Genomic DNA, 66,487 nt, shown 5'->3' with positions numbered 1-66,487 from the left:
GAGTGTTCTAATTACTGTCACCTGCTCCTCTGATGTCACGTAATGAATAGGTGTGTCCAATTTAACCTCGAAAGTGCTTGCAGGTGTGTGGGAGGGGGGTAGGTATGTGTGTGTGTGTGTGTGTGTGTGTGTGTTTAATCTGTTTCTCTCCTAATACTTTTTTCTCATTTGTTTAATCTTGTTTTCATCTCTTTGTTTAATTATCCTCTACACCTTTTGCTGTTACATTAGTTTATATACCGTATTCATCACTCTGTTTTTTCTTCTTCTTTTTGTATGTTCTGTTTGTCATTATTCTCAAAATCATTCCTCTACCTTTCACTGAACTTTCCTCTATATTTTTCGCTATCTATCTGTCTATCTATCTATCTTCAATCATTCATTATATTTATTTTGTTCCCATTAGTAATTCTTCTCTATGCATTACGTTATTATTCTGTTTTTTTCTTTCATTATCTTCTAAATCGTGGGTCGGGGAATTTGTGTTCATTCATCATTGTATTTTTCCCATTAGTAATTCTTCCCTTTTTTCCTGCGTTTTTTTTTCGGATTCCATGTCATCATCTTTTTTTTTTTGGCTCATTTCTTTTCCTATGTCATCTTTCTCTTCCTGATCGTTATTCCTTTTTTTTCTCTTAACTGTCAAACCATTTTCCTTTTTTTCCCCTGACAGATTTCAGGTCGTGTTCGTTTTCAGTAATCTTTCCTTCTTTTTCCTCAGCCTTTTTTTCCTCTTCACTTAACGTCTCATTTAAATTTCCTCCGAGGGTTTTGAAACGAATGCTTGCCTTCCTTTACTGCTCGGGATTTTCAAGATTATTTTTTCCCCTCTAATTCTTTCTGATATCCTTCTTTCTTCCTTCCTTCCATCTTACCTTCTTGTATTTCGTGGAATTTTATAGTTTTTATTTTTACCTTTACTTTTTTTCTGGTATAATTTTCCTTCCTTCCTTTCTTCCTTCCTTTCTTTCTTTCTTTCTTTCTTCCTTCCTTCCGTTCTTCATTTCTTCTACCTTCTTTCATTCATTCCTTTCTTTCTACATTCCATCCTTCCTTTCCTCCCTCTTAGTCTTCCCATTCTTCCTTCCTAAGTCCTTTCTTTTTTCCTTTCTTTCTTTCTTTCTTTCTTTCTTCATTCATTCATTTCCCCTTTTCTTCCTTTCCTAGTCCTATCCTTCTTTCTTTTCTTTCTTTCTTTCTCTCCTTCTTTCTCTTCCTCTTTCTTTCTTTCTTTCTTTCTTTCTCTTTTGCATTCCTCCTGATTTCTTATCTCTCATTTTTATCTCATCTCTATCCGTCATTGATTTTCCATTTTGGTTCCCTGTCCCATTTTTCTATTCCTTTTTTTCACTTATTTTCCTCCCACACCTTCGATCGATCACCTATTCATCCCTCCCTCCCTTTTTATCAACACCCTCCTCTATTGCCTCCCTTTCCCTCCCTTTTTCGACTATCTATTCACGCTTCTCTACATTTCAATCCACACTTTCTTTATTTTTCTTTTCATTTATTTTCCTCTCCTTCGACCATTAACTATCTATTCACCTTTCCTTTCCATTTCTATCAACGCTTTCCTCTATTCTGTTCTATTGCTATTCTATTCTATTCCTTCTATTACTTTCCTCTATTGTCTCCCTTTCCCTCCACATTCCCTTTTCACAGCTCCATCGCCTTCCTTTCACTCTTTTCCTCCCTTTTTTCTCCTCCAATGAATAGTCTACCGCATCCATTTTCTCCCTTTCTCCCTTTCTTTCTCTGTCTTTCCAGTCTCGATTCATGCCCCCCCTATAACAAGGCTTTTTCCACGGGCCTAATGGGGAGGAGAAGGAAAAGGGGGAAGGAAGGGAAACACAAAAACGTGTGTTCCATCCTTTCCACAGTTCATTTACCCCAACAAATCTGATTTTCCACTCCTGTAGGGCTCGGTGCGGGACTGTCCTTTGTCTGTTTGTCTGTAGGGGAGGAAGGAGATCGGGATAGGGAGGTTTGAAAAGGTATTGGGGTGTGGGTCTTACTACTACTACTACTACTACTACTACTATTACTACTACCATCGAAACTTCTCCTTTTATAAATGTCACAAAAGAATCAGCAATAGTAAAACAATCATCATTATTATCATCATCATCATCATCATCATTAGCAGAGTTTACCTGGAGCTTCGTCTCACCTTTCTGTCGACATACCTGTGAAAAGTGACCTTAATTAACTATTCAAAGAGCCAGAATGGGAAGTGAGAATCCACACACACACCGTAACCTCAATATATACACACATACATACATACATACGCACATACATACATACGCTCATGGGTACACGTGGAGAGACCGAGACCGAGACAGAGAGAGACAAACACAAAGAGAGAGGGAGAGTATAGACAGTAAGCTTATTAAACACCTTATGGGAGTTACCTGAAGCTTCTGTGGCACCAAGAGGAACCACGCTTAAGCTTCTATGCTACCAAGAAGACCAAGAGGAACAAGAGGATCAAGAAGACCAAGAGGAACAAGAAGACCGAGAGGAACAAGAGGAACAAGAATACCAAGAGGAACAAGAATACCAAGAGGAACAAGAAGACCGAGAGGAACAAGAGGAACAAGAAGACCAAGAGGAACAAGAATACCAAGAGGAACAAAAAGATCAAGAGGAACAAAAAGACTAAGAGGAACAAGAAGACCAAGAGGAACAAGAAGACCAAGAGAAGCAAGAGAACCAAGAGGAACAAAAGGAACAAGAAAACGCAGAAGACCAAGAAGAACAAGAAGAACAAGAAGGCCAAGAGGAGCAAGAAGATCAAGTGGAACAAGAGGACCAAGAAGACCAAGAGGACCAAGAGGAGGGCCAAGAGTATGGGTATAGAGCTGACCACAACCATTAAGGCGATTTCCGAAGATGCTGTCGACATTTCCATAAAACTCATGCATTTTAATGATGTGATTTTTCCCTCGGCCAACAAGTTTCTATTAGTGTATGCAAATCGACATATCTTCCTTACATCCTTTGCATACGTCACCGAGAGTCTGTTTGGGTCTCTCTGTCTGTCTGTCTCTTAGGGGCTCCGTGAATCTGCCGGTCCGTCTGTCGCTGAGGTTTTTTTTTCTGCTTTATTCTGAATTCCTTCCCTTTATTTATTTTTTTTTTCTTTCTTGAAGTGCGGGAGGAATATTTTGTTTCTTCTCTTCTGTCTGTCGCTGCTGTTCATTTGTTTTTGTTTTGTTTTTGTTTTTTTGTTTTGTTTCTTTAGTTTGTTTTCTGCTACTTTAAATTATTTTCTCTTTTTTTTTCACGTCTGTCTGTCTCGAGTTCTTACCTTTTTTTCCTGAATTTCTTCCTCTCATTAGTTTTCTTCTCAGGTGAAAGTGGGGATTATTTTTTTCCTCTTTTCCTTATTCTTATTTTTTCTCTTCCTGTGCTTATTGAACAGACGAAATTCTTGTAGTTTCATCCCAATAAGTTGTTTTCTTCCTTACATGTAGAGGGAGGAGTTTTTCATCTTTATTTTCATTCTCTCCTCTATGCTTATTAAACAGAACAAACACTTCTTCTAGTTTTGTCTTTCTTTTTCCATATTTCCTAAGCAGAGGACGACGATGTCTATTAATCTGTCTGTTTATCTGGATGTGTTTGTCTGTCTCCTTGTCTGTTATCATTTTCTTGTCTCTATTTGCAAAAGACAAAAAAAGACACCTTGCAATCTATTCTTCTCTATTCTCTTTTTTTTAATTTTCTAACTTCTAAAGACAAAACATGAATAGACCTTGTAAATTATTCTCCTTCTCTTTTATAATTCACTAACTTCTAAAGGTAAAAAAAAGACACCTTGTAATCTATTTTCCTTCTCTATTTTCTTTTATAACTCTAACTTAAAAAAAGAAAAAAAAGAATAATTATTCTCCTTCTCTAGTTTCTTTTATAATTCACTAACTTCTAAAGGTAAATAAAAGACGCCTTGTAATCTGTTTTCCTTCTCTATTTTCTTTTATAATTTTCTAACTTCTAAAGACAAAACATAAATAGGCCTTGTAAATTATTCTCCTTCTCTAGTTTCTTTTATAATTCACTAACTTCTAAAGGTAAAAAAAAAGACGCCTTGTAATCTATTTTCCTTCTCTATTTTCTTTTTATAATTTTCTAACTTCTAAAGACAAAACATGAATAGGCCTTGTAAATTATTCTCCTTCTTTAGTTTCTTTTATAATTCACTAACTTCTAAAGACAAAAAAAGAAGATGCCCTGTAATCTATTCTTCTTTATTTTCTTTTTTATAATTCTCTAGCTTATAAAAAAAAATGATGCCTTGTAATCTATTCTCCGTCTCTAATTTCTTTTATTATTTTCTAGTTTCAAAAGAAAACTAAAAGAACCCTTGTAATCTATTCTCCCTTTTCTTTTATAATTTTCTTACTTCAAAAGGCAAAAAAAGATGTATTGTAATCTATTCTCCTTCATTATTTCCTTTTATTATTCTCTAGTTTCAAAAGACAACCAAAGAGACTCCCTGTAATCTATTCTCCCTCATTTTCTTTAATAATTCTCTAACTTCTAAAAACAAAAAGATCTTATAATTCATTCCCTGTTTGTCCTTGTTCGTACTTTTTCTCCTCTATTCTTTTTCCCCTTCCTTATGCTTTCGTGTTTTTTTTATTTTTTTTAAGGACACGAAGATGAATTAATTTTTTTTCACTTAATTTGCTCGTCTCATTTATCATCCCTCTCTTTCTTTTCCCTTCCCGCGCCAGCTGACGGCTTTCTTTCACTTGTCTTGTCTCTTATTCTTCTCCTCTTTACTCTCATTCTTTCCTTCCTCCGAATTTTCTCCACATTTTTACCATTAATTTCCCATCCTTGAGTCTTTCTTTGTCTTCCTTTCACTTGCTTTCTTTTCTTTCTCTCTTCAGGTTTTCTCTTATTCTTCCCTTTTTGCTTTTGTTCTTTCTTTCTTTAATTTTTCTGCATTTTTGTCATTAATTTCCCTTCCTTGATTCTTTTTTTTTTATCTTCCTTTCACTTTCACTTTTTTTCTTTCTTTAGGTTTTCTTTACATTTTTTATCATGAATTTCCCTTCCCTTCTTTCTTTATCTTCCTTTCACTTTCTTTCTTTCTTTCTTTCTTCACGTTTTCCCTGCATTTTTATCACTCATTTATCTTCCGTAATTCTTTCTTTTTCTTCCTTTTCTCGCATTTTATCTCCTTTTTATATTTCTTCTTCAAACGCACAGCTTTTTCAGCTTAATTTGACTTCCCTCATGTCCGCTTTCATTTCCTCGTATTTCCTCCACTTTATTCTTTTTTTACGTATTTTCTTTTTTACTTTCACAATCTTGCTCTTTTTTTTCTTTGTTGTTTTTTTAGCCAGAGAACGCAAAACATTTCTCACTCATCGTTTTCTCTCTTTCTTTGCAGAGGCGCCGAAGCTGAGAGGGGGTGAGCAAACCAGAGAGAGAGAGAGAGAGAGAGAGTGAGTGAAAGTGAGTGTGTGTGTGTGTGTGCGTTCGTGCGTGCCCTCCAGGTGTTGCTTACATACCTGTGTCGGCGCGTATGTAACATAAACTGCGGTGTTCTGGAATAGGTACTAGAGAGAGAGAGAGAGAGAGTGTTACAGAATAGGAATGTAGACACCCTTCTCCCTTCTCCCTTCTCCCTCGCATTCCTCAGTCCTCACACTTTTATTTATATTTCCTCTGTTTCCCCTGTTCTATTCTTCCTTTTGTCCTCCTCCTCCTTTCATCCCCCAAGCCATTACGCCACTTCTCTTCTTCTCTTCCCTTCTATTCTCTTCATTTATCTTCTTTTTCGTTCTCCCATCCTTTATCTGGGCTTTACTTCACACCCCTTTCCTTCTTTTCCCTTTCATTCCCTTTCTTTCCCTTCCCTTCCCTTCCCTTCCCGTCCCGTCCCGTCCCGTCCCTTCCCTCCCCTTCCATTTCCTTTCCTTCCCTTCTATTCCCTTTCTTTTCCTTCCCTTCCCTTAATTTCCCTTCCCTTCCCTTTATCAACCTACTCTTCATTTCTCTTATTCTCTACTGCTTTTTTCTTCTATCTTCTTCACTATCTTCATTATTCATCTCTTAACAATCCTATCTTCGCATTAATATCCTTATCTACTCCCCTACATTTCTTTTTTACCTTCCCTTTCATCCATAGTTTTATTCCTCTACTTCCTCCTCCTCCGTTATTTCTATGCTTTTGTTGTTGTTGTTGTTGTTGTTGTTGTTGTTGTTGTTTACCCCATCTCACCTATCCCCCTTCCATTTCCTGCTATTTCCATTTCACTTCCCATCCTCCCCTTCTTTCATCTCCCCCTCCTTTTATTTCCCCTCCGTACCCACAAATCTACGCTCCCCTTCATTTCCATTCCCTTTCCATCCCGAGGCCTTTCATCTACCTCCTTTGAACCTTCCCTCTTCTTCCCATTTCTTCATTTTTTCAACCTTGCCTCCCTCTCTCCTTCCCCTTTTTTCTTTCTTTCCCTGTTGAGTTATTCGTCTTCAGAGCTCTTCCTTTCATTGGCCTTCTATCTTTCTCTCTATCTGTCTGTCTGTTTATCTACTACCTTCTTTATTTCCCATTCTCTTCGTTTCTCTTTGTTTCTTTTTCCTTTCTCTCTATGCCATTTATTTTACCAGCTTGTCCATTCTCTGTCCTCTCTATCTATCTATCTCTTTCTCTCTTCTCCTAAATTTCCTATTACCTTTCGTTCTCTTTGTTTCCTTCCCTTCCTCTCTTAGTCATTCATCTTCCCAGCTCTTCCTTTCACTAACCTTCTCTCTATCTGTCTATTTATATCTCTCTTCTCCTAAATTTGCCATTCCCTTTCTCTCTCTTTGTTTCCTTCCCTTCCTCTCTTAGTCATTCATCTTCCCAGCTCTTCCTTTCACTAACCTTCTCTCTATCTATCTATCTATCTTTCTATCTATCTATCTCCCACCTTCATTTTCCATTCCCTTCCCTTCTCGCTGTTCCCTTTCCTTCCTCTCTGTATCATTCATCTTCCCAGCTCCTCCATTCACCGACCTTCTCTTACTGTCTGTCTATCTCTTCCCCACCCTCTCCTTTATTTCCTTTTCCCTTAGAAGCATCGTAGGTAAAGGACGTGTTTGTAATAAAGGTTAAAGGGGAGAGCTGTGTTAATGTGTCCCTCGCAGCTCTGGTATCAAGGCTTTGATCAATAGAGTCATTTGGTATATTATGTCGAGGCTCAGTCAGGCGAATTTGAGTCTCCATTATTCACGGTACTGGAATATACGTTCATTAATGAGAGAGAGAGAGAGAGAGAGAGAGAGAGAGAGAGAGAGAGGAGTAAAAAATGATGGGAAAGTGAAGGAAAAAGAAGCAAAAAGAGAAAGCGTGAAGGAAGGGCATGGAATGAAAGGTAGGATGTTAAAAGGTTGTGTGCGTGTGTGTGTGTGTGTGTGTGTGTGTGTTAGAGAATATCTTGGGATGTAGGCAGACTGCTCTCTCTCTCTCTCTCTCTCTCTCTCTCTCTCTCTCTCTCTCTCTCTCTCTCTCTCTCTCTCTCTCTCTCTCTCTCTCTCTCTCTCTCTCTCTCTCTTTTCTCGTTTTGATGTTTCGTTGTTGTTGTTGTGTTTTTTTGTTGTTGTTTTTTTTAGGGGTAACTCTCACAGTGGTCCCGACAGGCTGTCTTTAGTGGCGGAGGCGCGCGACCTGTTGCCTTTGTTGGCTATCGACATAACAAAGATGAGATACCGTTTTTGCTCTCCTTCGTTATTCTTTTTTTTTCTTTTTGGTTTGTGGTTTTCCCTGTTTTCCATCTTTTCCTTCTGCCGGGTTTTTTTTTTCTGTCTTTGGTTTACATGACGCTCCCCTTTGTGAGTCCCCTGAAGGTTTGTTTTTTTATTTTATTTCCCCCATTTTTCTCTTTTTTTTTATTAGTGGAGAGGAAAAATGTCTTCGTTTGTAGATTACCGAGAACCCAAGTGTGTGTGCGTGGATGGTAGAGAGAGAGAGAGAGAGAGAGAGAGAGAAATTGTTGTGTTAGTGTTTCCATGGGTATCGGTATAAGCCTAGTAATAGTTTGCCAAGTCTTCTGCACCATGTACGTAAAAAAAACACTCATGATCCATTATCCCTTCAGTTTTATCCCTTCATATTTAGTTTATTATCACTACCCCTTCATTTTTCTCTATATTTTTTCCTTCCGTCTGAATGCGGACATAGAATTCAGCGTGTAGAAAATGCGGACATAGAATTCAGCGTGTAGAAAATGCGGACACAGAATTCAGCGTGTAGAAAATGCGGACATAGAATTCAGCGTGTAGAAAATGCGGACACAGAATTCAGCGTGTAGAAAATGCGGACATAGAAAATGCGGACATAGAATTCAGCGTGTAGAAAATGCGGACATAGAATTCAGCGTGTAGAAAATGGACATAGAATTCAGCGACTTGAAAATGCGGACATAGAATTCAGCGTGTAGAAAATGCGGACATAGAATTCAGCGTGTAGAAAATGCGGACATAGAATTCAGCGTGTAGAAAATGCGGACATAGAATTCAGCGTGTAGAAAATGCGGACATAGAATTCAGCGTGTAGAAAATGCGGACATAGAATTCAGCGTGTAGAAAATGCGGACATAGAATTCAGCGTGTAGAAAATGCGGACATAGAATTCAGCGTGTAGAAAATGCGGACATAGAATTCAGCGTGTAGAAAATGCGGACATAGAATTCAGCGTGTAGAAAATGCGGACATAGAATTCAGCGTGTAGAAAATGCGGACATAGAATTCAGCGTGTAGAAAATGCGGACATAGAATTCAGCGTGTAGAAAATGCGGACATAGAATTCAGCGTGTAGAAACGATGCCAGCGAAAGACGATGTAGATGACGATGGAACCTTTCTCGACGGGGACATCTCTCGCTCTTCTTCCCTCGTCCCGGCGCCTCCAAAATGTCCTTTCCTTCAGTGTAAGAATCGTGGTGGAAAGACGATTATTTCCTTATGGCATTTCAACGATTTTGGGACCAGAATGTTCGGCTCGGTTGGTCGGTCTCTCGGTCTGGCTCGGTTTGGTCGGCTACGTCTTCGCTATCTTCTGTTTTTCTCTTTATTTTCTCTCCTTATTTTCCGACTTCTTCTACTTCTTCTTCTTCTTCTTCTTCTTCTTCTTCTTCTTCTTCTTCTTCGGGACATTTGCGGCCCATAATTGACACTTCTTCAGGCCGTGATAAGACCGTGATGGAGTTGAGAGAGAGAGAGAGAGAGAGAGAGAGAGAGAGAGAGAGAGAGAGAACAGTTTTACCCTCCCTCTCTCGCCTCCTCTCTCTTCCCTCCCCTTCCTCCTCCTCCTCTATCCCTTTCCCACCTTCCACGCACTTTCTCTACCCCTCTCTTTCTCTCCCTCTCTCTTTTTTTTTTCTCTCTCTCTCTTAGTCTCCTGTTCCCCTTGTGCAAGAATCTCAGTCACTAAGTCAAGGAATATTCGGGTTGTTGGCAGGAAATGGAGGGTGGAGGGAGCAGCTTAACGAGGAGGAGGAGGAGGAGGAGGAGGAGGAGGAGGTGGAGGAGGAAGAATGTGAGGCAAAGTGCAGAAAAGGTAAAAATGGGAAAGGATGCAATTGTGAAGGGAGGGGGAGGCGAGAGAGAGAGAGAGAGAGAGAGAGAAGCTTACGCGTAAAATAAAAGCAAATAAAGGAGAAAGGTGAGAGGCAGAGAAGGAGGGGAGGAAGAAAGAAGGAAAAGAGGAGAAAGAAAAGGAAGAGAAGAACACAAAAGAGGAGAAACAGAAGGAAGGAAAAAGAGGAAGAGAAAGATAAATAAAAAAAATAAAAAGAGAAAAAACAATAGAAAAAGAGAGTGGGCTTATTTTAATGTCTCTCTCTCTCTCTCTCTCTCTCTCTCTCTCTCTCTCTCTCTCTCTCTCTCTCTCTCTCTCTCTCTCTCTCTCTTTCTCTCTCTTTGCTCTCTTTTTCATATTTTTCCTTATTCCTGTTTCCCCTCTTCTACGTTCTTCCCTTCCCCTCCTTCTCTTTCCCTTCCCTTCTCTTCTGCCTCTCATTTTTCTCTTATATTTGCTTCTGTTTTTTATTTAATTTTCTATTCTTTCCATTCTCTTCTTTTTTTCTTTACTTTATCATTATCCCTTCAGATTATCCCCTTCATTTCTTTCATTACATTCTTATAATTTTCTTCAATTTTTTCCCTTCATTTTCTCTATTCTTCATCATTGTCTCCAGAGTTTTCCCTTCATCTTTACTTTCTTGTCCTTATCACCTCAGTTTATTCCCTTCCTTTTTCCTTCAGTTTTAATCCTTTCAATTTTCTCTATTTTTTATCATCCCTCCTACAGTTTAGTCCCTTCCTTTTTCCTTCAGTTTTAATCCTTTCAGTTTTCTGTATTTTTTTTATCATCCCCCCTACAGTTTATTCCCTTCCTTTTTCCTTCAGTTTTAATCCTTTCAGTTTTCTCAATTTTTTTATCATCCTTTTATCCTTGTACCCACACCGTTACAAACACTAAAGCATTAAGGTAATTTTTTTTATGGGCCGTCGTGCACCGAGACAACAATGTTAATATAATCCCGGCATTCTGAAGCAATGTGTGTCAGGCGTGGCCGCGCACTAGATGACAAACAAACCCTCGCCACGTCACCTCAGCCTGGTCTGCTTTACCCCCACCTGGCTTGCCTCACTCCAACCTGGCCTGCCCCACCCTCACATCCTTGCAGACAACTCACCTGTTCCCCATGATACCGTGAAAGGACGTAACTCACCTTTGAAGGCTCATTAGCTCCCCCACGATATGTTGAAGGAACGTGACTCACCATTGAAGGCGTCCAGAAAGGCCTCCACCGCTCACTTGTTCCCCCCCGATATGTTGAAGGAACGTGACTCACTTGTTCCCCACGATATGTTGAAGGAACGTGACTCACGAAAGGCCTCCACCGCTCAGTTCCCCACGATATGCTGATGAAGGCGTCCATAAAGGCCTCCACCTCTCACCCACCGCTCATTAGCTCCCCCACGATATGCTGAAGGAACGTGACTCACCACTGAAGGACACCCATAAGGCCATTCGCTCTTTATCACTGACACAGGAAACTAGAGGCCATATTCTTAAACATTTCAGTTCGGGAGGACACGCATTTGACAAGGTAATTTTACTTATGGTACTTTCATGACCCTCTAGGTAGTTTGATCCTTCTTCTTTACCATGAACCTAAAAATTACTCATTAAAACCCGGCTGGTCTTTTATTTGGCCTTTGGAAATTAATGTGAGAGGTTGAAGAATCTGAAACCACCAACCCAAGTATTTTGATTTATTTTTCTTATTATAATCTTGAACACCACATTTATTAGACAAAGGAGGAAAATATAAATCTCTCTTTACTGCACGTATGATATGATTATGATAATATGGGTTCTAGCAGTACCCACAGAACCGTCAAAGGGTGTCGGGTATCCTCCCACAACAGGTTCAAGGCCCAAAGAGACGGAGATGGGATTCGACGCAACTTGCAGTTTGATGTATTCCCCCAACTTATATATCTGCAAGCATCTTGGCAGTATTAAAAGTTGTGTACGTCTTGTCGTGTGGTGTTGGTTGTTTGAGTGGAAGTGGGTGACCAGCGAGTAGCCAATCCCGATGCAGTGCTGTGGTGCCACGCGTCAAACATTTCGCGGCTTACACACCCACATTTGGAAAGGCTTTCATAGAGGTTGTGTTACTAGTAGTGTGTCCATGCTTAGTTTTATGGGCCTGGTGATAATTTGGCAAGGCTTCTGCACCCTAAACTTAAAAAAACATTCATGAGAACCTGACTAATCTCCTCTTTGACCTTTGGAAATATCTATTGTGAGAGCAGAAAGCGTCTGCTTGTATTGTGAACGAACCCTCAGATGTCGGGCCGTGCTCCCGCCTCATCATCACACCATTGGCTGGAGTAGGTAGGAAGACACCTACCGAACGGGCGCAAGCCACTCCCGGTGAGGTATATATGGGAGGTGAGAAGGGAGCTGAAGCCCTCCAAAGACCCTTCCCATGTCCTCACTAACCGTTTCCCTATTGTCTCACCAACACCGGAGAGTAGTTCAGCATGCTCTCTAAAGACAGATCCTCTCTTTATCCACACCACACTACATTCACACAACATATACACCTTTTCCCAAAATTAAAATTTCAAAATGGCGCACATACACCAAGCCTCGGAGTCCCCGCCTGGGGGGGACCACAAATTCCCCCAGGGAGGACTCCCCTTCTGGCTGCCGACCCGAGAGGTGTCTTGATAACTCCTCGAACCACTTTCTTCTCAATTTCTGCAACATTCGCGGTCTTCGCTCTAATTTTCATTCTGTGGAACATCATCTCTCCTCCTCTAAACCTCACCTTCTCTTCCTTACCGAAACACAGGTTTCTGAGGCTACTGACAGCAATCTCTACTCTGTTCCCTCCTACTATCTCGATCCTAAATTTCAATCCAAAGCTGGATGTTGCGCCTACGTGCGCAACGACATCACTTGCTCTCGTGCCCACGACCTTGACTCTTCTGAATTTTCCACCATCTGGCTAAGACTTCATTGTCATTCTATTACTAAATACATCTGTGCTGTTTATCTCTCACCTAACTCTACCAACTATGTAAAATTCTTTGACTATTTGAATTCTAAAGTGGAGCACATCTTGACCCACTCTCCCTTCGCTGAAATCTCCATCCTAGGAGATTTCAATGTTCACCACCAGCTTTGGCTTTCATCCTCTTTCACTGACCATCCTGGTGAACAAGCCTACAACTTTGCTATCCTCAACGACCTAGAGCAGTTGGTCCAGCACCCTACACGTATTCCCGACCGTCTTGGAGATCGGCCCAACATTCTAGACCTCTTCCTTACCTCAAACCCTTCTGCTTATTCTGTCAAACTGTTCTCTCCGTTGGGCTCCTCCGATCGCAATCTTATTTCTGCATCCTGTCCTATCGCTCCTGTACACCCTCTGGACCCACCGAAGAGGCGATGCTTCTGGCATTTTGCTTCAGCTCGGTGGGACGACCTGAGGATGTACTTTTCCGATTTCCCGTGGAATGATTATTGCTTCCAGGATAGAGACTCTCCTGTGTGTGCTCAGCGCATCACAGAGGTGATTGTCTCTGGAATGGAGGCATACATTCCTCGTTCTTTCTCTACTCCTCACGCTAAAAAGCCTTGGTTTAATCAAGCTTGTTCTCGTGCTGTCAATGATAGAGAGGTAGCTCACAAAAGGTACCAGAGCCTTCAAACTAATGCTAATTATGAACTTTACATTTCTGCCCGAAATCGTGCCAAATCTATTCTCCGACTAACCAAAAATTCTTTCATTAATAGAAAATGTCAAAACCTTGCTTTCTCTAACTCTTCCCGTGACTTCTGGCATCTAGCCAAAAACATCTCCTCCAACTTCACTTCTTCATCTTTCCCTCCACTCCTCAGTCCTGACGGCAACACTGCCGTCTCATCTATCTCTAAGGCTAAACTCTTCTCTCAAACTTTTTTTCTAAAAACTCCACTCTGGACGATTCTGGGCATATTCCTCCTACTCATCCCCCCTCTGACTTCTTTATGCCTGTTATAAAGATTCTTCAAAATGATGTTTTCTATGCCCTCTCTGGCCTCAATCCTCAGAAGGCTTATGGACCTGATGGAGTGCCTCCTATTGTCCTTAAAAACTGTGCCTCCGTGCTGTCACCCTGCCTGGTCAAACTCTTTCGCCTCTGCCTGTCAACATCTACCTTTCCTTCTTGCTGGAAGTATGCCTTCATACAGCCTGTACCTAAGAAGGGTGACCGCTCCAATCCCTCAAACTACCGCCTATAGCTTTACTTTCTTGTCTATCTAAAGCTTTTGAATCAATCCTTAACCGGAAGATTCAAAAGCACCTTTCCACTTCTGACCTTCTATCTGATCGCCAGTATGGGTTCCGCAAGGGGCGTTCTACTGGTGATCTCCTAGCCTTCTTAACTGACTCTTGGTCATCCTCTCTCAGCCGTTTCGGTGAAACTTTTGCTATTGCGCTGGACATATCTAAAGCTTTTGATAGGGTCTGGCACAAATCTTTGCTTTCTAAACTACCCTCCTACGGTTTCTATCCTTCTCTCTGTACCTTTATCTCCAGTTTCCTTTCTGACCGTTCTATTTCTGCCGTGGTAGACGGTCACTGTTCTTCCCCTAAATCTATTAACAGTGGTGTCCCACAGGGTTCTGTCCCATCTCCCACTCTTTTTCTGTTGTTCATTGATGATCTTCTTTCCAAAACGAACTGTCCTATCCATTCCTACGCCGATGATTCCACTCTGCATTACTCAACTTCTTTTAATAGAAGACCCACCCTTCAGGAACTTAACGTTCAAGGCTGGAGGCTGCAGAACGCTTAGCCTCAGACCTTACTATTATTTCCGATTGGGGCAAGAAGAACCTGGTGTCCTTCAACGCCTCAAAAACACAGTTTCTCCACCTATCCACTCGACACAATCTTCCAAACAACTATCCCCTATTCTTTGACAACACCCAGCTATCACCTTCCTCAACACTAAACATCCTCGGTCTATCCTTAACTCAAAATCTCAACTGGAAACTTCATATTTCATCTCTTACTAAATCAGCTTCCTCGAGGCTGGGCGTTCTGTACCGTCTCCGCCAGTTCTTCTCCCCTGCACAGTTGCTGTCCATATACAGGGGCCTTGTCCGCCCTCGTATGGAGTATGCATCTCATGTGTGGGGGGGCTCCACTCACACAGCTCTTCTGGACAGAGTGGAGTCTAAGGCTCTTCGTCTCATCAGCTCTCCTCCTCATACTGATAGTCTTCTACCTCTTAAATTCCGCCGCAATGTTGCCTCTCTTTCTATCTTCTATCGATATTTCCACGCTGACTGCTCTTCTGAACTTGCTAACTGCATGCCTCCCCCCCTCCCGCGGCCCCGCTGCACTCGACTTTCTACTCATGCTCATCCCTATACTGTCCAAACCCCTTATGCAAGAGTTAACCAGCATCTTCACTCTTTCATCCCTCACGCTGGTAAACTCTGGAACAATCTTCCTTCATCTGTATTTCCTCCTGCCTACGACTTGAACTCTTTCAAGAGGAGGGTTTCAGGACACCTCTCCTCCCGTATTTGATCTTCCTTTCGGCCACCTCTTTTGTTTCTTTTTTAGGAGCAGCGAGTAGCGGGCTTTTTTTTTATTATTGTTTTCTTTTTTTGTGTGCCCTTGAGCTGCCTCCTTTGTTGTAAAAAAAAAAAAAATGGGGCGTGACGGAAAATGCTTGACGCTTCTTGTACAGAACCCCTCGTGCGCGGACAGACTTAAACACTTGTTTTGTGTTGACCTTCTTTGCCTTGCCGACTTCATGATATTCATCACATGCAGCTGTTTAATTCTTCTTGTAGTGCCCTCCTTTGAGTTACTGAGCCTGCTATATTGTGCGTTGTTGTATTGTAACCTGACCCTTGTTATTTGGGTTACAAGGTAACGTGTGCCGAAGCACGTGAGTTCTGGGATATTTAAAGAAGTGTACACTAATTAATTTATTGGAATATAACAGCTATCAGAGACCCATGGTTTTCTCTAACCTTGTACAGCTGTGCGCGTACGATCACTTTCACTTTATTTTGATAACAAAACACAACACATTAAGACAATGTATGGAATTAGGAACAGTAATCACTGTTCTGTAAAGCACATAAAATACAATACAATTAATATAACCTAAGAAATATATACCTAAACAAATTCCTAAACTAATACCGCACCAAACCTTAATCAACACAGTTCACACTTGTACTGACGACCAGTACAGAAGACAGCATGTCGGGCGAGGAGCAGGGCTTGAGCTTGACACGTTTTCTGCGTCTTCTTCTTCTGCCTTGACTTCTTGTTTCTTCTTAGTCTTCTTCTTCTGTCTTCTTGTTTTGTTTTTTTAGTCTTCTTCTGTCTTGACTTCTTGTTTCTTCTTAGTCTTCTTCTGTCTTCTTGGTTTTTTTTTTAGTCTTCTTCTGTCTTGACTTCTTGTTTCTTCTTAGTCTTCTTCTTCTGTCTTCTTGTTTTTTTTCTTAGTCTTCTTCTGTCTTGACTTCTTGTTTCTTCTTAGTCTTCTTCTTCTGTCTTCTTGTTTTTTTTTATTTGTCTTCTTCTGTCTTGACTTCTTGTTTCTTGTGTCTTGACACTGCTCCTTACTGCTTCTGCTTGTCGTGAGAGAGTGGAACTTTGTTCTTGCTGCTGTTCTGTTCTTGTTCTGGAGCTGCTCTCTGTGTTGTTCTGGCTGGAGCTCCCTATTTTATACACGGTCTTCGACAAGGATGAGGGAGGAGCCCGAAGGTGATCGTCGGGCCTACGAGGTGTGGCCTAGATTACTGCGTAACTTAGGTCTGGCGTTTGTCCTGGCGTAGGAAGGGTTAAGGTAACTTGACGGGTCGTGGATGGTTCTTCTGTTGTAGTAGGTACTCAGGAGGTCTTGTGATTTGTTGCTACTGATGTGACGTGGTAGGAGGGACTCATGAGGCCTTGTGATTTGTTGCTACCGATGTGACGTAGTAGTGACACACATTCGGGGAACTACTGTACGGCTTGAGCTACTTAATGTGCCCGGGTGGAAAGGTCAGGTGGGCGTCGTCCGTTTCGCTTTCCTTTTCCTTGGTGTGGGGTGTTGCTAATGATTGTCGCTAATTATTGTTTACCATTAACTCGATGTAGAGATGAGTAAAGGATTTCTTCTGATTTTCTCTTTTGTTTTTCTGGGGTGCATTAGCTTCATGATGTGCTATCGTGAAGGGACGGGCCTGTCTTTGTGATCCAGTAGTGTTTCCATGTTCACGTCTTCTTCTGGGAGATAACGCTCGAGTCGCTGCGGGTGTGGGCTGCTGATGGTGGTGATGAAGGGGGCCTTGCGTCTAGGGATCGCTCCACGAGACACATCGTCTTCTGGGTTACCAGGGTTTCCATATGCTGGGTTACCAAGGTTACCCGGGTTACCACAGTTGTTTACTTATGTGCATTCTTGTTTACTACCCTGGGCTGCACATATGGCGTGTGTGTGACATGTGTATGGGTGTGGTGTGAGGTTCCAACCAATCCCAAAGATTCGTCACCTGAGCCACAAGCTCATTTGGGAAATCTAGTGGCTGGGCTTACTATATAAGGAACGCCGGAAAGTTAAAAGAAAGGAAAAGAAAGAAAACAATCCCGAATAATGACAATGACTTGTCGGGGAAAAGGATGCTACAACGCCCGCACGTCAACCACTCGGCCACCGCCTCCCCAATTACTTATATATATATATATATATATATATATATATATATATATATATATATATATATATATATATATATATAGATAGATGGGTGTGTGTGTGTGTGTGTGTGTGTGTGTGTGTGTGTGTGTGAGAGAGAGAGAGAGAGAGAGAGAGAGAGAGAGAGAGAGAGAGAGAGAGAGAGATGTATATACATATATGTCCCATTCATAGGTAAATCTTATATCCGTTTGCATCACAGCCTTCCCAGCCAGCCAGTGATTCCGGCGCCTGCTCTCACTCGTCACCGTCATGTGTAATGGTTGCCAAACACTTGTGAAGGCATTCATTACCCGCCCGAGCCCAGCTTTTAACAGCGCGTCGTACACTGTGGCACCTTGTCCTGTATTCTGAAAACATCCTTCCTTTGCCTTTGTGAAATAATCATAATGTCGCTTGTTAGGACAAAACTAGTCGCAGTGTGTATCGTTTCGCGATGTTCTGCGGGAAGTGTTACCTCCCACACCGTCATCATCATCAGCAGCAGCAGCAGATGCAAGGCGGCGGTCCATCTCCGGCAGTCCCATGAACAATACCTGGCACCAGACGGTCAGACGGCCTGAAAAAGAAGGAACCCTGCTAGCCTTGCTCCGCCACTCACCCCGGCGTGCCCCTCTAAGCCTCTATGCATACCAGACTTCCTTCGTCACCCACACACGGCAGCTCACCCATCATCCTGCACACACCCCAACCCACATCTCGTCATGTTTCAGCTGCAGTCGCTCCACTACACTCTCGCCCTTTATTAAATGCTCATCCGCCAAGCCTTCTCAAGGTTTGTTATGCTCCCAGTGACAACAGTCTTCCATGCTCTACCGCACCCTCTTTAGCACTGATACCCACTCAGCTGTTCCTCGCTTACTAACTCCAAGACTCACGCAGACAGAAGGACACTTACCCAAGAGACGCGTAAACTTTCCGGCGATGTCCTTCCTGTGTATGGTAAAATAGTAGACGGGGAGTCCCGAAGAGATGAGGGCGATACCCACACCCACATCAGAAGGGTTCTGGGTGGCGGGCAGCACCAGCAGGAACACCAGGATCACCGTGAAGATCACCGGCAGCACCAGGAACACCTGAGGACAGTGACGCACTGCTGGGGGAGATGTGACACGCGGAACGGTCATCGTTGCTCCAGGAAGTGTTATGCTTCACACCTATGAGCTGTACAGGCATCAACCGGGCAAGGCTCGGGTAGCGTGTTCCGCTGACTCACCTTGAAGGGCCTGGGTCGTTTGGGCTCCTTGTAGCGGAACCAAAAGAGTGCACCCATGCAGCCCAGGTGGGTCAGCGTGGCGGCGTAGATGCTGTAGTTGATGAGCAGGATTACATCCGAGGTGACCAGCATCAGCAACAACAAGACTCCCTGCGAAGGATGACAAGTCTTGTCAGCGCAGCCCTACGTCTCGTCAGTGGTGTGGTCATGACTGAGCGTTAGAGGAGGAAGGGTTCAGCTGATGACCTCATTGCGAGACTCACGTGCACCACGATGGCCACCACGGGCGTCATGTGGACTGTGCTCACGAGGGAAAAAACTTCAGGGAGCTGTCCCTTCCTCGCCCCGGCGAAGATGAGGCGCGATTGCATTAAAATGTAGCCGTTGATGGTGCCAAAGGTCGAACACATGACAAAAATGGGCATCAGCCGTGCCGCCACGCCCAGCGTCCTGTCGGCAAACGTCTGCAAACAGTAAAAGGAGTTGAGTGCATGCGTGAGCGGTAGGGCGGTAACCGTCAGCCAAGAGAACCAGCCCTGCCCATCCCCACATACCAAGGCCACGGCGCCGGACGATATCATCTCGGCGGGGGTCAGCACGGCCAGGTAGGCGGCGTTGGTGAGCGTGTAGAGCACAGTGAGCAGCGTGGTGGCCAAGAAGATGGCGATCGGCAGATCTCTGGAGATTGAATTCGTCAGAGAAGGAAGAAATAAAATAAAAAGCCGCCCAGCTGACACCAAGCAGCCTGAAGACCAATTGTTTACCACCTTTCATTCTATCCACTAATCTATTTAACTCTTTTGACTATAATAGTTTTAGAACTTGGCATAACGGCAGCTCCAGTCATCCACTTTCCCATTGATTGACTTAGAGATTCACAAAAGATCTTGAGAAGAAGCTAAAAGCGCGCAGAGAGGAAAAGAGACACAAAAAGACAGGACATAGCATGGAGAGAGAGTGGGTGAGCATCGTGGATTAGGGACTACAAGGCACAGGATATTACTTAAAAGTATGTTTTTTGAACCCCAACCAAGATGAAATGATACACCAGACCAGGAACAGTGAACTCACCTCTCAGGGTTTTTGAGCTCCTCTGCCACGTAGTAAACTTTGTCCCTTGAAAAGGAAAACAGAAGAACAACTTTGAAATATCAGCGGGGAGGTTTTATTCTCTGCCCCTCAGTCTCTATAGTCACACCCATGGATATCCAGCGACCCGCGACCCTGTGCCTCACCATCCATCGTAGGAGAAAAGACTCTGATAAAAGGCGGTAGCGATGGCGCCAGCCTTCCAGTTGGTGCCAGCCATGACGCCATGATAGTTGTCCAGGTGGCCGGCGCCCAGGTGAACTGCCCCCGTCACGATCACCACCACGAGCGCCACCACCTTGCTCAGCGTGAACACGTTCTGCACCTTCGCCGCCCACTTCACGTTCATGCAGTTCACCCACGACAGGAAGCCTGGCAGAGTGGTGGAAAGAGTGTTTGTTTTACCAAGTTCTGTTTATGAAAGTCTGTCTGCTTACACCCTACACATGGTGTGGCGTGAGCTATTCGTATACTGTACACTTTTCGAAAGTCTCCGCACTCACATATGAGGATGGCGGCGAGGAGTCTGACCGCCGCGTCGGGGACAGCCTCACAGCCCCCCGTGACGCCCTGGATCAGGTAGCTGGCAAAGGTGAGGGCGACCACGGCGGCGGTCGCGTTGTTGCGCAGCACGACCGTCACCCACAGGTAGAGGAAGGCCGGCAGGGGCCCGAACGCCTCGTGCAGGTAGACGTACATGCCGCCCGTCTGGGGGATCATGGTGCCTGGCGCCGCCCGGCCAGACAGGCGTTGCGTGAGAGAGCAATTACTGAGCAAGAGAGTCGGCCTACACAGGGCCTTCTGTCAACCTATAATCATCTGTCCCTCCCTTCCATCAGCTGGTGTGACCTTTTCCTTAAGATTCCTATCGTATTTGTATTCACCACATAGCTGTAAAAATCTGTTACTCGTCCACTCCTCTATTTCTTTAGCAATTCTTGCCTTTCGCTCTATGGAATCGAGTTGTATCCACTATAAACTCCTTGATACGAGTCTTTTCCTGCTTTTGTTACAGCAAGAATATTTTTACTTCACTATATTCATAACTCCAGCACATAAAAAGAAAATAGTTGCCACACATATATTCACCGACTCTTCTAAAAATAAAACCTAATCCCTATTAGCAAGGATTATATTACGAATATAGTTATATCTCTGACAGAGTTCCGGGCCTGAAAAGACGCCACGAGTCATTCAGACACTTCCTTATTAAAGGAGTAATGTTAGACGAGTAACTGTTGAAGATAAAGGAAACAGAAGTAAGCAGCAGATATACCCTTTTACTGATCTTGATCTGCTTGCAGACGTGAGATCCATTATTGGAGTGGCGGTCATCGCTGAAAAATATCTGTACCTGATTTGATGTTCCTTATAGTGAACCCTGACCCTGACTCACCCAGCTCGGTGAAGCAAAGGCCGCCCAACATGGTGAGCAGCCCGCTGACCGCCCACACTGCGAGGGACATGCCTACGCTGCCCACGTAGGTTATGACGCCCTTGGGGGCCACGAAGATGCCCGAGCCGATGACGTTGCCCATGATCAAGGTGAAGCCCTCCAGTAAACCCAACTCCTTCCTCAGGCGCACCGGCTCTGGCTTCATCTCGCAGACTCACTGGCCTTTTCGTGGCAAGGTTTCCCGTCACTAGTCTTTCCACTGGTAAGCTTGGAACGTCGCTGCGAGGCTGAAGGATCCCCTTGGAGGTGCCTCTTGCTCCTCAGGACAGGCAGGATAAACCTATATTTGTTTCTTACGGCGTCACGATCCTAAACAAAGGGCCAGGGCTGCCGTTGTTTCAGTGAGTGACAGCAAGTACTCTGTGGAGCCTTCGAGCAGTCTTCTCTGCACGTTTGACAGCTCTTCCCGCTGAAGCTGGGCCGCCACACACGCAGAGGCTAGTTGTGGCAGCTATTCCTGAGGTGTCTGAGCGAGGACTGACCGGCAATAATTATCCCGCCAGGCCAGCTGTAGCTTGAAAAACAGTTGCCCGTGAAAAACTGTTGGCTCCCATCTGCGCATGCGTGGCCCGGCTCAGCCTGTTTGCTCCCAGACTCGGCAGAGCACGGAGGCCTCGCTTCTCCCATCACGCAATGCCTGATCTTGATCTTACAGGTGACATGGGATTTCTTCTACATCAAGCCTTTGTAACGGCAACACCTATTTAAAAAAATAGCACACAGAAACAAACAGTACCCAATACCCATCATACTTTCTACTCCCTACTCCTAACATACCACATTCATTCTCTCTAGGAACTCTTTCACTGCCACAATTTTCCTCTCAATCGTCTCCCCACACAGCTCCAGCAGCAGCAACATCTATTCTCTCCCTGTCCTTTCAACCACTTCTTTCATCTCACACAGCCCATTTCAGGTTGGATAATTATTCTCATCTTATGCTGGGATCACACATCTGCGATTTAGCTCTGCGACGGTTGCGGGTGCCGGCCCGTCGCGCGAACATTTTGAAATGTTCAAAAAGTTCGCAGAAAGTCTACGATATTGGCCAAATCGCACGATTATTCGCACGGTTAAGCGAGAGACCTTCGCAGTATGCGCTCGCATACCCTCGTCAAACGCAAGGGGTCGCGGTGTATGCGAGCGTATATGCGAGCGACTTGGTACATCGTGCGTATGGAGGGTGTGAAAACCCGTTGGCGAACGACCACTCGCTCGCACTCACACTGTCCTGCCACATGCCGCTACCCTGCCCGCCTGCAAAATAATACCCTAATATTCATGAATTTATAATAATAGCATATTAATCCTAACTACTAAATAATAGCTTAAGTGTTCATGAATGGAAAATAATAGAATAGTATTCATAAATGCAAAATAATACCCTAGTGTTCATAAATGCAAAATAATAGAATAGTATTTCTAACTGCTAAATGATAGCCAAGTGTTCATGAGTACAAAATAATAGAATAGTATTCCTAGATGCAAAATAATAGCCTGGTTTAACAAAATGCAAAATTATAAGCTAGTGTCCACAGTAAAATTATTAGCTAGAGTACACAGTAAAATTATATTGTATTTATCTTGACTACTTCATTAGCTTATTAGCAAGTTATTACAGATTGTAAAACTCTTTCCACTTACAATTTATTACAGAAGTTGTAGATACGGTATAACATGCAGAAAACCTTACACCATACGAATAAAATCCATTATTCCTCAAAACAACTTACTTTGTTCCCAAGAGATCACGACCCCCAGGTTAAGAACTGCTAAATTAGAAGCAAAAAACAATAAAGCAATATCAGCGACAGCAAGGGCTACTACTTACTTAAACCGCTGGGTGTTCGTTACTAACCGACTATCAAATTTGAATCGACACAAGCAACTGACATTGCCAGATGGGGATTATTTTACCATATTGAAAACCTATAAGTTTGATCAGCCTAAATAACAACCTTAGGGCTCGTTCACACTACAAGCAGAGGAGGGCACAGCAGAGCAGAGCGGAGTGGAGCGGCGAGGTTAGGTGTTCACATATAAGCAGAGCAGGGCGACCTGCACAAGTATCATTCGCAGGCAACAGCCCGACAAACTCCTCGGTGTTTATCTTGAAGGATGATGAAAAATGTAACGATTTACAAAGGAACATGAAATTTCGTTGTTAAAGCCAAGTCCCATTGCTGTGTGTGTGTTGGGTATTGGATCAGAATATCACCAAATTAGCTTTTCTAAACATACGGCTATTATATATCATTAAATTGTACCTCAACTATGCACAGTCTGGTCAGTTTTTGTAATTTTGGTTTCAGCCTAAAAATTCACCTCTGCAGATAGCTTCTTGGCCATGTTGATGGAAGGGTGGAGACGTGGAGGACGCTAGCTGCGCGCAGCAAAAAATACGACCGAATTTCCCGAGCGTGCCGCTCCGCTTGCGGTGTGAACACCTGAGCGCCTGTACATTCAAAACTATCCAAAAATTAATGCCGCTACTAAGCGCTCCGCTTGTAGTGTGAACGAGCCCTAAGAGTTAGAGCGTCGGGATATGCAAAGTACCAAGATTAATTTCTGGTTAGTGTGTGTGTGTGTGTGTGTGTGTATATATATATATATATATATATATATATATATATATATATATATATATATATATATATATATATATATATATATATATATATATATAATGTATGGTGTTGTAGCAGTCACCGCTCAAATTGCGTGCTCCTACCCCTCAGTGACTCTTAAGAAAATGGGCGCTGCTGAGCAGACTCAACATGTAATATGTCCATCGTCACTACGTGTCTGCCAGTCTGTCGTATTGCATCTTCAATGTTTAACTTTTCTTGTATTCGCTTTTCTTTGACTGTCCGTCCATGTCCTTTTGTTGTCCACCTTTACACATTGTTCCACATGTTAAGGTGTTTTTGTTACCAACTTTAAGTGGTTTTGTTTAAGTGTTACTTTTAATGTTTAAGGCGCGAACTGCTATCTCACGTCAGGTCCGGTGTGCCGTTGCCTGCTTTCACAAGTTGATTGTAGTAGGTGAGATAACACAATAGCCTTTTAGTTGGCCGAGCGGTAGCCGTTATAAGTTCACTTTAGTTCACTTTAGTTCTCTCTCTCACAGGGTAAGTACAAATACAAAATGTATTTTAACTATATTAACAGTTGTACACAAAGTTTACAGTTTGCGTGAGCGAGTCGCACGAAATCAGAGGCAGCCACACCGCCACAGGGCGCGGGGCAGCTGAGCACCGCACGCCTGCCCGTCACCCGTCTTCTCTCCCGTCTTCGCGTTGCTCGCTCGTTTTATTTGCTTGTTAGATCGTTCGGAAGGGTGTGGGTTCCGGTTGATGACTGTTGATGAAAGTCATCATTTGCTGATTCTTGCGTTAGCTCAGCACAGCTTCCCACAGCCAGAAGCACGACGTGTTGTTAACATGATGAAAATTAGCGATACACCAAAGTTGGGTAACAGAAAGAATAAGAAACGATGGGAAAGTGAAGGAAAAAGAAGCAAAAAGAGAAAGAGTAAAGGAAGGGCATGGAATGAAAGGAAGGATGTTAAAAGGTTGTGTGTGTGTGTGTGTGTGTGTGTGTGTGTGTGTGTGTGTGTGTGTGTGTGTGTGTGTGTGTGTGTGTGTGTGTGTGTGTGTTCTTAAGTCACCCGTACCATATATATTGTTGTCAAAGAAAACGAAATTTAGAGGTAAACTTGAGTGGAAGAAAATTCACGCCACCCTTGCAGCTAAGTCTTCCGGTTACTTGACAGAATAGTGGAACTCAAAGGATAGGGATACGCCATACACCCCTCGACAGACCGGCCCCGGCGACGCCAGCTTCTGTTGCGGCTTGTCGGTAACCACGCCCCATACCTAGAGAGCCCCCCCCCACCCGCCCGCCAAGGCCGTGGTCTCTTCCCTTCGCGGAGAGGCAGAACCAGAGAAAGTTTAAAAGGCAAATAAAGAGTCATTCTGTTTTAATTGTCTATGCTCATGTACAAAAAGGAGGAATATCAGGCTTTTTTTCTTATTTTCATAATGTAGCGTAGAATACTGACCAAAAACTGAAGGTGACCCCGAATGGTGGCCTCCCTTGTTTGTGATAAATGGACTGAATGTTTTGTAACCAGTCCACGAAAATTAAAAATTATCTGTTCACAGGATTTCAGATATCGTTGGAAGCATGGAAATGATCTGTTCACAGGATTTCAGATATCGTTTCTGTTCACAGGATTTCAGATATCGTTGGAAGCATGGAAATGATCTGTTCACAGGATTTCAGATATCGTTGGAAGCATGGAAATGATCTGTTCACAGGATTTCAGATATCGTTGGAAGCATGGAAATGATCTGTTCACAGGATTTCAGATTTCCTAGTAAGCACGTTCCATGTCTAACATCGCAGACTGCCTGAAAAAATCTTCCTCATTCTTGTTACGTGGCAAGACAGTAATATAAATATAGATTGGAAAAAAAATATGACATTCAGTGATATGCAAGCCTTATGAGTCACAGTCGTCGTGACCACCAGCAGCATCAGCAGCCGCAGCAGGAGTGAAAGTAGAAGCTAGTGGTGGTGGTGGTGGTGGTGGTGGTGGTGGTGGAGAAAGCGGCGGCCCTCAAGCCTCTTTCTCTGGCAGGCTCCTGAACAACAGCTGGCACCAGATGGTCAGTCGTCCTGAAACGGGAAACGTAAACAGCATCATTTCACACTACTACGGACTCCCTCTGTAGCTTTCATACCGCCTCCACAACCCTTCACCTATCCCAGCCCGCCCTCAGCACACACACGCCCACACTCCGCATTTGTTGTCATATCTTCAGGCAGCAAAGCCCGCTCCCATCATCTCTGTCACATTAGTATCCTCACGGTCACATTTTCCTCCCCTACTACTCTCATGTTTTCAAATTAACCTACAGCCACCCCGCTGATGGGGCGAGAAAATGACACGTGCGCACGTAACCTCAAAACTGATCTCCTCCACAGCCTTTGTTCACCCACTTACAAGAAGACAGACTCAAGTGTAGAAAACTTACGCATGGGTCTTGAAAGCTTCTTCGTTATGGGTTCGCAGTAGATGGTGATGTAGTAGATTGGTAGTCCCGAGACGATGAACACGACGGCCACACCCACCTCGAGGGGGTTCTGGATGATGGGCAGCACCAGCAGGAAGACTTGGGTCACCGTGAACACCACCGGCAGCACCAGCCACACCTGAGGGAGGTACAGTGGGCGGGACACTCAGTATGGCTATTTCCACGTTTCAGCTGGAAACATGGCAAGCTGATTACGTGTTTGCCTAACGCTTTGAGTGTTCAAGTTTAGTGGACTATATATGTATGCTTTCCACTCGCGGCATGTAAACTAACAGCTACTTTACGTGGGTACGTCAATTCCTCGAGTGTCAGCTCAGGCAAGTGTAACACAGCGGATACCAAACACTTCGAGGGTGTTGATTTAGACATGCTCTATCCAACACTAAAAGGTTGGACCTCATCATGTATACATATATCAATTAGCCTGGAACGACACCTTGACTCATATATAAGAAAACGCCTCGTACAAGTGGTGCCGCTAACCTTGAAGGGCCTTTCACGGTCAGGCTCTCGGTAGCGGAACCAGAAGAGTGCGCCCATGCAGCCCAGGTTGGTGAGCGTCATGACGCAGCTGGTGTAGTTGATTAGCATCACCACGTCCGACGTGACCAGCATCAGTAGCAGCCCGACGCCCTGAGGGCACAGGGAGTGAGGGTTACCCAGGCATCCCCGCTACAGAAAGAGAATATGGATATGCTCCCCAGCCTTGACGAGACTCGCTCACATGGATCACGATGGCCGGCATGGGCGTAACATGGTCGATGTTGACGAGGGAGAGCGCCTCAGGGAAGTGTCCTTTCCTCGCTGCAGCAAATATAAGACGCGACTGGGTGAAGATGATGCCGTTAGTTGAACCGAACGTGGAGCAGATGACAAAGACCGGCATGATCCACGCCATAACGCCCAGCGTGCGGTTAGCGAACGTCTGCGGACAGAAAGAAAAGTTATGAAGGCAAGCCACGAGGCAAAGGAAACGTGAGTTAGTAGAAGGCATAACCCTACCTACCACAGCCACAGCGCTGGAGGATATCATCTCAGTGGGAGTCAGCACAGCCAGGTAGGCGGCGTTGGTGAACGTGTAGATGAATGTCACGAGCGAGGTTGACACAATAATGGCGAGCGGCAGGTTCCTATTGGGAAATGAATTATAGCGTCAGATCGAATGCGTGATAAAGGTTTTCAGTGATAAGTCAATGAATACTCCTCAACTTCAGGAAGTAACTTCAGTACACCAAACCCGCTTGCTTCACCTGTTCGGGTTCTTCAGCTCCTCGGCCACGTAGTAGAGATTCTCCCTGAAAGTGAAGAGACAATATTAGACTGCAGAGTCTGTAGATACCTATGTATACCTTGCCCACTCACCCCTGTGACACAACCCAAATGCCTGAAGGGTATCCAGCCCTCCCGCACCTTACCATCCACCGTAAGAGAAAAGACTCTGGTAAAAGGCGGTGGCAATGACACCTGCTCTCCAGTCGGTGCCATACATGGGATCTTGATAGTTGTCCAGGTGGCCGGTGCCCAGGTACACTGCCCCCGTCACGATCACCACCGTCAGTGCCACCACCTTGCTCACCGTGAACACATTCTGCACCTTCGTCGCCCACTTCACGTTCACGCAGTTCACCCACGACAGGAAGCCTGTGAGAGCGGACAAGGGTATTAGTCACTGAGTTTTACAGACACGCGCCGCTGTTACAGCACTGTGCCACGCGGCAACACTCACAGATGAGTATGGCGGTGATGAGCCTGACGGCCGCGTCGGGGACAACCTCGCACCCCCCAAAGATGGCCATCACCAGGTAATTGGAGAAGGTGAAGGCGACCACCGCACCGCCTGCACAGTTGCGCAGCACTGCCGTCACCCAGATGTACAGGAACGCCGGCAGGGGCCCAAACGCTGCGTGAAGGTAGGCGTACATCCCGCCACTCTCCGGGATCATGGTGCCTGTTGCCGCGCGGGTCAGTATAGACGAGGCGTTACTTCACTACAGAACTCATCTTTGAACCATACGTGTTTACCATGCAACATTCTTTCCCCATCATTAGGAACACCAAGATATTTTAATGTACTGCTGCTGCAGCGTAATTGTCGTGCAAGCGAGAAACCGTCGCTGACACTTGAAGGCCAAGCAGCGCGCCGCCGCGGGGACCGTTCTCAAGGCTGCTTTCTCGGTCCCGCCGCCGCTTGAACATGAGTGTTGTGTTTATACAAGTAAAGTGCGTTTATATGGCGGGACCGAAAGTACTCACACAGTTCATCTACGTGTTACACACGTGTTCCCCCAACAGGTAGAGGCGGTGACTGAATTATTGACTACTGAAACGGCCTGTTATCAACACCAACGTATACTGACCAGCAGCAAGACTCACCCAGCTCGGCGTAGCAAAGGGCGCCCAGCATGGTGAGCAGGCCGCTCGCCGCCCACACTATGAGGGACATGCCCACGCTGCCCACGTAGGTGATGACGCCCTTCGGAGCCACGAAGATGCCCGAGCCAATGATGATGCCAAGGATCATGGTGATGCCCTCCAGCAAGCCCAGCTCCTTCCTCAGGCGCACCGACGACCCCTCCTCCTTGGGGCTGCTGTCGGGGCCTTTTTGCGGCGTCCCTTTGGCTGGCGTCTCCATTGTCGTGTTTGCTGTGCTTTCGCTGCGTTGGGGCTGCTCCTCGGACTTCATGAAGGCACAGTACAGGTGGAGGTGCGGTCTGTGGTTTCAAAAGAAGTGGAGCTTTAACTTGCGTTACTTATGACTAGACTGTGAAGTAAGGATTGTTTCTCCCGCGCCACCGACCCGAGAAGCGTCGCCACAATGTGTGTCTGCTGGTGGTGTCAGCTGGCGGCTCCCAGGGACACGCGGGGACTCGGGCGTGCCACATCTCCCCGCCCCGCGCGCCGCAAACTTTCACTTCGCCGCCCTTGACACTTTTACCCTCGCCGCCAACATCTTTTTGCTATGCATTTAACCGACTTTAAGTTTTTACTAATCAAGAAATCAATTTTGTTATAGAAGCGGGCAAATCAAAACCCCTACCACTGTTATTTATTTATTTTCTTAATAAGCACCTCCAGAAAGCATGTGAAAATAGAGTGTTATCAGACGTGTCGAGGCAGCAGTTTACACCTGACCTCTGTCTTAGGTAAAAATTCAATGACATATAAAACTTACACACGTACAAAAGAAAACTGATATTCTGCCGCTTCGTAGGTTCGTAACGTAGACTGAGGAAGGAAATTGTTTTCTCTCAACAGAGAATTACGGGAAGACTGAAGGAGTGCAGTCCAAGCCCTGAGAAGTGGAAGGAAGGCATTTCCAGAGGCGTAACAGAGGAGGCAGTGCATGCCCTGACAGGGAAGGGAAAGGCTGCCTCGTACTCTTCTCCTGATGTTGTTGGCGCTCCGTTCTTAATAACGGGGCCCTTCACCTTTGGGCACGCCTGTCCCTTACTCATGCATGAGAATACACTTGGTTTGATCCTGACCATATGTTTCCAGACTCGTGGCTCCGCCTCGTTCCCGTCGCATCTAAAAACTTGACAAGTGAGAACCACGCTCACCCCACCACCATTATTGGCATTGCTAATGACGTGCGGTGAAAACATGACTTTACAAACGGTTCCCACCACCGCCACTACCACCCTCTCATCCTCATCATCATCATTATCCTCGTTTTCTATCACAACCACCACCACCACCACACGGACAATGCCCCGCTTGACAGGGCTGCCTGCAAAGTGTTACGTCTCGGCGCTACTCCCCGCCTGGCGCCGCTCATAGGCCTGCGCGGCGGGCATGAGGAGCCACAGGAGGAAGCTGACGGCGATGAGGCCTGACAGCACCCACATGCTGACGGCGTAGCTCCCGCTGACGTCACGAATCACACCTGCGGGGAACACATGTAGCAAAATCTGAGGCCTGCTAGGATGAGAGGTATAAAATCAAATCTGCACCGGGCTGCAGCTGAATAAATAGCTGACAAAGGTAAACAAGGGGAGCCAGACGCCCTGCCAGTGCCAGCCTCGCTGAGGTAGGAAGGGGCGGTGACCGCGGCGCGTGCCCTGTGCCCACATGCCGGGGCGGACATGGCCGGGAAAAGGTGTCGTACATCGCGGCGGGCGTCTCCATCCCCGCCCCGCTGCCTTCCGCGTGCTGACTTGTCTTGACGGAACCAGCTTGACCCCCCCTCGCCCCCCCCCCCCCCCCCCCCTGCAGTGATTTACAGATCTTAGTCACTATTGTGGAAAGACGACTCACCAACAAGCGGTCCCACCGAGAAGAAGCCGAGCGCCCCGAGGAGATTCTTGGCGCTGTAGACGGCTGTGAGGCGCGGCAGCCCCACCACGTCCGTCATCAGCAGGTTGTTGAGGCCGTAGAACACCCCCGCGGCGCACCCCCAGACGCCCATCACCCCTGTCTGCCAAGCATCCTCTATCTGCAGGGTGAACACTGAGCCACGCCGTTACAATAGTAAGTTTGAAAGACATAAATAACACAGAAAAGTCACCACCAGTAGGGAAGATTACGCCTAGGACCCTGATGCGCCGTGGCCAGCTTAACTTACCCAAAATGGAGGCAGCCATGACAGCCATCCCTCCCATGTAACAGAGCCGCTTGTTGAACCACGGCAGGTCGGAGAGCGACGACACGGTCATCCTGGTGAAGAGGTTGCACACGCCGGCGATGGACACGCACCAGGCGGCCGTCTGCAGCGGGTGTCCGTCTGCTTGGATGGCGAAGGGCACCAGTACCAAGAAGTTTGCCTCAGCGTTGACGACGAGCATGGAGCCCAGGGCGATGATGAGGCAAGTAGGGCGCCGTAGTACCTTCATGTCGTTGACCACCGACCACAGGACTTGGGCGACCCGTCCCCGAAAGGCAACCAGCCCCGACAGGACTCTTCTGCAAGCCTTCCTCTCTGTGCTCTCGCCCCAAGTCTCCTCTTCCGCCATATTCTTCGTGGGTTCGTGTAGTAAGGAGGAGAGTGCTTCCCGATCTTCCCTATCCTCCGCGGCGCCGGTGGACTCTTGTTTCTTGTAGTGCCACTCGACGGGCTGGAACACGGCGGCTCCCAGCACTGCGTGAAGCGTGATGCCGCCCAGGATAATAGTGGCGCCCCGCAGCCCGTACTCCTCCTGCAGGAAGCGAATGACGTGCGGACTGGCGAAGTGTCCAAGCCCCGCCCCGGCCATCAGCAGTGTGTTGGCCCGGCCCCGGCGCTTATTGAAGTAGTGGGCCAGGATGAGGTAGCCCACGCAAGACAGACCATTCCCCAGTCCTGACGCAGACACAGAAACCTGATTATTTGCGGTAAAACGACTGTGAGTAAGAATAAGATGTATCAACACCGTATCGTACTTTTAAACATGGTCAAGCAGCAGAGCGAAGAGTGAATACATAATAGTTTTTATAGCAAGTGAGGCAGCTCAATGCCAAAAAACAAAAGCAGCAACAACAACAAAAAAAAGCCTTCTAGCGCCCCTCCGACTAAAGGGAGTCCAGAAGAGAGGTCGGTTTCGGAGGGTGATGAGAGTAACACGTGACCAGGCCGCGGTCGGGCATAAACTCAATCCTTCTTACCACAGCCGAGAGAGAACGTGATGAGAAGGTGGACAGGGGACGCGGCGAAGGCACTGAGGGTGAGGCACGTGGCGGTGAGCAGCGTGCCCGTGACAGCCACCCTGCGGAAGCCAAACTCCTTGATCAGCGTCCCGAGCACCACCCCCGCCAGGCGCCACACCACGAGGAAGGTGCTGAAGATGACGGCGACGGTGGTGGACGAGGCGCGCCACTCCAGAAGCTGTCGCGAGAACAGGATGCCGAAGGAGGGGGACAGCATAGGCACCACCAACTAGAAGAGAGAGAGAGAGAGAGAGAGAGAGAGAGAGAGAGAGAGAGAGAGAGAGAGAGAGAGAGAGAGAGAGAGAGAGAGAGAGAGAGGTCACATGTAAGTATATAATGCCCCTGATAAGGAAGTGTAAATATGCATTCCCTTATTTTTTATCATTCTCAGCCTTTTATCCACGCTCTCAAAAGGATCCAAGTTGTTGTGCAATTACGATTTTGCTTCATCAGTCAGATCAAGCAAGATTGTGCCACTATAAACACCTGCTGAGGCCGATCATCAGGCCCTACCAAGAAAGCCTACCGGTACCATAGGAAGAACGTAAAGAAGAATCCATCACATTTCACTTGTAAACGTCTTCTATTGCTTGACCCAAATTAGCTGTCTTTATGGAGCAGGTTGAGGTCATCGAAAAGAGACAGGTGCTATTTTTTTTTTCTTACAGAGTAGCGCTGCAGATAAGTTTACATCGTCTTCCTCTGTGATGAAACCTCGCCTCATTATCTCAAAACTTCTCACCGAGTTTACGACCGATAAGGAGATAGAGGGACCGAAGAAAACACTCTTATCGAGGTGGACGTAATACTCACCCGCAGTCACTTTCGTAAGGTGGTTGGGCATCACACGCCTAGGACACCTGAAAAAACTGACGCCCATGCACCTGTTTCGGGGCTCACGTGGGTTAGCTGATTGGATACACACACACACACACACACACACACACGGTTACTTACGGCAATCACAAAGACGCCAGCGGCCACCACCCAGCCCCAGCCACCGTCAGGAGGTACGGCCCCTTCCTCCTCCTGCCTCTCCTCGCCTTCCTCGGGTGTCGCTGCCATACATGTGCCGCGGTGACATGGCAGTGCACGATTGTCCGTCCCGCTGGGCATGGCGAGGAATAAGGTGTTACTGGTTCCCCGCCCCGCCAGCACTGCCCCGATCCGTCAGCAATGCCTCCTGACACTTCCTTGGCACTTCCCTCTACGAGCTTCAGCGGCACCTCTTCTGCTTCGCTACAACGGCGACACTGAATGACGCGACGCACACACACACACACACACACACACACACACACACACACACACACACACACACACACACACACACCAGCTTTACAACGACCGCCGCACCCTCGTGGGATTTAAAATAGTCATTCCTGTAATCCACCTACTTTGTGTGTGTGTGTGTGTGTGTGTGTGTGTGTGTGTCAGTGTGTGTGTGTTATCACTTGTCTGCGCCTTTGTGAGTGGGTGGTGGCAAGGTGGCGGGGGGGGGAATGATGACGGAAGCAAACACACACGCTAGCTATTACACCCTCTCATTATTCTCCCCGATGACCTCCTCTGTGCAACCTCTTATCGTCTCCACCCTCGCTTCCTCATCACTCACCTATCCCTCTTCATACATTCGTTCCTCCCCTCTTTCCTCCCCATCCCACCCCCCTCGTCCACCCCCACCCTCCCTCCTCTACGACCCGCGTCCGCCGCGCCCAGGTCCGCCGGATATCCCTCATCACCACATCCAGAAAGAGACGGGCTGAACAGAGCTAAGCCGGACAGAGCGGAGTTTATCTAACCTTGGCAGAGGAGACCTAGAACTATGAGCTGGTTATGCTAGGCCACGGAAAGACTACGCTGAGGTATCCTGAGTAGGTTGGAGGCCACTCAACACATGAGGGATAAAAAAAAAAAAAAAAAAAAAGGATGAAAATTTGGAGAGTATAAAAAAATCGCTTACGAGCAAAGTGAGACTCGACTAGATTGGCTATTAAGCATTGTGTTGAGTAAGCAATTGTGGCAGAAGTCTCAACACTCCTGCCGGGGCGAACTGCAGACATTTCAAACGCTACCACCTTCATTTATATATCATTGGTTATTTGTGTTTAGGCAGGAGCGCTGGGCGGGAGACCGTCACCATGAGCAGCAAAAAGGTATGCATGGGTTGGTCTTGGGCTGGGATTATAAGACACGCGCTTCTTACATCAGCTATTTCTAAAGGTCAAAGAGGGGGTCAGTCGGATTCTAATGAGTGTTTCTTCAGGTTCACGGTACAGAGGAAGGGTCACACTACCACCAGGGTCATAAAACTACCCCTGGAAATGCTCACAACTCCTACGAAAGCCTTGTCAAATGTGTGTTTTTGAGCGGCGAAATGTCTTATAATACGACTTTAATTAGGACTCTTCCACCTCTCATATCACCTATTTTCAAAGGCCAAGAAGGAGATCAACCGGGTTCTAATGAGTGAATTTTTAAGTTCATGGTACAGAGAAAGCTCAGACAACCACCAGGGTCATAAAACAAGCCAAGGAAGTGACCCAAACTCTTATGAAAGCTTTGTTGAATATGCGAGCTTGGGCGCCGAATTGTTGAAAATGACCCAAGGCTCCGTCTGGGATGTGAGTGGCCTAAGCACGCTGGACTGGGGAGGCCTTGATGAGTTAGACAGGGCTGAAACGGGCATGAGCTTAAGGGGCTATTACACTGGGCAAATTTTCCGTGGATCTTCAGTCAAACCACGATTTCCGCTAGCGTGGTTCTCATTTGTGTCTTGTTATTGCTGATGATGATGATGGTGAGTAATTCCGTCGTCCTTTGGTGAAATCTACCGTAGCCTTGGAAGATCGTGGACTCGTCAGAAAACCACGCCAGCGGAAATCGTGGTTTGACTGAAGATCCACGGAAAATTTGCCCAGTGTAATAGCCCCTTTGGACTGTGACTGCTCTCCTCGACCCACTAGCTACACGCACCACGATAAGGGCCGATAATAACAAGATTGAAGACACTTGATGAGACACGTTGTAATCTCCACCTTCTCCACCTGGTCCTCCCCCTCTCCTCCTCCTCCTCCTGTTCCTCTTCCTGTTCCTCGTTGGTAACTGCAGACGTTTTAATGACACTGCTATTCCTGAGTGTTCTTTCGGGTTATATAACATCACAAATTCTACCGATGTCACGCCGTTCACTATGACTCGTCGATATCCGCTGTACCGTAGTGTTGTGTTCGTTCTATGTATTTATCTAACAGGAGACTAAAACATCACCCCTAAATATTTCCGACATCTGGTAAAATTTCTTCCAGACATTTATTTTAACATCACTTATTTTTTTTCGACTTTTTTCGAACTTTTCATTAAGGACGACGCTTCGTAAAATATCTTGCTGACTACTATAATATTCCCAACACTTAATTTTCTTTTTTTTCTGATTTTTTTTTTTATCATGAAGGACGATGGCAGTCTTGTAAAATATCTTGCCGACTTTTTAATTAATTCCCGACACTTTATTTTTTCTCCTCACTTCTCCTCTCTCTCTTATTTTTATTTTTCTCTCTTTTTTCTCTTTTCTTATTTTGCTATGTCTCTTTTCCTCTTTATTTTCACCGGGGACGACGGTTGTTTGTTAGCCACTCCACCTTCAGACAAGACAGCAGCAGCGATGACAGTAACAAAGTAGACACCCTGACATACATATCAAGCGAGCCTTATCAGTGGCCGGGATAACAACACAACACACGCCACTAAGTGTTCCGACAGACTGCAACTATACCGTGCCACACTCCCTCTGTCCGGCACCATAGCAGCAACACAACACTCACTCTCTCTGGCATCCTGACCTTCCCACGCTGAGCTGCCGCGGCCCCCATGGTCTTGTTCTTCATTTATGTCCTTTTCTATCACCACCATCGAAGTCTTGCAGCTTGATCAAGACATCTCTCCACCCGGAATTGACCTCTCTTTTGACCTTTTTATTCTCCGGAGCAGCGTTTGGCGGGCTTCTTTTGTGGCTGTTTTTGTTTTTTTGCCCTTGACCTGCTGGCTCTAATGCTGTAAAAAAAATTAGTCTCCCTGTGTATGTCATTATTAATGTGTGTATTTTGCATTGCTCGGGTTACTTTAGTCTGTAGTGAAATGTGTCCCGACCAGCCGTTTCCTCTTATGAAAATATAATAGTAGAAAACTGTAGCTATGAAGGGGGGACTCGTGAGAAATATCGTCCCCTTTATATTTTCCACTATAGTCTGTTCACGGAGCCTGTTCACAGGCTCCGTGAACAGACTATAGTAGATATTTTAAAGCAAGTAGTGATGTTTGTTCGCAATTGGGTTTAAAGACATCATATAATGTTCATTTTTGTGTGTCTGATTACGATGTTTTTATGAGTGAGGGTATTGGTCGTCGCTACACATTCTGCAGTGTGTGTGTGTGTGTGTGTGTGTGTGTGTGTGTGTGTGTGTGTGAGAGAGAGAGAGTGAGAGCGCATGACGTTTTTTTTTTAATGGGTGCGATGGTTGCCCCGAAGTTCTTGATATTGTACCTCATAATTGCAGAGATAACTGACATACACCGGTAACCCCCCCACCCCCCACCCCCCCAACACACACACACACACACACACACACACACACACACACACACACACACACACACACACACACAGGCATCACTTGAATTTGATCGCTTTGCCCTTGAGCTGTGTAACATAACATATGACAAAGAAGTGGGAAGAGAATAACATGGTGTCAGAATTGTGTGATTAAGGCGCACCGTAAGGCATCAAGTCCACCTCACGTCTCGTTCGATTTACTGTCAACATTCTACCTCACCTTTGACCCCTATGTGTGGTCAGTATGGAGGTGAGATGGCTGTGGGTGAAGGTTGTGATGATACAGTATTAACTTCCTGTCTAATCCTCTCGATCCCTTCCCTTCAATCATCTTCCTTTTAACAGCATCAGTGGTCAGTATGGAGGTGAGATGGCTGTGGGTGAAGGTTGTGATGATACAGTATTAACTTCCTGTCTAATCCTCTTCGATCCTTTCCCTTCAATCATCTTCCTTTTAACAGTGCCAGTGGTCAGTATGGATGAGAGGAGAGGTGATTGAAGTGACGGTTGTGGTAATGACTCTATTAACCTCCCTTCTAAAACACCTTTCCTATGAGTATGAGAGTTCAGCAAAAGCAACACCGCAGACAGGTAACCTAACTCGTCTGTCCTATGTAAATTAACAGTGTAGGAAATTTGAGTATAACCAGACTGTTGACATTTGAGGAAAGCGGAAAGACAGAAAAATACGAGGAACTTATTCTGTGCCTGTGGAAGAAAGGAGAGGAGAAAACAAATGTTGGTGAAGTTAGATTAAAAAGTGCAAGAAAAGGAATCAATTAAGGAATGCTTCTGAGTGTTGAAGAAGTAGACTGTTGATATTTGAGGAAAGCGTAGAGACAGAAAAACACAATTGACTTATTCATGTGCCCAGGGAAGAGAGGAGAAAACAACTGTAATAAAAGTTAGATTAAAAAGTGCAACAAAAGGAATCAATTAAGGAATGCTGTTGAGTGTTGAAGTAGACTATTGATATTTGAGGAAAGCGGAGACAGAAAAACACAATTGATTTATTCTGTGCCAGGGAAGAAAAGAGAGAACAACTGTAGGGAAGTTAAATTAAAAAGTGTAACAAAAGGAATCAAGGAATATTGTTTTTCCGTTCCTCCAACACCAAAAGGAATAATAGGACGTCAAACAAGAAGAAGACGAAGAAGAAGATAAGAAAGGAGAAGAAGAACAAGAAAGATATCGTTTTTTTCGTCCGGTGCTGTTAAAAACGTTACATCGCGCCCTCTCCGTAGTAAGATATTCGATAACACACACTGCGACTAAGCTTACACACAGCCACACATCAGCTGGCGGTGGCTTCCTATACAGCTGGTGGCGTCTGGCAGTTGCGAAGTTCCGACGGTCGCTTCACCATACACCACACTGTCCACACATCCCCTGCAGCCAAGACACGGTCGCCGCCACCACGCCCTGCATCACCGAACAAGGACCCTGCTGCAAGTACTCATAGAAAGGCTGAGGGAAGGGAAGAAGGGGTGATCAAGTGGGTGGGTGGAGGTCTTATCAACACACTCATCCCTCATCACTCCTCCCTAGCTTAACTCTCATACTCATAGGAAGGGTGTTTTAGAAGGGAAGAAGGGAAGGAAAGCATAGGAAGGGAGGTTAAGTGTTATTGCCACAACCGTCACTTCAGTCACCTCTCGTCTCATCCATACTGACCACTGATGCTGTTAAAAGGAAGGTGATTTAAGGAAAGGGATCGAAGAGGATTAGACAGGAAGTTAATATTGTATCATCACAACCTTCACCCACAGCCGTCTCACCTCCATACTGACCACTGATGCTGTTTATGAAAGGAGATTAAAGGGAAAAAGGGATTGAAGAGGATTAGAAGGGAATTTAACGCCGTATCATCGCTACCATCACCTACAATTACCTATCTTCACCTCCACACTGTCCACTGTTGCTGTTTATGAAAGGAGATTAAAGGGAAAAAGGGATTGAAGAGGATTAGAAGGGAATTTAACGCTGTATCATCACAACCTTCACCCACAACTACCTATTCTCACCTCCACTCTGACCACTGATATTGTTTAAGGAAGGTGATGAAAGGGAAGAAGGGGATAGGAGAGGATCAAAGGGAATCTAATACTGTATCATCACCCTTAACATCAACCATAACCACCTCTCCTTCCCGCCTCACTTCCTCGTCACCTCCGCAAGTGTTTAAATTTAAGAAATCTCACCCACACTGACCTTCCTCTAAGTGGTGTTTAGTTTTTTTTATAGTTTCTGTTCAGCTCAAAAGATAAGATAAACATGAAGCCAAATTGTAAGATTATTTTTTAACGTCGAAGTGTGTAGTTTATTATTGTTGAGAGAGAGAGAGAGAGAGAGAGAGAGAGAGAGAGAGAGAGAGAGAGAGAGAGAGAGGCCTCGTCGTGGGCAGTCATAATGTGGTTACGCAATACAAGGAAGTAACAATGATAGTGTTGGTGGAGGTGAATGTGGATGTGTCGGGAGGCATAAATCTCTCTCTCTCTCTCTCTCTCTTGGTGTCATTGACTTTCCCATAGTCTTCCTCCTCTCTCCCTCCCTCTCACTCCCTCTCAGATTTGGCACCGGTTAGGCCTCGGGCGGTTTAGCTCCTCCCCCTGTTTCCCCTCCCCTCCTCCTTCTTCCCTTCGTCTACTTTGTTACTCCCATCCCCCTCTCCCTCTTCTCCTCCCTCCTGCTTCGTCCTTCATCCCTGTCTTTGCAGCTCGTGATGAACCTATCTTCTTAATTATTTGACTGTCTACCTCTATCTATATCTATCTATCTATGTCTGTCATTCTATTTGTCTATCTATAAATTCATCAATCTATTTATTTCACATACAAGGTGACTCCTATGCATGGACGAAGTCATCACTGAGTGACTGTAACACATTCCACCGTCTATCTGCCGCGTGTCTGGCCGTGAGTGGACCGAGGGCCAAAGTCCATCCCTGGCAAGGTTACCGTCAAGCGCGAGCTACGATTGGCCGGAATCTTCCGTGCCCGATACCTGTTGTGCTAAGACGCCTTGTATGCACCTCAGGAATATGCGTCCCGTTGCCGCTCAGTCCTTCTCCTCACCTCCGCTGCGAAGGGCCGGGCCGCTGAGGGTGTCCCACCGCCCCCCGTCCCCGCCGTGCCATGCCTGAGTCTCGCCGGGCCTCCGGGACGGGTACTCGGAGCGCCGTGGCCGCAGAGGATCCCAAGACGGCACAATGCTCGGCGGAGGAGTGGGTCTCCAGGGTGCCCGACGGGGGCTGGGGCTGGCTCGTGGTGGGCGGCAGCTTCATTACCACGGTGAGTGATCGCATGGGAGGCTACGCAGCCACAGGCCTTGCCACCTCACAGGGAGCCGTGCAGTCAGCCATAGACAGCTTGGTCATGATGAGTCCTGTAGGAATAATGGATCCCTGGGGCGGGGCTTCATGGCTCAGAGCCCCTGGCACAAAAGTATTCTGGTGTCCCGTGTTTACAGATGCTGATGCCGCTACTGAATCTTGGGTTCGGCGTCATCTTCTCGCGCTACCTGCTCGAGGAAGGCAGCTCCTCCACCATCCACGCCTGGCTCTTCAACGTCCACTCCTTCATGTGGAACGTGATGGGGCTGATGGTGCGGCCCCTGGCGCAGGAGTTTGGCTGGAGGGTCGTGGCTAACTTCGGAGTTCTTCTGGTATTCGTGTCCCTCGTGGTCTCCGCCTTCACGCCCTCGCCCAGCTTCCTGTTCTTTTCGTTCTCTCTGCTATCAGGTCAGCACCAAGAGCACACTTTTCCTTCTACCCGCTCAATAAGATGTAATCATGGCTTGGCCTCGGTAGGTCCCTCGGCTTACGCTCCCTCGGCACACAGGCACGGGTGGCGGCTTGGTGGTGTGCATGTCCTACATCATCGTGCCTTCCTACTTCGAGCGGAGGCGCGGCCTGGCCAACGCAATGATGATGGCCGGCGGGTGCACGGGCCAGGTGGTGGGGCCGCCCCTCATCCGCCTCCTGCAAGACGAGTATGGCTTCAGGGGCGCCACGCTCTTGCTGGGGGCCATCCTGCTGAACTGCTGCATAGGGACCGCCTTCTTCCACCCCGTCGAGTGGCACCTGAAGAAGCTGCCACAGCCCGCTAAACCTCCATGGCCAAGCCCTTCCCCTGCCAAGGGATCTGAGGATGCTGAGTGCAGCGGCGACGAGGAGGAAGTAGAATGGGTGAGCTTAGTGACGCAGGCGAGGAGCAGAGGCGAGGACGGCACGCACCAGGACGGCAGCGTTAGCACCGCCGAGAGACAGGGGACTTGCCAGCCGATGGCCGGCCCGCGGCGAGGCTGGGGCCTGTGTGGACTGTTGGTCAGTGTGGCGCGCTCCACCTGGGCTGACCTGGCCATCCTAAGGTCCCCGAGGGCCTGCATCATCGCCCTGGGCTGCTGCTTCTTCATCATTGGCTATTTCAACTTCCTCATGATGGTTCCCTTCGCCATGCAGACCGCCGGACACAGCCTCGCCGACGCCACCTACTGCCTCTCCGCCTCGGGCATCACCAACCTGCTGATGCGGCTGTCGGCCTCGGCGCTCTCGGACTGTGCCTGGTTCAATATGCGGGTCGTCTACATGTCCGGCCTCGCCCTCACCTCTGCCTCCATTCTGGGTAAAGTTGCTCCAGAATACACACGATAACGTTGTATACTAACATTTGACACTATGACAATTGTTTCGAATTTTGCTGCCACGATGGTAACATTTCGGTCTATAATAAAATTTCGTTTATCAAGTGAAATATTAAACTGACGGTGAGAAGCAGCTTGTTCACCCGCCCGAACTTACCGCCTCGTGTCCCCCCAAGTGTTCCCGCTGCTGGGGTCGCTGCCGTGGATGATGGCGGCCATGGTGACATTCGGGCTAGGCGTCGGGACCACCATGGGGCTCTACAACCTCAGCATGGTCCGCTTCATGGGCCTGGAGAACCTCGCGCCTGTGTTTGGGGCATCCTCGTTTGCCCTCGCCGTCGGGTTCATCACTGTCGGCCCGCTGATTGGTGAGTCCCCTTCGAGGTCTCTCTTGAACCCCCATTTGTCTGTTACCGAAGCTTGTGGAGTTCCCTTATGTATTCTTTCTTCGGCATCATAATCTTTGCACATTTTATATCCTTTTACACTTTTTTATGGTTATTCAGCGTCTTTATGGAGTTCCGTTTTGTATTCTTTCTTCTGCATCACAACCTCTGCACACTTTTCGTCATATTCTTCAACATCTCGGCGCCCAAGCACACACATCTGACAAGGCTTTCGTAGGAGTTCTGAGCATTTCCGTGGGTAGTTTTATGATCCTTCTGGTAGTCTGACCCTTCCTCTGTACCATGAACCTAAAAACCACTCACTAGAACCCGACTGATCTCCTTTTCAGCCTTTGAGAATAGTTGACGTGAGGAGAGGAAGCATCTGACAACACCGACCTTTTTCGCCTTTGTCATATTAATCGTTATTCATACCTTTACCTTTCCAGTCATATTTTAGACATTCCTACAGGCCTCGCTCACACCTCCCTGCCCTCACCTGAGTCTGCCGTCCTCAGGTGTGATCCGGGACGTCAGTGGGAGCTACACCGTCAGTATGTGGATCCTGTCAGGTTACGTGTTCACAGGCTTCCTCCTGTGGGTGTTCATGCCGGCTGCCCAGGCTTATGACCGGCGCAGGGCGGAGGCGAAGGCGGTGGAGTTGTGACCCGGAGGAGGACGAGGCTGAACACACACTGGCCGCTGCGGGAAGGGGTGGCAAAGTGCATTGTTGTGGTGTTCGTTGTGGACTCATTATGCAGTAAAGAGTATATTTTTGTGAGATCGAAGTTTAAGTCTATCATATGTGTGTGGGGGGGGGAGGGGAGGATGAGTGAATGTGACTGTGGATGAGGAATTACACATTAAACATTTACTGAATCTAATCTTAAACGAAAAGAAGGGAACCAAATATGTCAGGGAATCAAATGTCAGTTATGGAGAAACTATATAAAATGGAAGACGATAGAACTACATTATTATTAACTATTGGTGAGGAAATAAGCTTTGGACGGTTACTGAATCAAATCTAAAACGAAAAGGAAGAAATCAAATATGTCAGTCATGGAGAAATCATATAAAGTGGAAGACGATAGAACTACATTATTATTAACTATTGGTGAGGAAATAAGCTTTGGACGGTTACTGAATCGAATCTAAAACGAAAAGGAAGAAATCAAATATGTCAGTCATGGAGAAATTATATAAAGTGGAAGACGATAGAACTACATTATTATTAACTATTGGTGAGGAAATAAGCTTTGGACGGTTACTGAATCAAATCTAAAACGAAAAGGAAGAAATCAAATATGTCAGTCATGGAGAAATCATATAAAGTGGAAGGCAACAGAGGTACAGTTTTGTGGGGGGCGTGTCTTCATTAGCACTGACGGTCGAAGTGTTTAGTTATAGACTTAATTATCTCCTCCCACTCCTCTTCCCTCCCTCTATCAGCACCTCGAAGCACCCGCCACTTAATGACTTCTAACTCGTGGCCTGAGACTCTTAATAATGCTGGTGGGTGCTGAGGTCATCTTGGGAACCTCACCATCACCACCATCACCATCACCACCATCACCACCATCACCATCACCACCATCACCATCACCACCATCACCACCACCATTCGCTCATTCCCACTTTTCCATTAACACAACTTTTCCTCATTCCCTCTTACCCATCAACACAAGTATCCCTTATTATCAGTTTCCCATCATCATTAAATATTCCCCATTCCCAGGTTCCCATCGTCACAAGTATCCCTCCTGCCTATTCTCCCATTCCCAAGGTAGATAATGATTTCTCGGACTTGCGTGTTCAACAAACTTTAATTATAACAAAAGCGAGGATTAAGACACAGCATGAGGACAGAGATCGAGGCGGTGATGCTGTGATGCTGCCTCATGCTGCATTCCAGGACTAGATAACACATGCTTCTGAGGAGGCTGCCCACCTGAGAGAGAGAGAGAGAGAGAGAGAGAGAGAGAGAGAGAGAGAGAGAGAGAGAGAGAGAGAGAGAGAGAGAGAGAGAGAGAGAGAGAGAGAGAGAGAGAGAGAGAGAAAGCATAACAAAGCAGCCTCTAGTGGAGAATGGAGTAAAATAAGATAAAAGGGCAACTTGTATAAGAGGAAAAAAAGGCAAAAAAAAAATGTAGACGAAACAACAACAAATAAAGTAAAACAAAAGTGGGCACCAAACAAACAAACAAAAGCAAACAAACAACGAATCGGACAAGTATCAATCAGGGTATTGTTTCAAGAGGGAGTGGGCGAGGTGGTATACGCTGCCAGGGTGGGGGGGGGGATGGAGGGGGGCCTAGAAACGCTGACTCCGGGCGTAGGGCAGCGCCGGGGGAGTGGGTATGACCGCTCCTGTTGGCTGGTACCCGCCCTTGCCTGCCACGAAGGTGATGTCGACTGGGACGCCGTCAGGGGAGGTGTAGCTGTGAGGGGAGGGAAGGAAGGGGTGAGACAAGAACCAGAGCCATAGGATAGTTTGCCCACCTTCATCATTCGTTATGTTGTTCATCAAAAGAGCCGCGCGAAATTCAAATTGATGCTGATAGTGGGAAGTTGTCTTTATCAGTAAATTGACTAGATAAGTAAAAGAAAGCAAGGAAGTCACCACGTTGATATGAAAAGTATAGATCATGTGATATAGAAAGTCCCTGATATATCTTTTTGAAGTGGTAGGAAGATTTTTTTGTGTGTTTTTGCCCTCTAGGTACTTCTTCGAGATCCTGACGAGACCTAGAGCCCACAGAAAGTTCTATTGTAACAGCATCTATTTGAATTTCGCGGCTCTTTTGGGAACAACATGGCGGCTATGATGAAACTGGGCAAACTCTTCTGTTCTACGGCTCTGAGAACATACCCATTGCTGTAGTTAGGAAGGAGGCAAGTGATGGTAAGACTGAAAACAAGATCAGGAGATAATACAGAACAGAACACTGGCTTATGGCGTTAGTTAGGAAAAAGAAAGGAAAGTGGTGTTAAGACTAAGAAGATCTGGAGGTAATAGAGGACACAGCACTGGTTTACTGCTTTAGTTAGGAAGGCGGATGGCAACAGGTGAGAAGATTAAAAGCACGATCAGGAGATAACACAGGACACAGCACTGGCTTATGAACACCTAGGGTCGTATTTTAAAGCATTTCGTCTCCCAAGTTCACATATTTGCCAAGGCTTTCGTAGGAGTTTTGGACATTTCCAGGAGTAGTTTTATGACCTTGGTTGTAGTGTGACCCTTCCTCTGTACCATGAACCGAAAGAAACACTCAATGGAATCCGATTAACCTCCTCTTTGACCTTTAAAAGCAGTTGATGTGAGAACTGAAAGCGTCTTATATACCGACCCTATTGAATTCACCTCCGCGTCAGGGTGTGCAAGCGTATAATACTATCACGTGTTCAGCATGACCACAGTGAACACAGACAAATAAACTGTACCAACAACCATCACCATCACCACAAGCTTTCTATAGACACCACAGACACCACCTTTCATTCACCTTTCCCCGTTCCCCCTCACCTCCAGCCTCCCTCACTGGTCTGCCCGTAGCTCTGCCGTCCCTGTTCCTTCCTCCCGATGCCGTTCCCGGTGCTGTACTCGAAGGCGTAACCCCCATAATCGTCCTGGCTGCGCACGTCCGTCAGAATTGGGATTGGGGCGTTGTAGGTCGGGAAGGGTGAGCATGATACCCCTCCCAGAAGCAGTACACTCGCCACAGCCGCCGCCACCGCCACTTGCTGTAGGTTCAATTGTAGAGGAAGTTGTTTTGTCAGTAAGTCGATGTAATAAGTAAAAGAAAAGTAAATGTGAAGTCAATCCTATGAAATTTGAAGATGATGATAAAGTAAGTCCCTGACAATCCTTCTTGAAACAGTGGGAAGTTGTCTTTATCAGTAAATTGACTAGATAAGTAAAAGAAAGTAAGGAAGTCACCACGTTGATATGAAAAGTATAGATCATGTGATATAGAAAGTCCCTGATATACCTTTTTGAAGTGGTAGGAAGTTGCTTTTATATAGGTAAGCTGCCTTCGCAAATAAATGAACACAAAGAAGCCATCCCGTTAATATGAAAAGTATAGATCATGATAAAGGAAGTCTGTCATTCCTTTTTCAATCATTACACGAACACCATCACTACCACTACGTAAAAAAAAGAAAAAAAAAGAAAAAAGAAAACTGAACAAAACTAAAAGACAACAACGCCAATCAACATTCAAGAATCAAGAATAAGTCATAAGTGGGAGCCGCTACAAAGGCAATCCCACGCCTACTACTGGACTGGACTGGACGTACAAGAAAAAAAGTTCATCTCATGTTAATTTAAGAGGTAAAAAGTAAGTACTCAAAAGATCAGATGGCACAACTTACCAAGAACAGGCTACCAGTCATCATGTTGGAGGGAAGATTGCTGCTGTTCTTCACTAGTAAGCCTGCAGGACCTGAAGATACTGATGGCTTGGATGAGCAGGATCTCCGTATTTGTAGAAGCATCCTGACCACAACCTGACGAAGAGTTGTGAGCTGCCATACGCCTTCACCATCACGTCACTCATCCTTCTACAGTTCCCGAAGACTCAGCTGATCACAAGAAGAGTCTCAGGATGTTGTTATGTCACGTCTAATGCAACTTTTGAGGTAGTGTTTGGATATTGTTTTGCAGCGTTGGTAGAGGGTGTTGGGTGGTGTTTGTTGTATTGTTTAAAGTGTTTTGGCATCGTGAGGAGAGAGAGTGGCGGAGCGTGAAAGGAGATCACCTGTTGCGGGAAGGAAAGGTTGTAATTACCATTCACAGACTCGCCACCGCCTACCTGCCTGCCCCACCTGTCTGTTGTCGGTGGTGTAACTTTACTTTTGTTTGGTCTGGGTGTTGCTTAATCCACACACATACACGCGCACACACACACACACACACACACACACACACACACACACACACACACACACACACACATTTATATCATCGGAACTTTTATCTTCTCTTTATCTCCTTTCATCTTCATAGTCGTACTTTTATCTGTGTGTGTGGGAGGGGGTCCGTGTGTGTGTGTGTGTGTGTGTGTGTGTGTGTGTGTGTGTGTGTGTGTGTGTGTGTGCTACAACAAAAGAAAGAGTAAAGTGACAGAAAACGAGACATATTCATTTAATAATCTAGAGTATTTTGCTGAACTACTCTCTCTCTCTCTCTCTCGTAAATCATAAATAACCTTTCCGTCCTCTTCATACAAAAGTCTGCGTGTTTTTCTTTTCCTTTACGTCTGTCTTTGTGCAGTTTTTCTTTCCTCCGAGTTGAATGATTTTTCTTTCAAACTTTTGTCTTCCGAGAGCCAACGTTTGCTGCGGAGTTTTTCTTTCCTCTTTCTCTTTACTATTTTTTTATTGCGTGGAGTTTTATTTATTCTTCGGTTTCCTTTAATCTTTTTATTTTTTTTACTTTTTTTTACTTTGTGGTTTTTCTTTCATTCTTTGTCTTTCTTTTATCTTTACTTTTTAATTTATTGGGTATGTTTCTTTTGTCTTCCTGTGTCTTTTTGCCTTTTTTTAATTACTGACGTTTTCTCCCATACCGTCTTTAATGTTTTTTTTCTATTTATATCTTCACGGCTTAATATATAAAACTGATTACACATACTAACGCAATAAACACACTTGTACCCACCCACTCACTCACACACACACACACACACACACACACACACACACACACACACACACACACATATTAATAATAAATAATAATAATAATAAACGGTTTATTTCATGAAGTACCAGGCAGCCCTAGAGCTGAAAATATACATCAATGGAAGATGAAATGAAATGAATGAGACAAATGAACAAAGTAGTATGATTGAAAATAAAAAGGAAAATAGAAATAATAATAATAGGAATAATCATAGTAAAGATAATAATAATAATCATAATAATCACGATAATAATAATGATAATAATAATAGTAATCATAATAATAATAATAATAATCATAATAATAATCATAATAACAACAACAATAAGTCCCAATGAAAAATATTTACAAAACATACAAATTGTGCTGCTCTTAATTTGCATTGTTGATATATTTGACCATCATGGGCACCATGTGTGTGTGTGTGTGTGTGTGTGTGTGTGTGTGTGTGTGTGTGTGTGTGTGTAGTCGTAAAGAAATGTATATAAAAGAGCCCATACAGACATAAATAGCGAAAAAAAAAACATAAATACACACACATCACGCAGTCACATAAAACAGGTGTGTGTGTGTGTGTGTGTGTGTGTGTGTGTGTGTGTGTGTGTGTGTGTGTGTGTGTGTGTGTGTGTGTGTGTGTGTGTATAATTGCCGTGAGGAAAGGTGTATAAATCTAGCTACGTACACATATATAATCAACACGTACAGACGAAACATACACACACACACACACACACACGTTGAGCATGTAGGCGCGGCACACATCAAACAAGCTGTAATAGGTGTGTGTGTGTGTGTGTGTGTGTGTGTGTGTGTGTGTGTGTGTGTGTGTGTGTGTGTGTACGGACAGACGTGAGGAAGAGTGTGTAAAATGAGCCATGTACACCTAACCCAGTAAAACGTACACATGATTCACACACACACACACATGACACACACGTACATAAGGTTATTAAATTCCAAGGAAGACTGAACAAAAAACAGTCATATGTTTACACGTATAGAAGGATAAGCAAGTCAAACACCACAAAAAACACACCTGAAACACACACAAGCACACACACCCATCACACACACACGCACAGAAGCCATTTGGGTCATCAGAAAGACAGATTAAAATATCACCGTGACCCCGGAGTGACTCGAACACCCAGCCTTCTGATCTGGAGTCAGACGCGCTACCATTGCGCCACGGGGCCGCTGTGAGTCGAGATGGGGTGTGCAGCGTCTTGTCCCAGCTATAGTCCACCCCGCCACCTCCGCCGCCTCCGCCACCCCTCCCCCCGCCAGGTATTGATCGCGCGACAGCCCCGTGAGCAAGAGCCAACCTGTGCGCGGCTCCTTACCTCGCTAAACACATCTTGGCTGGCCACACGCACGCACACACGCACTCACTCACTCCACACACACATACACATACCCACGCACGTCTTCCATTCTTTCCGTCCTGTCTTCCACTCATATATTCCTTTCATCAAATAAGCACCTTTTTCATTATTCATTTATCCTATCTACACGCACTCACTCACGCACGCACTCAGTCTCCATACATACGCACACACACACACACACGTTTCCCATTCTTTCCGTCCACTTCTCATATATTCCTTTCACCACATAAGCACTATTTTCTTCATTATTCACTTATTCTCTCCACACGCACACACACTCACGCACGCACTCAGTCTCCATACATACGCACACACACACACACGTTTCCCATTCTTCCTGTCCTGTCTTCCTCCCACCACACACTCCTTTAATTAATCTTCAAAGCACAGTTTGTTTTAATTTTTCATGCATTCTCGTCACCACTACCTCTGTTTGCCTCATTCTGTTACTCACTAGGTATTCATTCATGCTTATTCACTCACTCCCTGGTAACGACTCACGTGCTGCATATTGTCAATTATTTTTTTTCGAGTAGCGGACTTTTTTTTTTATTGTTTACTTTTTTTGTGCCCTTGAGCTGTCTTCTTTGTTGTATTTGTTTTACTCATCATTCTCATTCATCAGTCTCACTAGTTCTTAACCTACAACTTAGTGCTCATTCTTGCCTCACTCATTTCCTCACTTCCTGGTTGCGACATATGCGTGCTAGTTATCATTATTTTTTTTTTATTCAAGTTCTTTCAACCCAGTTTCTTTCATCTCATTCATGTTCTACTCATTTCCTCACCTCCTAGCCAGCAACTATTATTTACTCATTTTCTTCATTCTCTTTCGTCCCCGCTCAACTGTCCTCCATCTTCTATATCAGTCACCGTGTACCCATCACCTCACTACATGACTCACCACTACGTCATTCTACACTCTAGGCACGACTCCTCCATACGCTTACACTCACTTCCCATGTTATCTCCAAAGTCATCTTGCCCATGCTGTTTCTGCGTCGCTTGAGTCGGTCCCTGTTCGTCCCTTCCGCAATCTGTTATCTTCATGTCACTCGTCTTTCCTGCTTCTCCGGCTTCCTCGTCTTCGCACCCCGACGTTCAAGTCACTCCAGTTTCACTTTTACACTCAACGCTGGGAAGATTATAGAGACAGCTCGCAGGAGGATGAGTACGAGCATAGTAAGTAAAAAAGGAATAGTCGAGCGATATTCCAGACACACATTCATTACCTGCTTCCAAGTTATGATTAGTTTTTTTTCTGTTGTTGTTGTTCAGTGTTGTTATTGTTATTTATGTTGTCTCTTGTTGTTGATGTACGCACCGACAACTCTGATCGTGAATAAAAACTTTAGTATGAGAAACAATGTCTAAATAATTCAAATGGAAACAAGGAAAGAGAAATATTATCTCTATCTATCCGTCTATTATCTATCCATCTATCTATCTATCTTTATGCCTATCTTGTGCTTATTCTTATACTTATCTGTTAGTCTTCGTTTCAATTTGTTTATCTTTCTTTATTATATTTTACTCGCTCCAATAATACTCAGGCCAGATTGAAATAGTAGTAGTAGTAGTAGTAGTAGTAGTAGTAGTAGTAGTAGTAGTAGTAGTAGCTCCAATAATACTCAGTCCAGATTGAAATAGTAGTAGTAGTAGTAGTAGTAGCTCCAATAATACTCAGTCCAGATTGAAATAGTAGTAGTAGTAGTAGTAGTAGCTCCAATAATACTCAGTCCAGATTGAAATAGTAGTAGTAGTAGTAGTAGTAGTAGCTCCAATAATACTCAGTCCAGATTGAAATAGTAGTAGTAGTAGTAGTAGTAGTAGCTCCAATAATACTCAGGCCAGATTGAAGTAGTAGTAGTAGTAGTAGTAGTAGTAGTAGTAATAGTAGTAGTAGTAGTAGTAGTAGGAGGAGGAGGAGTTCATGACACGCCGGCTAGTACGATTACGGTATAGTGTGACGTAATAACAGCGATGTGGTCTACGTATGGCGACCTTTTTTGCAGCGTGGGGTGGCTGTAATGATGCCGGCGTGGTGCAACTGTTGCGTGCGCTCGCCGTATCCAGAGCCGCCTGCTTCCCTGCATGCCTTGATTAGGGGCTTTCTTTCGCCGCCAGGGAAGGGAAAACAAACCCGCTGTCTCGTTTAATAAGGGAAAGTAGAAGCATCCGACCCTAGGTAACAGCAACACTCTTCCTGTATGGAACATGAAGAAACAAAGTGCTTATCTTACACCATCAAGATACAGGAAGTAACCTACAGATGCTTCGTTGTTTCTCAGACGCTTTCGGCTCCCACGACAACTGTTTGCGAAGGCCATAAAGGAGATTAGTCAGGCTCATGAAACTGTGCCCATGGAAGTACTAACACAACAAGCTCAATGAAAGCCTTAGCAAATGTGTGGGGGAAGGCGGGGATGTGGGTATGGGTGTGTGATTTTAAGGATTAAGTTAAGTTAGGTAAGTTAGTTTAAGGATTATGTAATCTCAACATTTATACCTGCATACTGTGGTCATTAAACTATCTATATATCTGTGTGTGTCTCTCTGTTTGGGTGTGGGTGTGGGTGTGTATGTGTGTAAGCCCCCAAAGTTTGAAAATATGCACATCCCAAAATAGCACAGTACCGGTGTGGTGTCGTCAGACATCCTCGTATCGTGAGACATCCTATATCCTGAATACATACATGAATTTCGACACGGTACCGTGTCTTTTGTCGACTGTTTGTCGGGATCTGTCCCACCCAAATTTATTTATATTAGTCTATTATAAAAGCAAATGATGACGTATGTGTGTATATAACAGGATATCAACAATCACTCTTCTTCTTGTGACCTGTTCCGCTTTGCATCGCTCTTTAGGACCTCCTTGGTACTTTTTTTTATACTTAGATGCTTCACTTAGTTACTTTGTGATAGTAAAGGTTGGGTTCCGCGATGCGAAGTTAAGGATGGGATGTCTCACACACCGGTGTGGGCGCGTGTGAAGGAGCCAACACGTGTTTCAGAGCGGTGACGCAAGCGAGGCGCGAGGCAGCCACCGCATCTTAGCGCGTGCAAAAAGCGCCCCCTCGCGTGCACGGCCTGTCATTGCTGGGCGGCGAGGCGTGGCCGGTGGGCTATAAAGGACGCGAATCTCTGCTCCCAAACACTTCAGCGTCTCACCTCCTCGCCCAACGCAATGGCCGCTCGTGTTCTCCTTATTGTGAGTGTGTGTGTGTGTGTGTGTGTGTGTGTGTGTGTGTGTGTGTGTGTGTGTGTGTGTGTTGCCCATACCCTTTGTTACCATCTTTTATATTTGCTGTCAGTCTCTTTAGAATTCATCTAAATGTTTCCCCTGACAAGGTAGGATAGGATATATTCCCATTGTCATTTACTACGTTAGGAGTATTATAAGAACGCAGGACGAGTGAGTGCATGCAGCCAGGCGGAGTCCTGCGTCAGTGATACGCTTCTCACCCGCGATAACGCGTCTTAGCGCATGTATATGAATACCTGGAACGGAAAAAAAAATTATGCCGCGATAAGTAGCGTCCCCTCATAAACTTCACCTTTCTTAACATCCTCCCGTCAACACCTTTACTTAACTTCCTTTTCCTTACTCCCTCAGGTGGCAGGCGTGGTGGCCGTGGCCGTCGCTGATCGCGGCTACGGGCAGGGCGGCGGCGGCGGCAACCGCGGGGCATCCATCGTGCAGGACCAGAGGGAACACAACGCCTACGGGGATTACAACTTCCGGTACGAGACCAGCGACGGCACCTTCAGGCAGGAGACCGGCAAGCAGGACAACGGCCAGGTGGTGCAGGGCGGCTACAGGTGAGTGTGTGCCCGTGTGTTGTGTTGATATACCGCTTCGGTGAGCCGCGGCGGCAGGACCGTTGTGGTGGTGGCCGGTTAGCCTGACCCTTGCCGCCGCCGCCCCCAGATACATCTCCCCTGAGGGCGTCCCTGTGGACATCACCTTCGTGGCTGACCACGGCGGCTTCCAGCCCAGCGGCAGCGTGCTGCCCGTAGCCCCGCCGCTGCCTTACAAGTTCGTCCAGAACTTAGTCCACTGAACCCGTCCTCTTCACACCTGCCCGATGGGAGTCGCATGTAGCAGCAGGCAGCTTATGAGCTTCTCCCGCACCCACCCACACCGACGCCTCCCCTCACCGCCGAGCACCGGCCCGGCAGCCGGGGGGCCGCCGCTGGCCTGCGAGCCCCTCGGCGCCGGTTTGCCACGCCCCTCACCGCAGCACGCCAGATCGCCGCCACGCCTCGGCCAGCTTGAGTCACCGCGTCTGTTGTAGAGTTTTTGTATTTTGGTAATAAATGAGACGCAGCTCAACGCACCTTGTCCACACTCACCTATGCCTTCGAGACTGTATACGTTTTGAGTGGATGAATGGACAGCCCAGGTTGCATGTCGCCAGGATCGCGCAAGTCTAATGAAGGGACAGCTGATGACAGAAGCCGTGACTGTCCCCGCTGCTTTCTACGCGTCCCCCGCCCCACCTGCTGTCACCTGTTACCTGTTTTTGTGTTGAATAAGGAGTTGCTCTGCTTCTGATTCTCAGGAAGAAGCTAAAGAGAGAAACTTTGTTCAGCTGCCGGAAAATCATGCACTTTTTTGTTGCGCGCATTTGTGTCCAGGCAAAGGCTGCTGTTTGTCACTACTCGGCCTTAACTGCTGCTGAGGAATGGCCGCAGACTTCTTACCTTTTGTTTATTTTCATTGTGTTTTTCCTCTTCCTCGTTTCTTTATCTTTCCTTTCCCTTGCGTATCGACCCACATCCTGCAACGCCCTTACTTCCACTCGCTTTTTCTCCCTTCTTTCCTTTTGTTTGTATTTAGTTTTCATTTTATTCGTTGCTGCTTTTCGTCTGCTTGTCGTTACGAGTCTCGTCACTTCCTCTGCTTCCCCTTCCGCGTGCGGGAGATAGAAATAAACACGTATCTGTCTATCTGTTTGTCTATCTGTATCATACTTTTCACAGGTTATATGTTAGCCAGGGAGTCACAAAAGCAATGGTATATCCTTATATCTGTATCTGTCTATCTATCTATCTATCTATCTATCTTTCTCTTTCTTTCGTTCGTTCGTTTTTTTCCTTCTTTCTTTCACGTAAGAATATATATACAAGAGCTGAAGGAGCCGCCAACATGAGATACAGAGGTGAGTCACAAGGCTATAATTCCCTAGTAATGTTTAGCATCCTCGACTAATACTACACATATCCCAGTCATTGAAATCAGCCATAGTTATGAAGCCATACACCCTAACATCCGCATCTTCCTCCTCCTCCTCCTCCTCTTCACTTCCCTCCAACACCCACGTCTCTGATAACCTCCAATCTTCCTAATCACAAATCTTGGCACGTCGGCAAGCCCTTGACACCTACGCCTCGCCATGCCGATACCCGGACGATTGCACACTTCCTGAGGGTGATAATACCTGTTTGTGTCGCGTCTGTAATGGCGTGATAGGAGGGAGAGCGTAGGAGGGGTGTGTAAGGAGGGGGAAAGGAAGGGTTAGATGAAGGGTGGAAGGGAGGGATGGCAGTCTGGGAAGTATGAGAAGTCTGGCATGTAGGTTTTGACGGTTTGAACACTGGGGAGGTTACGTTATTGTTTAGCTTGAGTATTAAAAACGGCCTGCCTATAGATGTTGACGGTTTGAACACTGGGAAGGTTACGTTATTGTTTAGCTTGAGTATTAAAAACCTAAAGTATATAAAGTTTGCCATAGCCGTTTTGAAAAGTAGGAAAATGTTTAGGTTGGGAACATAACTAAAGATGCTCGTTGCCTCAGTGCTAATCTCCGGTGCTTGGGTAAAAACAGTAAGAGTGAATAAGTAACAGCAAGAGGAGTTAGGGAAATGTAATAAAGACGGCATGGGAGTGTTGAAGCCTTGGCAAATGGGAAGAGCTTCGTAAATATTTGGAATAGGCGTCAAAAAGCTGAAATGTCTGAAGCTTACCGTTGTCGTTCTCAGGAGTACGAATATACACTAAAGACTTGCTGAAAATATGTGGTCTATGATTACCACGCGTATCCCCTCAGCTTTACCTTTACTTGTGATTTCCGTGTACCCAAAAAAACTACATCGCTGAGTCATGCCTTGTCTTGCACCGCTAATCTTCCGAGTTAATGATAAGCGAGAGGCGAGGAGAGAGAGGCGGGGAAAGGAAGAGAAAGCCCGGGTGACGGCGTGGCATGAGTAAGCGCAGAGCGTCCACCTGTAATCACGAAAACTTGCCAGGTAACCCACAGGAGTGACAGATGTTAGCGAGGCGACCACAGAGCAGATGTGTGTATATATCTCTTGTTTTCTATCTGTCTATCTGTCTGTTTGTCTATCTGTATCATACTTTTCACAGGTTATATGTAAAAAGCAATGGTATATCCTTATCTCTCTATCTATCCATATCTATCTATCTATCTTTCTTTCGTTCGTTCGTTCGCTTTTTTTCCTTCTTTCTTTCCTTCTGTATTTTCTTTCTTTCTTTCTTTCTTTCCTTCCACAAGTTATAGATAGACGATAGGTAGGTAGATAGTAGATGTTGACAGGCAGAGACGGAAGAGTTTCACCAGGCACTGCGTCCGCGCGTCAACATATCAACTAAAGTACAACAACCACATCCACAGAACTACAGACCACAAGAATGCAAAGGCAGGATAGGACACCAAAAACATCACATGGAGAAATAACAGTGATGCAGTGCACAACAAAGATTATTCTACTACCAAAGAGGGAGATGAAAGAAGCAGATGAAGAGGGAAATGAGGAAGATGAGAGAAGTAGTGTAAGATAAGAGGAAGGATACGCTAATCATATCGCTGGAGTGATTTACCGTCTCGAGGTGTGCTGATTGTCGCGTCAAGGACAGGAAAATGTACCTGGAGTGTTCTGAGTTGGATCTGATAGCCTTTAGTCACTAGTTCATTTAAGTATTTTTATTCATTCGTCATCATTTCTTTTTAATCGATCATCATCCGAAATATAATGAGTCCTTTCTTGACCCGTGCTACGCCTTTCTACCCTGTTTCCTTAAGTCACTGGTTCGTGAGGTTATGTATATGCATTCTTCATCATTTCGTTTTCATTGTACATCTTCCAAAATATAATGAGTCCCTTCTTGGTCCCTTCTACACCTCTCCACCTTTTTTCATCATAATTGGGCAGGTTAAGAGTTTTTGCGAGTTTTTTTTTTTTTTTTTTTTTTTTTTTTTGTGTGTGTGTGTGTGGGGGGGGGGGGGGCTTTTTACAGCAAGGGAGACAGCTCAAGGGCAAAACAAAACAAAATCCACAACAAAAAAAGACCCGCTAGACGCCGCTCCAACAAAAGAAAACAGAACGAGAGGCCAGAAGAGAAGTCAATTTCGGGTGGTGCTTAACAAACAAACTCTCAACAAACAGACAAGCAAACCAAGGTCGTTATTCTCCAGCGCTTTTTCCGCCTCATATCAACGCTTTCCAAAGGTCATGAAGATCAGTAGCCTTCTCATGAGTGTTTTTTCACGTTCATGGTACAGATGCTTTGTCACACTACCACCAGGGACGTCAAACTGCCAGTGGAAACGCTCACAACGCCTACGAAAGCCTTGGCAAATGCGTGTGCCTGGGTGCCGATATGTTAATAGAGAGTAAGGAGAAGAATAAAACCCTAACCAAAACCCTAACTTCCTTTTCGTGGATGCGACATCTACAGCCCCCTTGAAGCTACTTTTTGCGATGGTGCCTAAAAAAGAGTGATAAGGACGGAGATTGCGAGTGAAGTCTATGATATTTACCGGGAGACGAGGCCCGAGTTGACAGGAGTACAATGTCCCCCGTCAATATAAAGTGTTTTAGGAGTCGTGGAAAGGCCTTACGTGACTTTACAAGAGGGAATGTTATCAAGAACGTATATCATAGATCAATGTCAAATTTTTCCTTAGTAATTCAGGGAGATTTATCACTTGATCTGTCCTTATCTCACTTCTGATAACACACACACACACACACACACACACACACACACACACACACACACACACACACACACACACACACACACACACACAGATATATTTACCGTGGAAATAACGTATTTAATCACACTAAACATTTTGTCAAGGTGGAGAGAGGACAGCCGAACCGAGAGCAGCACAACAACCCGTCCAGCAATAACTTTAATATGTCGAGGGGCGGCGGCAATAAGGTAGCTTGTGCTTGGAGTTTGTTTTGTTTTGTTTTTCGTCAGATAAGAAACACTTGGTATAAAAACACTGTAGGAAAACTGTAGATCGTGGGGGTCATGAGATCAATTCAGACCACCAGCAAGGCAGTGTTTGCTTGGAGTTGGATATCTTTTGTTTTGTTAAATTAGAAAGGCATTGGATAAGAACACTGTAGGAAAACTGTTGATCGTGGGGGTCGTGAGATCAGTTCAAACCCCCAGCAAGGCAGTGTTTGCTTGGAGTTGGATATCTTTTGTTTTGTTAAATCAGAAAGGCAGTGAATAAAAACATTGTAGGAAAACTAAGTGTTGAAGGTTACAAGATCACTTCAAACTAGTCGCTACCGGCATACTTATATTAACAGTGATAGGTTACTAAGAGAGTTGATTTCGGACAGTGACAAATTATCCTACCCTTCTTCCTCCTCCTCCTCTTCCTCATCCTCATCTTCATCCTCCTCCTGATACTCACTAAAGGATGACAATAAAAAGCAGGGGGACAAGAACCTGAACCTGCTGGACATCCGCTACCTGCTGGAGACGGTGGTCCGCGGGGTACATACGCAGATCAACAAGGTAACCACCGGGCCCCTCGATGGGCTGCCGCTCTACCTGCACTACCGCTGCACCGTGTGGGCCATGTTCGGGGGCTTCCTGGCCGTCTTTCATTCCTGGTGGGTGCCTCGTTCTCTCTCTCTCTCTCTCTCTCTCTCTCTCTCTCTCTCTCTCTCTCTCTCTCGATATGCCCTCTGTCCCCATATGTCCTCTGTCCCGATATGCCCTCTGACCCCGCTCACGTCGTCGCCCCCGCCAGGTACCACAGGGACAACATCGTCTGCGTGTCGCACTTCAACGCCGAGACGACGGTGCGGGAGGAGTACGTGAACGTGTGCCTCTCCTACCCGTTCCTGCAGTTGGACGGCAAGCGGCGGTACATCCTCTTCTACCGCTGGGTGCACTGGTCCTTCCTCCTGCTGGCCGTCCTCTTCTACCTGCCTCGTAAGGTCTCAAAGAACTTGGATAATGCCAGATGTAAAAAGCTTCTTGAAGACCTGAACAAAGAGGCCGCCACCTATGAAGAGGAAGAGAGCAAAGTGGTCGACAAGGTCTACCGCTACATGGTCTTCAACATACGAACTCACGACGACGTCTACATGAAGTACATCCTTGTCAACGCGATAGCGGTGGGGGTGGACATATGCACCTTCGTGTTCCTCAATTTCGTGCTGCAGGGAAGGTTCATCCTGTATGGCTACAGGTCCTTCCCCTTCGACCGAGACCCGGAAAACTTCACCGACTTCATGTCCCAAACGTTCCCGCCGTTCGTCTCCTGCGAGCTGACCGTCGCCAACCAGCTGGTGAACCGCCGCACGGAGATGTTCGGGTGCCACCTCATCTTTATGGAGCTGTACGAGAAGATCTTCATGGGGCTGTGGCTGTGGCTCATCGTCATCATGTCCATCACGATCTGCCAGATTATCTTCCTTCTCCTCCTGCAGGTGCCGAGTGTGCGCCTCCTGCTGCTGCGTTTCTCCAAGCCGGTTCACGCCACCACCAAGCGCTCCTTGGTCATCGAAAACGTGGCGAGGAACAGTCGGGTCGGCGACGTGTATGTCCTGTACCGCCTGGGACAGTACCTCAGCCACGCCCGGTTCTGGGACGTGATGGTGCGTCTGGAGAACTCCCAAGCGTGCAATTGGAGAAAGAGCGAGGAAAGTAACAAAGACAGGATAAAGAACGAGGAAAGTAACAAAGAGAGGATAAAGAACGAGGAGAGTAACAAAGCTAGAAACTTCACCTCGACAGAAAACCAAGAACAGAAGACGCAGAAAGTAAAAGGGCGCTCCAAGCCGCACAAGGACACCATAGTCACATTTCCCGAGGACAGTCCGCTGCTGAAGAATGCCAAAGACTGAGGACTCAAAAATCGGGTGACGGCGTCTGAGCGGTACCTCCCCTCCCCCGCAACGCGCTGCACGCCAGTCGCTCACTGTATGAGTCCCGCGACCTTGCTAACGTGGGGCTTCTCAGGATGGAAAGGAAGATACATTGAGTTGTGATGGTTGTGCCCTTACTCTGACACACACACACACACACACACACACACATTTGTATCATTTGGGTTCTTACTTAAGATTACGCCTACTTAAGACATCATTGAAGAATTACTGTAAAGATATACTACAATTTCATTAAAATATTACCGTTTACCGTTGATGAGGTTTCAGGCCCTGCTCCACAGCCAGCGCAGCGTTCCGTTCGCTTCCGTTCACTTGAGCTGAACGTGCCCGAATCCCGCTGCGGCCTGGCTTCAGGTCAGCCTCCATGCCAGTGTCGTCAGAATAGTTTCGTAGACACAAACATTCCTTCATAAGTGTTGCTGCATCTTGAATGGTAAATGAAATGGTAAGTAAATGTTTGGAATGGCCCAGCCTGTTCTGGCGCAGGCGAGTGTTTTATAGTGGCGCCATCTTGCATTGGCTCATGTTGCCCCCGAACTCGTTCTTGATTCGTGACGCTAAATGTAATGACGCGCGTAATGTTACGTAAATATAATGATAAATGTAATGACGTGTGCCTATGAATGGCAATGTGATGTAATAGTTGAATGTACTGCAATTGTTGTAAGGGGTAGTGAGGATGAGGCACGAAGTAGTGAAGAAGAGTGTAAGAGGAAGAGCAGTGTGCCTGGCGCTCGTGTTTACACTGAGGACGGCGGGACACAGATGAAATAGACAGTGAGGTATGGTAGTGGACGAGGCCACGACCTGAAGGTCAGCCGTCATAGCTATGGGCGGGTATCGCCTCAAGCCAAGGGTGGTGGGACAAACAAAAGGCGACTGGCCGAGTGAATGGACGCTATTCCCCTGCAGCGGATGGAACGGGGAAAAGGGAGCTGCAAGGATTACAGACCCATCAATGCCGTAAGTTTACATGATTTGTATAATTAGCTGTTAGGATACAGTGACACATTTGTTATACTCGCCTTGTCTGTAATCGATTATCTTGTGATGCATTATTTGATACGTGATAATTGAAATGTATCGCTTATATCTCACACGTTTACCGCAATTAAAGTGAGTGAACGACGAGGTCTTGTGTGGTTATTCCTGCTCAGTCGTAGCGGCGACAACAACAAGCATGGGTGTGATGCAGTGTGTCTGAACGTGGCCACAGACACCCTGCCTACACCTGCACCAGACAGACGCTAATAGTTGATAGTTAGTAATGCAAGAATCATTTTTCTGTCGTCGCTCCAGCCTTGAGAAATGTTAATGAGAGGGGCGACACTCATGTGGAGCAGATCGCGTCGCGTCTGGGAGCCGCCCAGTAATTTGCTGTGAATCCCTAGGCGTCGCTAGACTCAGCGGCCTCCTGCGCGGCCAGGACTCCCAAGGATATATAGTGTGCGGGGCGGGGGCGAGACGCACATCCTCGCCGGCCAGCGCAGCGCTATAGTGAGGGGAGCTGCGCCTTCGGTCTGGACATGAGGATCTGGCTGTCCGCCGAGCCGTGGCCTGGCGTCGCTCTCGTCCTCCTCCTGGCGATGATGTCGGCGTCGTCAGGCCCTGACTATTACAGCGTCCCCGACCAGGACATCCTCACCTATCTAGCCGAGGAAGACACCTTCAACAACTCCAGCTCCGAACCCGACAGTCCCTGCCCGCCGCACGCCCTGCTGGAGGCCCTCTTCAGGGAGTACACGTCCGTGCCGCGCTACTTCCTCACCGTGGCGCGCCACGACGCCTGCCGCGGCCTGAAGCTCGACGCCCAGGGCATGCCGCAGCGGGACTACTCCGGCTACCAACCGCAGTGGCTCGAGGACGCCACCACGGCCGGGGACTGTCCGTGGCACCTGGTGCGGAAGGAGTTCATGCACGGCACCCTGCCCGCCGCCATCCTGGAGGTGAGCTGCCTGTGTGACGGCCTCCGCTGCTCCGTGCAGGGCGACTTCCGCTGCACCTCCGTGACCCGCCAGGTGACGGTGTGGAGCAGCGAGGCCTCGGGCGGCGCCCACTACCTGCCGCGCTACCTGGAGGTGACCACCGCCTGCGTGTGTGCCCAGCGCCACGCCCTGCAGGGCGGCCACGTCCACCCCGGCCCCTAGGAGCAGCAGCACCCAGCCGTCCCGGCCGCCGCTACTGCTCGCTGCTGCCAGCCTGCGCGGGGCTACGTCGGACCATAGGGTAGGCAGCCATTGTCACATCTCACAATAAAGCATCGTCTTTCCTCACCTCTCTGGGCACGTGTAGGACCAATGTGGTCTGCCAGTGTAAGGTAAAAATCTCTGGAGACAGTAAGGGGCCAGCTGTGCCTCGCATGGCAGAAAATTATCATGCTGAGTCGGCACTTGTGGCTGCCACTGATCCTGGCACAATAAAAAGACCTCGTGGCTTTTGTTTTGTTTACGCCTTGCCCGCCACCACGAGAAGCTGATGCACGTTGCCGACACGCAGGGCTTGGTCACCATTATCAACTGGGTGGAGGAGGAGGGTGCGGCAGAGACAGGATGGTGTTGGCGGTAGGGACGCGTTGCCATAGTAACCACGACTGGTCCGCCAAGCAGTTCCGGGCTCAGGTGAGACAGGACACACGTACGCCATGCACCAGCCGGGCCTTCGCGCGCCGCCCCGCGAGCCGTGCCCTTGGCGGCCCTGGACGTGACTCCCTGCGGCCACGTACTGATAGGTGTGGTGAGGGAGCGAGGAAGGTAGTACAGGTATGTGGGCGACACACACACACACACACACACACACACACACACACACACACACACACACACACAGTGCCCTCGGAGACGACCTGACGCTTCTTTAAACATGCAGAAGAGGCCGAGAAAGACATCGGGGTGTGAGTGCCCCCCAGCCCCGTGAGTTCGTGCAGAAGCGCCGTGCCCCCAGCGGCAGGCCCCAACAGAACCCGCCAAGATGGATATGCCCGAAGAGGAACCCCCGGAGTATGCAGACTTGGCCAGGTAGAGCACTCCAGGCGCGGTAGTACTCGTAGTAGTTGAAGTAGTGATAATAGTATGAAATATTACTGTCATTAGACCTCTGCATGGGACAAAACACTATATTCTCAATGACTTCTGAAGCTTTATTTACTTAAGCTTGAAGCAAATAATTCTTAATCATAGAAAAGACAAATACACTTAGGACTAATTTGTTGGTTATGGAGAAATCATGACTAGTTTTGGTTTACAGCGAGGACGATGAGGAGGAGGAGGAAGAGGAGGAGGAGTTCGATGAGGAGGCGTTCCTGGAGGAGCAGCGGAAGGCGCGGGAGGAGGAGGAGTTGGCGGAGGCCGTGAGTGTGATTGTTGCTCTTGTCGCTTTGTATCAACCTCTCTCTTCGCAATATTTTCTCCATGCAGCGAATGTCAGGGAGAGCAAACCTTAGTGTGTACCCTCACATGATACCATTTTCTTTAACCAAACCCTGACATGTCAACCTTAACTATCTTTATTTCTATTCCCATTTCCAGCAATACTACTTCCTATCTGTATTTGTATTTCCCTTTCCAGCAATTCCTTATTCCTATCTCTACTTCTGTACCCAGTTCCAACAATACTTCTCCAATTCTCATCACTTACGTTTCCTCTCTCTCACATCTTCCTTCCTTCCTTCCTTTCTTTCCCATAACATGAACGTAACCTAACTTTTGACCTTCGCCCGACCTGCCCCTCGTTGTGGCCGGCAGCTCGCCCTCCTGGAGACCCTGACACAGCTGCCGGGGAAGGAGAGCCTCACCTGGACGGCCCACCAGAAGTCCCTGGCCACCAGCTTCATCAGGGAGGCCAACGAAACTATCCTCTGCTGCTATCTGGTCAGGTATGTAAAGGGGGGGGTGAGAACTTTTTTTTTTTTTGGGGGGGGGGTAAACATGTCAGGCTTCTTTTTTTTTAATCTACTCTGCACGTGGAATTTCTTTTGCATGAACGTAACAGCAATACAGAGGTCAGTATCAGTTTCCGCACCTCACATCAACTATTTCCAAATGCACAAAAAGGAGACCAGTCGGGTTCTAATGAGTATAGTGTTTTAGGTTCATGGTACAGAAGAAGGGTCAAGCTATCACCAGGGTCGTAAAGCTACCCGTTGAAATGCCCGCAATTCCTACCAAAGCGTTGTCAAGTGTGTGTGCTTGGGCGTTGAAATGATACGGCCCCCTAGAGTTCCGTCATTGACAAAGATTTCCCTCGGCGTGGCGGCAGGATCGGCGGCAAGGCGCGGCTGGCGGTGAGCCTCAACCTGCCCGTGGGACCCGTGGGCGTGGTGTGGTACTTCCTAAAGCTGGACCCCAAACAGCACATCACAGCGGCCAACTTCAAGCGATGGGTCAGGTCAGTGGATCCTCCTTCCTCCCAGCCATGCCTGTGACTCCCATAACTTGAGAAGAGAAGCCTTGTGATATATGGAGAAGATACTCTCTGGTGTGTCTAAGTCTCTTCACTCTCCCCTCCTCTGTCTCACCATATGTTTCCTCCTACTACTACTATCCTCTTTCTGTCCTATCTCATATCCTCTTACTTTCTTTAATCTCCTGCCCGTTCCCCGCACACGCCTACCCCCTCCTCTCCCTCTTACTATCTTTTATCCGCCTTTTCTTTCTGCTTTCTCTTCATCTTCTGCCTATTCCTCACACACGTCCTCTTCCTCCTGTCCATCACTTCCTCCCTTCCTTTCCATAGTTACGGCACCCTGGACACAGACGACCCCCACGAGGTACAACACTTCCTGATGGAGGTGTACCAGCCCGTGTTGCTTGCCGACCCCGCTGACCCGCCAGTCTTCGGCCACTACCGCCAGCTGGTCGGCCTCCCGCGCCTCATCAACCTTGTGGGGGCACAGCTGGTGCAACACGAGGGCACCGCTACTGGTACCCCGATGCTGTACGTGCCCCCAGAGGTGTTAGCGTTGCCTGATGACCCCGAGAAACGCCGAGAGCTACCCTTAAACGCTGGACTGCTCGCTAGGACGGAAGGTAAGCCGTGAAGGTCTTGACTGCTGGTGTTCCTCCCTTTATTACCACGTTGAGTCATGTTTTAGTTCTCTTCATAACGCCATGGTCTTTGTATGTCATTAATCTTGTTTAATTGCGTATTAGGGAAGTACTGTTAGGCGTTTCTCTCCCTCTCTCCCGCTCACCGCTGCCTCCCTCCGCCCAGAGTTGGTGCAGCATTGGGTGGAGCAGATTCACTCCTTCTGCTTCGAACAGGGCGACGCCTCCTCCCCTCTCGAGCTGGGCCTCCTGCATGAGATTCGGCAGCTGTCCATGAAGAGTAAGTAGCTAGGAAAAGTGTGTGAGTGGGTGGGGGTCGGGGGGGGGGGGTTCTAGAGGGGAGATCCTACCACAAATAATCCTACCACTACTATTTTTTCAATCCTTCGCTGCAGAGGACATGGTACAGCGCCTCCTCACGCTGCTGGAAGGTCCTGAGTACGTCAAGGTGCTGCACTACCTGGAGGAAGAAAGCTCGCCTGTCACCCTCCTCATCGGCCAGGCCATCGACACCCTCAAGGTCTGATGTGTGTGGGTGTGGGTGGGTGTGGGTGTGTGGGTGGGTGTGGGTGTGTGGGTGGGTGTGTAATTATGTGTGCTTTCTTCTCCATTTTGCACCTGTTATGCTCGCCAGTTTGCACGCATTCTTCCAAGTCTTCCAATATCGAGGAAACAAATTATGTGAGAAAATGAGTTCAGGTTTTATAATAGTTTTACCACCGTTCATATTTTCACGCTATATTTTTCTTCATACAAGCAAGAGGAGCGAACCAGACACCTCGCGCTCCGAAACTGACCCCTCCTCCAGCCTCTCATTCTTTTTTACTTTTGCTGGAGGAGGACTTAACAGGCTTTTATGTTATTGTTATTGTTTTGTTATTTTCCCTTGAACTGTCCCCTTGCTCCAAAAAATAATAATATATAATAATAATTAAATTTCTCAGCACGTACTGGCTAATACTCACAGTTCTTGCCAAGACTAACCATCGGCGTGTCTCCAGGAGGTGCAGCGGCGGCAGGAGGAGACGAGCGGGCAGCTGGTGCACCTGGAGGGCCCCCTGGAGCGGCTGTACACCGACTCCGTGCAGGCGCTGACGGAGCACATGTACGACGTGCTGGCGCTGCTCAGGATCATCTGGATCAACTCACACCACTACCACCAGCAGTGAGGGAGTCAGCGGCGCGTCAGCACGACACACGCTTCATTATAAGAGCCATAACTCACTCATGCATCATTTCTAGCTGTTAATTTTGGATGGGAGCTTCTTAATTTAAAAACCTATATTTTCAGACGCTTCCGCCTCTCACAACAAATATTTTCAAGGCCACTCGAGTCTCATGAGTGTTTTCCACGATCACGGTGCGGAAACCTTGTCAAATTATCACCCCTGGAATTACCCCCAGAAAGCAACCTATACGAAAGCCTTACTAAATATGGGTGAATAATCCCCGATATGTTTAGGAATTTGGTCCAAACACTACCCCTGGAAATACCCCCAGAAAGCAACCTATAGGAAAGCCTTACTAAATATGGGTGAGTAATCCCCGATGTGTTTAGGAATATGGTTCAGAAGACGACCATTGACCACCTTTTCCCACCTTCGTTCATTGCCAGGGAGGTGATGACGGAGGTGTGTGTGCGTGTGTCCTGGGAGGTGACCCGAGCCTGTCAAGTGCACCTCCCCCTGGATGACCTCTTCTCGCCCATCACCAAGAGTCCCAGCATCAAGGACTCGGCGGGAGGGGGCAAAGACTCCCTGTCCCTGGTGGAGAGTGCCATCCGCTGCTGCAAGGAGTGGAGGACCTGTTACGTGGAGGTGAGAGCGGTGGTGCATGTGGTTGTATCTTCCTCCTCCTCCTCCTGTTCCTCCTCCTCTTCCACTGCCTCCCTCACCTTTCATCGTCACCTACCTGCATGGCCCCTTCTATCCCCTCTTATTCTAATGTCTTCTTTCGTTGCATACTCCCTCGTTTACCCTTACCATCACATCATTATGGAATATTCTGTTAGTCTCAAAACCTCCCCATGCGTCATCCTACATGTCTTCCTGCCAAATCAACATCACGGACTCTTCCCCTCCACCATCTTCCCCCTCCTGTTAGTCTCAAAACTCTCCCATGCATCAAGAGAGAAGAGAGAAGAAAGATAAACAGATTGAGATGTAGTGTGAGTGGCTTGCTTGCGTTGGGTACATGGATATAGGAAGTAGAAGAGAGGAGATAAAGGAAGGTATAGAGGGAAAGGCAAAAGAGGTAGAAACATCCTTGTCTTCCTGCCAAAGCAACGTCACGGACTCCTCCCCTCCATCCTCCTCCCCCTCCCCAGCTCGCCACGCACTTCGGGGAGCAGGACAGCCCCGAGGTGTGGCTGCCGGACACCTCCTCGGTCTTCCTACCCGTTGAGCTCTTCGTGAGTCGCTGCGAAGACCTCAAGTACATTGGTCTCAGCAAGGTGCAGCTCACGAGGTAAAGTCCGACTCCTGTGTCTGTTTATATGGTTGTCTGGGTGAAATCTCTCCTTCTTTGTCTTTCTAATCATATGTCTAGCTATCTCGGTTCTTTTTTATTGTTCTTTGTGTATCGCTGTTTATCTGGAGTTGTTTACGTGTTTATCTATATGTCTGCTTGTCTTTTGCTTGGCTACCTGGCTGTGTTGTGTTGTTCCTTGTCACTGGCAGGCTATTTCGTTGTCTACATGTGTGCGTTTACCTTTTCTTTGTCCACGACCTTGAGGCATGGCGAGGGCGGCATGATGTCCGTGCGGGCGGCGGGGGCGGGCGAGGGCG

General features: G+C 46.7%; 10 protein-coding genes and 1 non-coding gene across 18 annotated transcripts in view; 6 read left to right on the top strand and 5 right to left on the bottom strand.

Annotated features, from left to right (window-relative positions):
- Window positions 1-17,447: 17,447 nt before the first annotated feature.
- LOC126999468 (Y+L amino acid transporter 2-like) lies at window positions 17,448-22,013 on the bottom strand. Of its 2 annotated transcripts, XM_050862089.1 has the most exons (9): window positions 20,981-22,010; window positions 20,088-20,309; window positions 19,731-19,956; window positions 19,567-19,611; window positions 19,050-19,173; window positions 18,759-18,959; window positions 18,496-18,645; window positions 18,178-18,355; window positions 17,448-17,838 (listed from the first exon to the last, which is right to left on the bottom strand). In XM_050862089.1, the coding sequence occupies exons 1-9, from the start codon at window positions 21,183-21,185 to the stop codon at window positions 17,690-17,692; spliced, it is 1,500 nt and encodes a 499-aa protein (XP_050718046.1). In that variant the 5' UTR covers window positions 21,186-22,010; the 3' UTR covers window positions 17,448-17,689. The 2 variants fall into 2 exon arrangements, with proteins under 2 accessions (XP_050718046.1, XP_050718045.1); XM_050862088.1 differs by having other exon boundaries at window positions 18,759-19,173; window positions 20,981-22,013.
- A 3,257-nt stretch (window positions 22,014-25,270) lies between these two features.
- On the bottom strand, window positions 25,271-29,029 carry LOC126999470 (Y+L amino acid transporter 2-like). 2 transcript variants are annotated; one of them, XM_050862093.1, is made up of 9 exons: window positions 28,516-29,029; window positions 27,869-28,090; window positions 27,558-27,783; window positions 27,393-27,437; window positions 27,149-27,272; window positions 26,867-27,067; window positions 26,626-26,775; window positions 26,083-26,260; window positions 25,271-25,723 (listed from the first exon to the last, which is right to left on the bottom strand). In XM_050862093.1, the coding sequence occupies exons 1-9, from the start codon at window positions 28,823-28,825 to the stop codon at window positions 25,665-25,667; spliced, it is 1,515 nt and encodes a 504-aa protein (XP_050718050.1). In that variant the 5' UTR covers window positions 28,826-29,029; the 3' UTR covers window positions 25,271-25,664. The 2 variants fall into 2 exon arrangements, with proteins under 2 accessions (XP_050718050.1, XP_050718051.1); XM_050862094.1 differs by lacking the exon at window positions 27,869-28,090.
- Window positions 29,030-29,179: 150 nt separating this feature from the next.
- LOC126999471 (monocarboxylate transporter 12-B-like) lies at window positions 29,180-35,987 on the bottom strand. Of its 3 annotated transcripts, none has more exons than XM_050862096.1 (5): window positions 32,722-35,987; window positions 31,723-31,942; window positions 30,707-31,420; window positions 30,400-30,591; window positions 29,180-30,028 (listed from the first exon to the last, which is right to left on the bottom strand). In XM_050862096.1, exons 1-5 carry the CDS (start codon window positions 32,878-32,880, stop codon window positions 29,883-29,885), a joined length of 1,431 nt encoding a protein of 476 aa, XP_050718053.1. In that variant the 5' UTR covers window positions 32,881-35,987; the 3' UTR covers window positions 29,180-29,882. The 3 variants fall into 3 exon arrangements, with proteins under 3 accessions (XP_050718053.1, XP_050718052.1, XP_050718054.1); XM_050862095.1 differs by having other exon boundaries at window positions 31,723-31,993; window positions 32,722-35,981; XM_050862097.1 differs by having other exon boundaries at window positions 29,882-30,028; window positions 30,400-30,559; window positions 31,723-31,993.
- A 1,490-nt stretch (window positions 35,988-37,477) lies between these two features.
- Window positions 37,478-42,184, top strand: LOC126999469 (monocarboxylate transporter 12-like). Of its 2 annotated transcripts, XM_050862091.1 has the most exons (6): window positions 37,478-37,828; window positions 39,215-39,666; window positions 39,845-40,115; window positions 40,216-40,998; window positions 41,194-41,385; window positions 41,922-42,184. In XM_050862091.1, exons 2-6 carry the CDS (start codon window positions 39,511-39,513, stop codon window positions 42,068-42,070), a joined length of 1,551 nt encoding a protein of 516 aa, XP_050718048.1. In that variant the 5' UTR covers window positions 37,478-37,828; window positions 39,215-39,510; the 3' UTR covers window positions 42,071-42,184. The 2 variants fall into 2 exon arrangements, with proteins under 2 accessions (XP_050718048.1, XP_050718049.1); XM_050862092.1 differs by lacking the exon at window positions 37,478-37,828 and having other exon boundaries at window positions 39,242-39,666; window positions 41,991-42,184.
- A 1,194-nt stretch (window positions 42,185-43,378) lies between these two features.
- Window positions 43,379-46,078, bottom strand: LOC126999472 (endocuticle structural glycoprotein SgAbd-2-like). The gene is made up of 3 exons (XM_050862098.1): window positions 45,784-46,078; window positions 44,933-45,150; window positions 43,379-43,844 (listed from the first exon to the last, which is right to left on the bottom strand). Exons 1-3 carry the CDS (start codon window positions 45,904-45,906, stop codon window positions 43,718-43,720), a joined length of 468 nt encoding a protein of 155 aa, XP_050718055.1. The 5' UTR covers window positions 45,907-46,078; the 3' UTR covers window positions 43,379-43,717.
- A 2,141-nt stretch (window positions 46,079-48,219) lies between these two features.
- On the bottom strand, window positions 48,220-48,291 carry Trnaw-cca (transfer RNA tryptophan (anticodon CCA)). The gene has a single exon. It is a non-coding gene; the product is annotated as a tRNA-Trp (tRNA).
- A 3,000-nt stretch (window positions 48,292-51,291) lies between these two features.
- LOC126999473 (endocuticle structural glycoprotein ABD-5-like) lies at window positions 51,292-53,439 on the top strand. The gene is made up of 3 exons (XM_050862100.1): window positions 51,292-51,697; window positions 52,103-52,308; window positions 52,418-53,439. Exons 1-3 carry the CDS (start codon window positions 51,674-51,676, stop codon window positions 52,548-52,550), a joined length of 363 nt encoding a protein of 120 aa, XP_050718057.1. The 5' UTR covers window positions 51,292-51,673; the 3' UTR covers window positions 52,551-53,439.
- A 3,098-nt stretch (window positions 53,440-56,537) lies between these two features.
- Window positions 56,538-59,118, top strand: LOC126999467 (innexin inx2-like). 3 transcript variants are annotated; one of them, XM_050862085.1, is made up of 3 exons: window positions 56,538-56,680; window positions 57,176-57,372; window positions 57,513-59,118. In XM_050862085.1, the coding sequence occupies exons 1-3, from the start codon at window positions 56,657-56,659 to the stop codon at window positions 58,612-58,614; spliced, it is 1,323 nt and encodes a 440-aa protein (XP_050718042.1). In that variant the 5' UTR covers window positions 56,538-56,656; the 3' UTR covers window positions 58,615-59,118. The 3 variants fall into 3 exon arrangements, with proteins under 3 accessions (XP_050718042.1, XP_050718044.1, XP_050718043.1); XM_050862087.1 differs by having other exon boundaries at window positions 56,551-56,680; window positions 57,194-57,372; XM_050862086.1 differs by having other exon boundaries at window positions 56,551-56,680; window positions 57,191-57,372.
- Window positions 59,119-59,221: 103 nt separating this feature from the next.
- LOC126999466 (uncharacterized) lies at window positions 59,222-61,091 on the top strand. The gene has a single exon (XM_050862084.1). It carries the CDS (start codon window positions 60,186-60,188, stop codon window positions 60,804-60,806), a length of 621 nt encoding a protein of 206 aa, XP_050718041.1. The 5' UTR covers window positions 59,222-60,185; the 3' UTR covers window positions 60,807-61,091.
- Window positions 61,092-61,208: 117 nt separating this feature from the next.
- On the top strand, window positions 61,209-64,961 carry LOC126999168 (dynein axonemal heavy chain 2-like). The gene is made up of 8 exons (XM_050861496.1): window positions 61,209-61,387; window positions 61,903-62,005; window positions 62,400-62,530; window positions 62,914-63,042; window positions 63,391-63,683; window positions 63,868-63,981; window positions 64,097-64,221; window positions 64,703-64,961. The coding sequence occupies exons 1-8, from the start codon at window positions 61,209-61,211 to the stop codon at window positions 64,868-64,870; spliced, it is 1,242 nt and encodes a 413-aa protein (XP_050717453.1). The 3' UTR covers window positions 64,871-64,961.
- Window positions 64,962-66,437: 1,476 nt separating this feature from the next.
- Window positions 66,438-66,487, top strand: part of LOC126999464 (dynein axonemal heavy chain 2-like) — a 14,316-nt gene continuing 14,266 nt past the window's right edge. Inside the window, exon 1 of the mRNA XM_050862081.1 lies at window positions 66,438-66,487. This exon is cut by the window's right edge and continues 136 nt beyond it. Within this exon, the coding sequence (XP_050718038.1) occupies window positions 66,451-66,487 (37 nt within the window). The 5' untranslated portion in view covers window positions 66,438-66,450.

Source organism: Eriocheir sinensis, chromosome 16, assembly GCF_024679095.1.
Source record: "Eriocheir sinensis breed Jianghai 21 chromosome 16, ASM2467909v1, whole genome shotgun sequence".
In the NCBI taxonomy this organism is placed as follows: Eukaryota; Metazoa; Arthropoda; class Malacostraca; order Decapoda; family Varunidae; genus Eriocheir; species Eriocheir sinensis.
Note: the sequence above shows the minus strand (reverse complement) of the source record. Positions and strands in the feature narration are given on the sequence as shown.

Coding starts and splice junctions, on each gene's coding strand:
- LOC126999468 (XM_050862088.1), bottom strand. CDS start 21,185: ATGAAGCCAGAGCCGGTGCGCCTGAGGAAGGAGTTGGGTTTACTGGAG. Junction 20,310..20,980: donor CCTTTGCTTCACCGAGCTGG/GTGAGTCAGGGT, acceptor GGGCGGCGCCAG/GCACCATGATCCCCCAGACG. Junction 19,957..20,087: donor CCTCGCCGCCATCCTCATAT/GTGAGTGCGGAG, acceptor CCACTCTGCCAG/GCTTCCTGTCGTGGGTGAAC.
- LOC126999470 (XM_050862093.1), bottom strand. CDS start 28,825: ATGAAGTCCGAGGAGCAGCCCCAACGCAGCGAAAGCACAGCAAACACG. Junction 27,068..27,148: donor CCTCCAGCGCTGTGGCTGTG/GTAGGTAGGGTT, acceptor TTCTGTCCGCAG/ACGTTCGCTAACCGCACGCT. Junction 26,776..26,866: donor TGCCGGCCATCGTGATCCAT/GTGAGCGAGTCT, acceptor CTGTGCCCTCAG/GGCGTCGGGCTGCTACTGAT.
- LOC126999471 (XM_050862095.1), bottom strand. CDS start 32,880: ATGCCCAGCGGGACGGACAATCGTGCACTGCCATGTCACCGCGGCACA. Junction 31,994..32,721: donor CTGGCGTCTTTGTGATTGCC/GTAAGTAACCGT, acceptor TCTCTCTTCTAG/TTGGTGGTGCCTATGCTGTC. Junction 31,421..31,722: donor CACGTTCTCTCTCGGCTGTG/GTAAGAAGGATT, acceptor TGTCTGCGTCAG/GACTGGGGAATGGTCTGTCT.
- LOC126999469 (XM_050862091.1), top strand. CDS start 39,511: ATGCCTGAGTCTCGCCGGGCCTCCGGGACGGGTACTCGGAGCGCCGTG. Junction 39,667..39,844: donor GCGGCAGCTTCATTACCACG/GTGAGTGATCGC, acceptor CCGTGTTTACAG/ATGCTGATGCCGCTACTGAA. Junction 41,386..41,921: donor CACTGTCGGCCCGCTGATTG/GTGAGTCCCCTT, acceptor TGCCGTCCTCAG/GTGTGATCCGGGACGTCAGT.
- LOC126999472 (XM_050862098.1), bottom strand. CDS start 45,906: ATGCTTCTACAAATACGGAGATCCTGCTCATCCAAGCCATCAGTATCT. Junction 45,151..45,783: donor TGACTGGTAGCCTGTTCTTG/GTAAGTTGTGCC, acceptor TTGAACCTACAG/CAAGTGGCGGTGGCGGCGGC. Junction 43,845..44,932: donor ACCAGTGAGGGAGGCTGGAG/GTGAGGGGGAAC, acceptor CTCCCCTCACAG/CTACACCTCCCCTGACGGCG.
- LOC126999473 (XM_050862100.1), top strand. CDS start 51,674: ATGGCCGCTCGTGTTCTCCTTATT. Junction 51,698..52,102: donor CCGCTCGTGTTCTCCTTATT/GTGAGTGTGTGT, acceptor TTACTCCCTCAG/GTGGCAGGCGTGGTGGCCGT. Junction 52,309..52,417: donor GTGGTGCAGGGCGGCTACAG/GTGAGTGTGTGC, acceptor CGCCGCCCCCAG/ATACATCTCCCCTGAGGGCG.
- LOC126999467 (XM_050862085.1), top strand. CDS start 56,657: ATGTCGAGGGGCGGCGGCAATAAG. Junction 56,681..57,175: donor CGAGGGGCGGCGGCAATAAG/GTAGCTTGTGCT, acceptor TACTCACTAAAG/GATGACAATAAAAAGCAGGG. Junction 57,373..57,512: donor CTGGCCGTCTTTCATTCCTG/GTGGGTGCCTCG, acceptor CGCCCCCGCCAG/GTACCACAGGGACAACATCG.
- LOC126999466 (XM_050862084.1), top strand. CDS start 60,186: ATGAGGATCTGGCTGTCCGCCGAGCCGTGGCCTGGCGTCGCTCTCGTC.
- LOC126999168 (XM_050861496.1), top strand. CDS start 61,209: ATGGTGTTGGCGGTAGGGACGCGTTGCCATAGTAACCACGACTGGTCC. Junction 63,684..63,867: donor ACTGCTCGCTAGGACGGAAG/GTAAGCCGTGAA, acceptor CCCTCCGCCCAG/AGTTGGTGCAGCATTGGGTG. Junction 63,982..64,096: donor TCGGCAGCTGTCCATGAAGA/GTAAGTAGCTAG, acceptor CCTTCGCTGCAG/AGGACATGGTACAGCGCCTC.